At 32.8% G+C, this 72,089-nt stretch overlaps 5 protein-coding genes across 8 annotated transcripts; 2 read left to right on the top strand and 3 right to left on the bottom strand.

The window, feature by feature from the left end:
• The first annotated feature begins 10,491 nt into the window (after window positions 1-10,491).
• Window positions 10,492-14,934, top strand: LOC18038046. Its single transcript, XM_006428799.2, has 6 exons — window positions 10,492-11,345; window positions 11,855-12,046; window positions 12,165-12,404; window positions 12,684-12,901; window positions 13,176-13,430; window positions 14,298-14,934. The coding sequence occupies exons 1-6, from the start codon at window positions 10,952-10,954 to the stop codon at window positions 14,553-14,555; spliced, it is 1,557 nt and encodes a 518-aa protein (XP_006428862.1). The 5' UTR covers window positions 10,492-10,951; the 3' UTR covers window positions 14,556-14,934.
• A 436-nt stretch (window positions 14,935-15,370) lies between these two features.
• On the bottom strand, window positions 15,371-17,357 carry LOC18039262 (mitochondrial import inner membrane translocase subunit TIM14-2). Of its 3 annotated transcripts, none has more exons than XM_006428798.2 (3): window positions 17,244-17,357; window positions 16,498-16,695; window positions 15,371-15,801 (listed from the first exon to the last, which is right to left on the bottom strand). In XM_006428798.2, exons 2-3 carry the CDS (start codon window positions 16,653-16,655, stop codon window positions 15,645-15,647), a joined length of 315 nt encoding a protein of 104 aa, XP_006428861.1. In that variant the 5' UTR covers window positions 16,656-16,695; window positions 17,244-17,357; the 3' UTR covers window positions 15,371-15,644. The 3 variants fall into 3 exon arrangements, with proteins under 3 accessions (XP_006428861.1, XP_006428860.1, XP_006428859.1); XM_006428797.2 differs by having other exon boundaries at window positions 16,498-16,685; XM_006428796.2 differs by having other exon boundaries at window positions 16,498-16,676.
• A 2,593-nt stretch (window positions 17,358-19,950) lies between these two features.
• On the bottom strand, window positions 19,951-23,798 carry LOC18039261 (protein IQ-DOMAIN 1). 2 transcript variants are annotated; one of them, XM_006428794.2, is made up of 6 exons: window positions 23,376-23,798; window positions 23,029-23,130; window positions 22,624-22,935; window positions 21,766-21,984; window positions 21,244-21,363; window positions 19,951-20,868 (listed from the first exon to the last, which is right to left on the bottom strand). In XM_006428794.2, exons 2-6 carry the CDS (start codon window positions 23,101-23,103, stop codon window positions 20,173-20,175), a joined length of 1,422 nt encoding a protein of 473 aa, XP_006428857.1. In that variant the 5' UTR covers window positions 23,104-23,130; window positions 23,376-23,798; the 3' UTR covers window positions 19,951-20,172. The 2 variants fall into 2 exon arrangements, with proteins under 2 accessions (XP_006428857.1, XP_006428858.1); XM_006428795.2 differs by having other exon boundaries at window positions 23,029-23,124.
• Window positions 23,799-47,479: 23,681 nt separating this feature from the next.
• Window positions 47,480-49,952, bottom strand: LOC18039260 (probable beta-1,4-xylosyltransferase IRX9). Its single transcript, XM_006428793.2, has 3 exons — window positions 49,222-49,952; window positions 48,771-48,999; window positions 47,480-47,848 (listed from the first exon to the last, which is right to left on the bottom strand). The coding sequence occupies exons 1-3, from the start codon at window positions 49,914-49,916 to the stop codon at window positions 47,684-47,686; spliced, it is 1,089 nt and encodes a 362-aa protein (XP_006428856.1). The 5' UTR covers window positions 49,917-49,952; the 3' UTR covers window positions 47,480-47,683.
• A 10,094-nt stretch (window positions 49,953-60,046) lies between these two features.
• LOC18040084 (leucine-rich repeat protein 1) lies at window positions 60,047-61,223 on the top strand. The gene is made up of 4 exons (XM_006428792.2): window positions 60,047-60,503; window positions 60,619-60,690; window positions 60,802-60,873; window positions 60,985-61,223. The coding sequence occupies exons 1-4, from the start codon at window positions 60,089-60,091 to the stop codon at window positions 61,221-61,223; spliced, it is 798 nt and encodes a 265-aa protein (XP_006428855.1). The 5' UTR covers window positions 60,047-60,088.
• Window positions 61,224-72,089: the final 10,866 nt, after the last annotated feature.

The following is a 72,089-nucleotide window of genomic DNA, read 5'->3' as shown; positions in this document are numbered from 1 at the left end:
GTACATGAAGCAAGTACCAGTTCACCACAGCAGCATGGAGAGATCAAAGCAGTAATGACCTTGCGAAAAGGAAAGGAAGTCGACAACAAAGTGGAGATGCCGGTGACAAAAGAAAATCAAATCGTACCTGTGAATGTTGAGGACTCACCACCGGAGGAAAAAGAAGAAACCAACCCACGAGAATATGTTCCTAAAGCTCCATTTCCTCAGAGGTTAGTGAAAGGAAAGAAGGGAAAATCCACAGGTGAGATTCTTGAGATCTTCAAACAGGTAAGTGTTAACATCCCTTTGCTTGATGCTATTAAACAAGTTCCATCTTATGCCAAGTTTCTTAAAGACCTTTGTACTAAAAAGAAAAATATGCATGTTCAAAAGAAGGCATTTTTAACAAAAAACGTTAGTTCTATTCTCCAACATAAAATTCCTTTAAAATGCAAAGACCCGGGCTCCCCCACTATCTCATGTAGTATAGGGAACCACACAATTGAGAATGCTTTGTTGGATTTAGGAGCTAGTGTAAATCTGTTGCCTTATTCAGTATTTGTGAAACTTGGATTGGGAGAATTACACCCAACTCCAGTGGTGTTACAGCTTGCAGATCGGTCCACAAAAATACCTCGTGGTATTGTGGAGGACGTGCTTATTCAGGTAGACAAGTTTTATTTTCCTGTTGATTTCATTGTAATTGACACTCAACCAATACAAGATTCAAGGAAGCACATCCCCATTATCCTAGGCCGACCTTTCTTGGCAACTGCGGATGCTCACATTCAATGTAGGACTGGAAATATGCAGTTGTCTTTCGGCAACATGACTATGGAGCTGAACATCTTCAACATTGCCAAACAACCTCACAGTGTAGATGATGGAATTGTTGATGTGGATTTAATTGAAGCATTAGTTGATAATACTTTTGTTTCAAACCTTAGTGATGATCCTTTACAAACATGTTTAACTCACTTTGGTTTGGATTTTGATATTGACAGATCGGTCGATGAAGTCAACGCCCTACTTGACTCAGAACCATCTATGGACACTAATAAATGGAAGTCAAGAGTTGAACAACTAGCACCGTCAGAGAAGAAACTCATCTCATCATCAGAATCACCACCGAAACTCGAGCTCAAACCATTGCCCAACACATTGGAATATGCATTTTTGGGAGAAGAAAGTACTCTGCCGGTAATCATTTCATCATCCCTAAATGACGAACAAAAAGGTAAGTTGTTGGATGTTTTAAAAGAGCACAAAGGAGCATTAGGATGGACCATAGCAGACATAAAAGGTATAAATCCAGTAGACTGCATGCATTACATTCACCTTGATGAAAATGCTAAAACTACTAGGGAGATGCAACGTCGGTTAAATCCTAATATGAAAGAAGTTGTTAGAACAGAAGTCCTTAAGCTATTAGATGCAGGTATTATTTACCCAATTTCTGATAGTTCATGGGTCAGTCATGTACAAGTTGTCCCCAAAAAGTCAGGAGTTACAGTAGTTACGAATGCCGATAATAAATTGGTACCCACTAGAGTAACTACAGGATGGCGTGTATGCATTGATTATAGAAAGTTGAATTCTGTCACACGTAAAGACCATTTTCCTTTACCATTTATTGATCAAATGCTTGATAGATTAGCAGGCCATGAATTTTATTGCTTTCTAGATGGCTACTCAGGATATAATCAGATTCCCATAACACCAAAAGATCAAGAGAAAACTACTTTCACTTGCCCTTTTTGGCACATTTGCATATAGGAGAATGCCATTTGGATTATGTAATGCACCTGCTACATTTCAATGATGCATGTTGAGCATTTTTTCTGATATGGTTGAACGATTCCTTGAAGTCTTTATGGATGATTTTTCTGTCTTTGGTGACTCGTTTGATCAATGTTTACATCATCTAACACTAGTTCTGCAGAGATGTATCGAGAAGAACTTGATCTTAAATTGGGAGAAATGCCATTTTATGGTAAAACAAGGTATTGTTCTCGGTCACATCATTTCGAGCAAAGGTATTGAGGTTGACAAAGCCAAGGTGGATCTCATTTCTAATCTTCCTCCACCTAAAATAGTCAGAGAAGTAAGATCTTTCCTTGGGCATGCTGGTTTCTATAGACGTTTCATTAAAGATTTTAGCAAAGTTTCTAGACCCTTATGCAATTTACTTGCTAAGGATGTACCTTTTATCTTTAGTGATTCATGTCTTATGGCGTTTGAAAAATTAAAACAGTTGTTGACATAATCACCCATTATTCAGCCCCCGAACTGGAAATTACCATTTGAGCTCATGTGTGATGCATCTGATTATGCAGTAGGAGCAGTATTAGGACAAAGAGTTGATCGAATTCCCCATGTTATTTACTATACTAGTATGACATTGAATGATGCACAGTTGAACTATTCAACTACTGAAAAAGAAATGCTAGCAGTAGTGTTTGCATTGGAAAAATTTCGATCTTATCTCATTGGTTGTAAAATAATTATATTCACAGATCATGCTGCTCTTAAATATCTTCTTACAAAGAAAGATGCAAAAGCTAGACTAATTCGTTGGGTGTTACTTTTGCAGGAATTTGACTTGGAATTCAAAGATAAGAAAGGGACAGAAAATGTTGTGGCGGACCACCTCTCTCGTCTCCATTTTGACACAACTACAGAGCCATTACCACTAAATGAGTCATTTCCTGATGAACAATTGATGAATGTGGAAGTATTACCGTGGTATGCTGACATCGTGAATTATCTTGTTACAGGTCAACTTCCAGAGCATTGGACCAAGCAAGACAAGGCTAAATTCTTTGTAGAAATAAAGAATTTCTTTTGGGATGACCCATATTTATTCAAGTATTGTGCAGACCAAATTGTTAGACGATGTGTCCCAGAAAGTGAAATTCAGAATATCCTTTCATTCTGCCATGAACAAGCTTGTGGAGGCCATTTCAGTGCTAAGAAAACCGCGACTAAAGTTTTACAATGTAGTTTTTATTGGCCAACTATATTTCGAGATGCTTACACTTTCTGTTCTTCATGTGATAGGTGTCAACGAATGGGGAGCATTACGCGAAGGAACATGATGCCACTAAATCCAATTTTAGTGGTTGAGATTTTTTACGTATGGGGTATCGACTTCATGAGACCCTTTCCCCCGTCTTTTGGCCATCAATACATATTGGTTGCTGTTGACTACGTATCGAAATGGGTAGAAGCAATTCCATGTAGAACCAATGATCACAAAGTGGTGATAGGATTTTTGAAAAGCAACATTGTCTCGCGCTTTGGATTCCCTCGAGCAATAATCAGTGATGGTGGTGCCCACTTTTGTAACAAAGCATTCAAAGCTCTTTTGACAAAGTATTCAATCACACACAAAGTGGCGACCCCGTATCATCCGCAAACCAGTGGCCAAGTTGAGATCTCCAATCGAAAAATAAAGCACATATTAGAAAAAACGGTGAGGCCGGACAGAAAAGATTGGTCATTAAGACTTGATGATGCCTTATGGGCATATAGAATGGCTTTCAAGACCCCGATTGGGATGTCACCCTACAGGCTAGTGTATGGAAAAGCTTGCCACCTACCTGTGGAACTCGAGCATCGTGCATATTGGGCCATCAAGAAATTCAATTTTGACATGCAGCAAGCCAGCTCAGAAAGAAGATTACAGCTGGCAGAACTTGAAGAAATTCGCAATAATGCATATGAAAATGCCAAGATATACAAGCAACGAATGAAAGTCTTCCATGATAAGCAAATTATGAGAAAATCGTTCACTCCAGGTCAGAAAGTGCTTTTATTCAATTCTCACTTGCACCTATTCCCAGGTAAGTTACGCTCTCGTTGGTCTGGCCCATTTATTGTTCATACTGTTTTTCCACATGGGGCAATTGAAATTAAGGACCCAAAGAACGGTGTCACGTTTAAAGTTAATGGTCAAAGATTAAAGCCATATCTAGAGTACCAACCACATGACGAAGACACCGAAATAAATTTGAGTGACCCACCAGATTTGAATTGATTTTTTTTTCTCTTTTCGTTGATTTGATTTTTCTTTCTTTCTTTTTATTATTATTCTTTTGCTAATTGAAATTGTTTTTTGCATAAGTGTGTTTATTTTACCATTAAGTTTTCTCTTATCATTTTTAATCATGAGTCTCATACTTAGACCGTTCCTCCTGAACATTTTTAAACCACTTCAACGTGTCAAAACTTATCTCAAAAGGCAGATTAAATTTTGTAAAACACAACGCATTTGGACTCTACAACCACCAGAGTTAGTAGCCTATGTTGAGGGTTTAGAACGCCAACTCAGAGACATTGAGAGAAGTGTTTACGACATCCAGTTGGAGCTTGAGGTAAATTCAATAAGAGGACGATTTTAATTTTCTTTGTGTGTTTTAATTTGTTTTTCTATTTGTGTGCTTTAGTTTGTTACCCCAGTGAAGTGGCGGATAACGGTACTCCGTGACAATCAAGTCGGTTACTTCAGTTTCCCATAATAACTGATATTCTGAGGCGAAGATATGGACAGAAACGAGATTCTAGCGAAACTTCACAAGCGATTCCCTTCACTTCCTCAGAATGCCCTCCTTACGATTTATAAAACTCGGTCCGAACGCATGCGATTACTCATGAGGAATAACATACCTGCTGACATCCGTTGGTTAATCGAGGCTAAAGGACGATCAGCAGGTGAGTTACCTCCAAAATTTATTGCATACATGCCTGATTGTGGTAAAGGAAATTATGCAAGAAAACGACGAGCTCGAAGAATTTCTGTTGCTTGTCATAAGTGTGCCAGAATGAGTTGCAATAAAAACCCATGTTCTTTAGGAATGGTGTCTGATAATAGGGAAGATAAGATTCAATTCATTAGGGATGGCTTGAATAAGGAGTCATTGGATGATATCCTTTTGTCTCTTTCAACGCATCCCAGTGGATATGTGCAAGGAGCGATTCTCCAGTTATGGCCATTATTCCAGAAAGAGCATGCACGATATAGTCTTGGGAATCTGACTATAAACGACCCTGTTTGCCAGTTTATAAGAAAACTGGATAGGAAGTCTATCCTCGACCCATAGAGGGTGTTCAAGCCGTTTCTGGACGTAAAACCAGAGGAAGATGTGAGCCACAGTCGCAACTACCTGTAAATATCCTTTTACTTTATTGTTATTTTATTTCACTATTGTCTTATTGTTTGCATTATTGTCTTTAATAATTTTATTACTGTTTGCTTTTTCCTTATTACTGTTTGCTTTTCCCTTTTTACTGTTTTCTTTTTGACTCGCGAGCCACGTGCTTTACGCGTTATTTGACATGGACATGTGACCTCATACACAACTATGACCCACTATCACCAAGACTCTTAAATGTGATTTTCTTTGTCAATCACTCACAAATTATTTTTGTGAAGTATCACAATGGCAGCTACTCCCAATAGACAATTCAAGAACATTTGTGTGCTTTCTGGATTTACCTATGGCAAACATAAAGAGTTCGTTGAGGCAGCCATAGATCTTGGTCGAATTATAGCAGCGAGAAAATTACACTTGGTGTATGGAGGAGGTAATCGAGGGTTATCAAAAATGGTCTCAGAAGCAGCTTTTATCAGAGGAAGTCAAGTGTTAGGCATCATCCCAAGAGTCTTAAAACCATTGGGCAGTTCGTCTGACTCATCAACTGGAGAAGAGTTAGTCGTCTTAGGTATGCAAGAAAGAATAACTGAAATGCTTAATCATGCTGATGCTTTTATTTTCCTTCCAGGAGATCTTGCAACACTAGAGGCACTTATCACACTAGCATCTTGGGCCCATCTGCACATCCACCAGAAACCCATCGGTTTGTTAAATGTCAATAACTTTTATGATGGCTTTATCGCATTTCTTAACCATGCAATAAAAAACTATTTCATTCCTTCTAATGTGAAAAAACTCTTTATTTGTGCTCACACTGCTAATGAGCTACTTGATATGTTACAAGCTTATAAACCGGAGCCAGACCCCTGGACTTTTGTGTTGGAGCGATCAAATAATGATGGTAACAATAGCCGCAATAAGAAGTACAAATTAGATTTAACTCTCCGCCTGTAAATATTTTCTTCTGTGTTGCACCACCCAGGTGATGTCTTCTAAACTCTACTTCTTTCCTTTCAAACATTGAGGACAATGTTTCGTTCTGGTTGGGGGGAGGGAATAATCGACAATTGTGGAATTTTGGTTAAGTTTTTACTAATTTTTGTTGTAGAAACTAACTGTTGCTAACTTTTTGTGTCGAAGATGGCTGAATATGGAGTGTAGTGACTCTAGAAACGCATCTTCATCGTAAAAAAATTAAAAATTAAAAAACTAAAAAAAAAATTTCAGACATTTTCTTTTTCTTTATTATGTGTTTATGTTTATTGTTCTTCTTTTTAATTTTCTCCTCTATAAATATACATTTTCCAACTTTTGAGTCGAAGATGGCTGAATATGGAGAGTAGTGCCTCTAGAAACGCATCTTCTAAGTTAAAAAAAAAAAACCATTTTCGTTTTCTATCATTTTAAGTGTAACTTTTCTAATTAGTTTTTATGCATCATTTTCATATCTCTGCATACATATTTTCCTTTCATGTTTAGAATAGGTTGGGGGGTAGAATGTTGTTTAAAAAAAAAAATTGTGTGATTTGTTTTAACATTGGATGACATGATTAATTTCAAATTTTAGTATTTCTATTATCTTTGGTCTTAAGTGATGTTACGCTATGTTTGCTACTTTACATGTTGATGTCGGAGACAAATATGAGTTGCTTGAAGGAATGAACATGTCATAAATAAATGCCAAGTGAGTTGTTGAGCCTATCACTTTCTTGGAGAGTAACCCTTTTGCCCATTCTCTATACAGCTTAGCGGTTTATTATTTTATACACGATCTCTAAATTTCTTTTGAGTTAACCCTAAAAAAAAAAATTGTAAAATAAAAAAAAAGAGAAAAAAAAATGTGTTGCTACATTAGGAGGCCCATCTAACTAGTAGACATGGATAATTATTTAGAGCCCTAAAAGACGATGGAAAGGCCATCTTTGATCCGTTTGAGCCTTTCTAGCCATCCCTTTTATTAAATATCCATAGTTACCCCTTTTGAGCTTTTAAAAAAAAAAAACCCTTTCTTTGTCAACTTATCATCTTGACCCACTCCGATTTGGAATATTACCCGATATCTTATAAGTTCCATCACCTATTTATGTTTGAGAAAAATATAAATAATTATTTTGTTCAGTGAAGTTATGGCAAAAAAAAAAAGAGAAAAAAAAAACAAAAGTTGTTGTTTCAAAAGAACAAAAATAAAAATAATATGTGAAATCCACCTTGCAACTTCCAAAAAAAAAAAAATTCTCTGCATTTTTCTCAAACATACACTTTGTTTTCCTTATTTCCCTTCTTTGTTAGCCATGTCCCTAGCCTACGTTACGTCCTAATAAAAGTCCTTCTTGATTTTAGGGAACTATAGTTTGAAGTAGAAGCTAGTTATATGGGCTAAAAAGATGTAGTGATGCATAATTAAAAAAAATAAATAAATAAATTGGGTTGACTAACAATTTTTATTTGACTTGAGATCGTATTATTTTTAAGCTGAGGGCATATTTATTTTATCTTGGTGAGAGCATGTGATATCACTTCTTCATTATTTTCTCTCAATTATCATTCATTGGAGTGACTATTTTTATTGGGTTTAATTTCTTTGTGAGAGTGTCACTACTTCCAGTGAGATTTTGGGGTTTGACATGTCATTCTTGAAAGTAGCTATAACAAAGTCTACTGGGTTGATTCATGTGGATGGTTGATGTGGGTGTGATGTTACTTTAGACTGGAGATAATGCTTATACTTTTATTTGATTGCTATATTTAATCTGATTGAATAAACACGAGTGTTTCTGAATTTAAAAAAAAAAATCATTTTGAATTTGAATTTTATTATCGCTTCATTTGCTAGGGACTAGCAATAAGCTGGTTGGGGGGTGTGTTGAGTGTTAGAAAATGCATATTTATAAAGGAGAAAATCGTCATTTTACATTTCAAGTCTTACTAACAACCCTTACTTTTATGTATTTAACCTTCTTGTGATTTAATTACATGTGTTTTATTTTAATTAAGTATTTTATGTATTTTAGGGGCATTATAGTCATTTCACAATAAAGGAGAAATCAGACGGCAAAACGGACATCACTTTTGAACTCAGGACGGTCAAAAACCTTAGGAGGAGTATAAAAGGAAAAATGGCACTATTCACATGTACGGTATTATTCACGTGTACGGTACTGTATACGTTACTGTTCACGACACTATTCACATAGACGGATGATGACGTGGCATTGACCGATGATGTGGCATTGACTGATGAGGTGTCACGATCCTGTTGGACTAAAATTCTTATGTACTGTTGATGGTGACGTGGCAGCATATCAGTGGACGAAAAATCTCGCGTACGGTGCATGCATCACACAGGATTATTTTCAACCAAACCGCGTTACTGTTCATCCGGGTCAAACCGCGTTACTGTTCAAAGTCGGGTCAAACCGTGTTACTGTTCATCTGCGTGGTCAAACTGTGGACTGTTGACTGATGACGTGGCGCAATCCTGAGCGTCCAAACTGTTTTTAATCCGATGGCCATGATTTACTCCATGTATCTATAAAAAGGGGGCCTCTCCCCCTTAATTTGATATCTCTGAATCCATTTTTGGGATCCATTTTCTGTAATTCTCTCTCCATCTTGTATTTTCTTCGTATTTTAATAAATTCTCATTTTGCCCCTAGTTCAATTATGAGTGGCTAATTTTCTTTCAAGCTTGGGTTGAAGGTGAAGTCTCAACATGTGTCATGGGCTTAATTTGGTAAATTTATTTTCTCTTCCCCTCTAGTTTTTGTGGATGTTTTGACTTCTCGTCGACAAATAATACTAATCTTATCTAGTACGGCCTTGGTTTCACCGGCCCTCTAGTACAAGGTTATTATTATTTGGCACGATAAGCCCTTAGCACCATATTGATTAGAGCGTGGTTCATGAGGTGTGGATTCCCCCCTCATGATTTAATTGGCATTAATACGGATTATTTAGCCCATGATGCATGTTGATACGGATCCAGATACCCAAGTACGTCATTTCAATATAATTCTCGTCAATTTATTCTCGCCATTTCAATACCAATTTTAGAATTTATTCTCGTCATTTCAATACCAATTTTAGAATTTATCCTCGCCATTTTAATTTAAGTTTTAGCATATTCCAAATCATTTCCACCATAAATCCAATCACCCATTTACAAAATTAATTCTACACAATTAAAATCCACCTCCTCGTGGGATCGACACTCATCACCATAGATCTATATTACAATAGATTCGTGCGCTTGCGAGTACATTAAAATTTACACAACAACATGCTCGGGTTCAAGGGACAGAAACCATCAACCACCGTTTTGCTTCTTACTTTACACATGTGGTGACCTCTCCAACTTGTGGTCTTGTTGCTTTTTAGGACACTGTAGAAAGAAACTGACGTGGCATTTCCTCGTTGTTCATATTGCTTCTCCCATTGGCTTCTCGTTCTTAGCCAAAAGGAGATATTTTAATTACTTACATGATGACGTGCATTGTTCATGTGTAGCATCTAACCACCAAAAATTCGATTTTTGATAATGCCCTTTAAAATCTAGCATTTTAGCGAAACTACCCTCTTCTTTGAGAGGCTTATCCCCTAATTTCTTATGTACTACCCTGACCTTCTAGTGAAACGAAATTACTTTACTTATTTGACTCTTCTTGTCACGTGTCGTTTCACTATTAATCTATATTTGCACCCATATTTTCTCCTAAATATGTTCCAATCTCATGCTAAATGTCATCGGACCTTAGAAGACGGCCGTGCAAAAAATTTGTCATCCCAATGATAAAAAAATCTATTAATATAATATAGTTTCATGTAAAATATCTTTAATTAAATAATATAATATACTGTAATGCAGTATAATGTAGCCAAACTCCTTTTAAGAATTTAATAATTAGAATAATCCGTCTAGCATCCTATCACTCACACGCAGGGCCCATGACAACTTCACCGTACGATAAAAACCGGTTCTTATCTTCACAAACAATCAGCGGTCATGATTGGCTAAAACATACTCTTACCAAGCTTCGATAATGTCATGATAAAAAAATTCCAAAAAGGTTTTAAATAACATTCTTAAGGTCACATGCACACACCGCACATCATTCTTTCGTGCTTGATGATGCTCCAGTTCCGTACACGATGACCGGTAATAGCAGGTCTGACCTCGCCCACTGACTCACACAACCGCAAAACACGCACGGCCTAAACCGGTATCCTACCGTTAAGCATACGGAACAGTTAATGACGACGTGGACGCTTCTTCACCGCTTATATTTCATCATGACTAAAACTGACCTCAACAAACGGTTCGTAGTCATCCTAATCGGTGAATTAAAAAAAAAAAATTAGTTCCACCGCTAATATTTCATCATGACTAAAACTGACCTGAACAAACGGTTCGTACTCATCCTAATCGGCGAATTAAAAAAAAAAACTAGTTAACAAGTCAATTTCGTAAAAAGCTAAATAATTTGAGTAGAAAATGAATCAGATTGTAGTCAGACCCAACGGTTTCTGTGTCGTAAAGTGAAAATGAGGATTAAGAACAGATAGAGATGCTTTTGGCTTTTCTAATTTTTTAAATTTTTAAAAAGATTTGATTCGATTGAACAATGGTCGGTGAGAATGAACAATGACGCTTTTAAAGTTGCAGTTTCCTTTTTTTTTTTTTTTTTTAATCTGCTTTGACGTTATTAGTGGAATCTTCTGACTAAAGCAAAGCTCAGCTCTTAATCTAACATAACAATTAATAAATATATCAATCAGAGCTGTAGTGAAGTTTCTACAGTAGGTGAAGTGAGAGAATGGAGGAGGTACGAGGAGCGAACACGTGGACGGAGGAGCTTGCGAGTTTAGTTGAGGACACGGGGATACATTACGCCGGGGAACCGGAGATCTCGGCTCGGCCGAGAAAATCGGTGAAGGATGAACCGGAACTTGAGAAGGAGAATTTGAAGGATCAAGTGACGGCGTTTTTGAAATCGTGGGGCGAGATGCTTCTAGAATTAGGTAAAGGTTGCAAGGACATACTGCAGCAAACTGTGGTCACCGAGGACTCGTTTGTTGTTCAAAAACTCGGCGGACCGGTGGCCAAAGTTTCAGGCCGGTTGAGATTTTTGAACGATTTTTTGCCTGAGGATCGCGATCCGATTCACGCCTGGCCTGTAGTTTTCTTCGTTTTTATCCTCGCGCTTTGCGGTAGTAATTTAAATGATTCTTTAGATCTGTGCTTTACCTGTTTTGTTTATTGAACTTGCTTTACGCTCAAGTTTGATGCTTTTAGTTCTGTAAATTTAAGTTTGCTACAGTAGTTACATTTGGTGTTGGTTGATGTGGACACTTAACTACTTATAGATTATGTGTAAATAATCTACAATAAGAACTGCATTTGAATTTATTTTCTCAGTCTAGAAGTAACAACATAGTAAAATATTCTGCTCATAGCCCATAGTGTTTGTACATCGAATCTGCTGTTTTAATTTCTGTAGCTTTGGTCCTTAAAGTTGAAATGCAGTGATAGAGGTGTTGGCTGAGTTTGATGAGCAAGATAGGGAACTGAAATCGGTGTCAAATTCTTTTGTTTTTCTGTAATAGTTTTCAGTGAGTAAGAAACATGAAAAATATCTTGGATGTTTATTGTTGTTCATCTATTTTCCATGTGGTATGAGCTAGATGAAGTTCTATTGACACGGTTGAACAATGTGCAGTACTGAGTTTTAATACCAATCAAGATAACTCGGTCCCTCCAGTGAAGAAAGTCCGCATACATCCTCCATCTGCAAGCCGCATACTGCTTCCTGATGGCAGACATTTGGCTTTTCATGAGCTAGGTGTCCCAGCAGGCAGAGCTAGATATTCCTTGATTGCTCCGCATTCATTTCTTTCCTCCAGACTTGCAGGTAGAAAATTACATTCTTCAGTTCTTTGAGGAAGTGGTATACTTCTGCTTTTGATGCGTGATCTTGGTGAAAGTTGGGCAGAAGTGTTGCTAATTTCTTAATAACTTTTCTATGGAAGGTATTCCGGGTGTCAGGACATCACTTCTTGAAGACTTCGGAGTTCGCTTGGTGACATTTGATCTTCCAGGCTTTGGAGAGAGTGATCCTCATCCTAGCAGGAATCTTAACTCTTCAGCATTGGATATGCTGCATCTGGCCAATGCTGTTGGTGTTAGTGACAAGTTTTGGGTGGTGGGTTACTCAAGTGGAAGCATGCATGCATGGGCTGCTCTAAGATACATTCCCAACAGAGTTGCAGGTATATCACGTTCTTCTTCTTATTGAGCTATGATTACCTTTTTAGTACTTTTCGCATACTAAAAATGATTCACACGTTATGTTATCCGGTTATCTTGTGACCTCTAGCCGCTAGCAATACTGCTTCTGTCCTATATTTTAAATTGTGTCAATAGAATTATTGAATCTTAAAACTCGAAATCAATATCCTAGACTCTTGATTTGAAAATTAGCACAAAAGATTTCTAACTGACATATTCATTGTGAATGTGTTTGTTTTGTGTCTTGACTAAATCTGCAGGTGCTGCCATGTTTGCTCCAATGATTAATCCATATGAGCCAAGCATGACCAAGGAAGAAATGAGAAGAACTTGGGAAGAGTGGTTACCTAGAAGAAGATTCATGTACTTTTTAGCTCGTCAATTTCCCAAATTGCTTTCGTTTTCATATCGTCAGAGCTTCCTATCTGGCAAGCATGGTCGTATTGATAAGTGGATGCCCCTGTCACTAAAAAAGAAGGTGATTATTTTAATCTTTCTCAAGAATCAGAACTCTCCAATATTTTCATTTGCATATTGATTGAGAGCCTGGTTTATTTTACTAATGGCTGTTCTTGGCATAAAATTTTCATGTTTATATTAGAATTTAATTTCATACTTGTGAAAGGTTGTAACTATTTTCCTATAGAACAAAGTTGCAGCCACAATTGAATAATCTACCTCAACCAGCTACATTTGACAATATATTTTGACACGTTGTGGTATTTTGCATAACACTATCTTGATATATTCAGGATGAAGTTCTGATTGAAGACCCAATATTTGAAGAGTACTGGCATAGGGATGTAGAGGAGTCAATTCGCCAGGGAAATACAAAACCATTCATTGAGGAAGCAGTGCTACAGGTGTCAAATTGGGGTTTTAGACTGGCAGATCTTCAGGTGCGGAAGGAGTGTCAGAGAAGAGGCTTCCTTCCTTGGCTCAGGGCCATGTACAGTCAGGAAGAATGTGAATTGGCAGGGTTTTTGGGTCCAATACACGTATGGCAGGTTTGTATAATTTTCCGTCTTGCTTGTTAGTTTCCTGCTTCATTATTATTCATAGGCTTGGATGACATCTATTTCTAGTTTTCTACCATTCTTCGGAAGGTCACACTTTCACTTATCTGGGCAAAGCATAAATTTTCATATCCATCTTTAATCCTTATGTAATATAATGTCAACCTTAGATTTAATGTTTCTCCAAAATCCCTTCATAAGGACACATTGCATAAAGATCCTCTCTGTTCTTCCATGTTCTGTTTAGAAATAAGGGGAAGAATTCCTTCCACTTCCCTTCATATCTATGTTACTCTTCCATGTTATCCCGAAACATAACAATGAAAAAATGATATTTGATTCCATATTTGTCCCCCTGTAGCATGGGACAAAGTGACAAATTAATAAATAAAAGTGTGCATATGATTCTCTCAAGGTCCGGCATTTTCAAACATGAATGTATATAAAGGATTTCGTTTATTAAGAAAATCGACTACTCGACTTTATTTATACAAAATGCTATGGACCCTTTTGGAAATATGACAAAACGTTCTATTGGTTATGATGACAACCATCTTGAATCTGGAAGTAATTAGAAACATATTATGTTGCCAAGCAAGTAGGTTGCCTACACATTGTCATTTAACTCCCAAAAAATGAAGATCAAATCTTTAATAATCTTTCTTCGAGTATTCATCATTCATCACTGTCTCTATTCTCTTTGATTATAATAAAAAGAACTTGGATCCACACTTCGAGGTGCAGGAGTATTGATAGCTTTATGGTCATACTTTTTGACTGTACATATTTCAAGTATTTCATGTATACAACCATTTTTGAATTTTTATACTAACATTCTTCATTATTCATGCTTAACAGGGGATGGATGATCAAGTAGTTCCACCATCAATAACTGACTACATTAGCCGAGTTTTACCAGCAGCTGTTGTGCATAAACTCCCATACGAAGGCCACTTTTCTTATTTCTTTTTCTGCGATGATTGCCACTTGCAGATATTTTCTACACTTTTTGGAAGCCCTCAAGGTCCTCTTGAACAAAAAACTGAAATGGTTGAAACTCCATCGGAAGGAGATACGGAAAAGGCATACAGTGTTACCAATTCATCCAGTGAATGAAAAACAATAGCATACGGCATTACCAATTCATCAGTGAATAAAAAACAATGTCCCATGACAAATTTACTAGGGCTTTTTCTTTTTATTTTTCTCATCCCAAATTTTGTAAATACCACAGGTTGCTCTTCTGCTCAGAGAGCGTGAATGATGAAATTTTAATTACGGTATCACGATTTTCGGATGACAAACTAATTTGAGAAGTAGAAAGCAGCAGCTCGTTGAGTTACTTGTTCTGTGGTAAGGGTTGTTAATCTCATTGTTAATTACTATTCTTAATCTCATTGTTAATTGCAGAATCTTTCATAAGAGCAGATCTGTGTATATCTCTCCAATCAAATTTTGCCATGGAGTATTTATATACGTGGATCAATTTGACTGGCATGTGCGTATATTGCTCGAATGAAATTATGCCACGTACAATACGTGAAGTCGTGAATCAATTTCACTGGATACTGCTAGTCATGCACACCGATACAGCAATTTATCAAGTACTATTTCTTGGAGTAAAGAAAGTGTGCAAGCCAGTGGATAACACACCGAAGTGACAAATGAGGAGAGAAATAATGAAGTCAAAACATTTGAGTGGCTCTGCTAGCAAAATTGATTTTCGTTTTAACAAATGTCACTCCAAACTGCAAAATGAACATGGCTTCGCATATTTTTGCGGATGCCATTGTAGGTTTGTACTGAGGTCATAGATCATATCCTTTGGAAAATTTACACATGACCATACAATATTCACAAAGCTTGCTTGTCCTCAAAGAGCTTAATGATACACGAAAGTGATTCAATTATCACCAAACAAAACTAGAGAGTGAAGATTACAGGCCTGTATCATTAGAACCAACAAAGTAACAAAGATTACAATAATTACCATCAATTTAATCACTAATATAGAACCCGATACAAAAAGTTTCCCTCAACTCAACTGATTTATTCAAGTAAAAAAAAAATATATTCAGATTTTCCATGCAGTGCACAATAATGGTCTGAAAGAATCATATGAATAATTACTCCGGGGATTTGACTTTCCAAACTCAACTCCCAGAGCTTTTACGAATTAGCCCCACAGAGATTGGGATAGTCTGACTAAAATGCAGAATTGCTGCCTTTGGTTCTTCTGAGCATTATATCTTTAGCTTCATTAATTTTAGATGCCAGGTAATGGCTACCACCTGCATCTGGATGGTTTGCTACCATCACTCTTCTATGAGCTTCTTTGACCTTCTCTGTTGGAGTACTTTCTCTGACGAAGAAAAGAAGTTAAAGAGAGAAATTAAGGCTCAGATTCAAAAGAAACACTTTTAACAGCAGAATTTGCATAATTATATTGAACACAAGCAGAAGGGACAAAATAGTATGAACAGGAAAAGAAGCATTGGTTTTGTATCATTGTGTCAATGACAATATTAGAGGGTAAACAACAGCGGCTTTACAATTCGAAGCAAACCAAGAAAATGGGAGTTTAACTTGCATCTTCACCACAAAATTATTCATTGTCCTAAATCTAAAATGAAGAACTCATTGCCGATGTAGCTACAGTAAGATTTCGAAATTTGAATGAGAAACAAGGGTTCATATTCACACTTACACATCGACCTACAACTTCATCTGGCTCTAAATTAACAGAACTAAACAATCATCAACAGCTTAAAGTCAAATGATAAAAGGCCCCAGAGGATTTCTGGATTATTAGGTAATCAAATAAGGCTTTAATTTGAAATGAGGTCCATTTCGGAACTAGCAAAGCAGCTCAAACTAACTGAAAGCCAAGCGCAAAATGAAATGAAACATTAATCGTTACCAGTTATCTTCCCACACAAGACCCAAATAAGAGTAAGGACCTCCATGACATTAACATCACAACATCGAATCAAGTAAAATTTTCAACTAATGCTATTAAAGATACATATATCATTTGACAAGCAGATATCAACCGTACCTGACTCCAAGTATCAGAGCCGCTTCCCTCCTCGTCATCACAGGCTGAAAACCACCTTCGTAAAATTTCCGCATTCTAGCTGTCGGCGGTCTTGCCTTGAATGCCTGCCAGGCCCTGATGCCATACTTACCAGCATAAGCAGCAGCAGCGACTGCCATTCCCGCTATCAATGGTGCAACCTGATTCGACTTTTACATTCTAACTCTCAGTAAGTAATAAGCAGGTCGTTAATACTAACACAGACAAGAAATTAAAGTCTTCTTCAATCAAATTCATATCAAACTACGTTGAAAGTTTTACATGTAAATTCCTTTTTTTTTCCTTTTTTTTTCCCCTTAAGAAGCCAGAAATCTCTAGCTATCTCTCCTTTGCACACAAGGCATGATTGTAATCAATACGCAATTAGCCATCCTAATAGGAGGATTTAGAAAATTATGTTCCGATCTGGACATCAAAAACTAAAAATAAAAACTCTAAAACTCTTAAGCATGCAATTATCGAACCCTAAAATAAAACTTTAATGGAAAAAAATCGGCATATTTTGCATCAAAATCAAGGATTTCATGAATAATTTAAGGTGCGCGAATGGTGTAATGACTGCCCCACTGTCTCCGACATGAAGCCGGTGACATTGAAATCTCCGTGAAGATGCGAGAGCACCAAGGGCTAGAGGGTAAGACCCCGTGCACATTAACTGTAGCTTCGCAGAGGGAGGGAGGGAGGGAGGGAGAGAGAGAGAAACTTACCATGTTCAAAATATCTCAGAGAGCGAAAAAAATGGGCAGGAACAGTTGACGACCCTGGGCTTTAGGGTTTTGCAGATTCTTTTCCAGCAAGTATGATAATACGTCACAAAAGGGTACTCTATATGTGTTGAATTTAAAATACATCGCTTAAGGGTACTTTATATTTCGTAAATTAAAAATTTGTATTCATTGAATTGGAACGTAACAAGAAGTTTCTACTTTGTCGGCTGAGTTAATATTAAAAAAAAAAAAGAAAAGAGAAATTAACCATATTAACAATAATAATATTATTACCTTTTAGATAATTAAAACATATACGTCTTATAAATAGTGTGACGTATTTCAAATTTTTTATCTTAAAAATTTATTTCAAATTATGTGACATTCATTAATTGGTGGGTGGTTAATTAAATAACATAATTAATCTATTTAAATTTTATAAAAAAAAATTACCAACTACTTAATAAATGGTAGAACATTCAAAATGAAATTTAGGATAAAAATTTTAAATATCTATTATTACTCATAATTTCTGCCTCAAGTTTTGTGTGAAATATTTTTAATTAATATGCTAACTTATAACTCGAGACTTTTATGGTGATTTCGATATCAAATGTTGCATTGGCGGGAATCCAAATTATTGTCTACTGTAAATGTGGTAGATGTACGCTTGATTAAGACGAGAAGGTCAATGATGTTTCATTCTATGAGTTTCCATTTCTATCTTCCATTCTCTTTTTTGATATTTTTTGTTGTCTTTTTATTTTATTTTTTTAAATGTTACAAACATGCATTTTAAAGAAAAGTCAGGGAAAAGCACTCTTCACTACTCGGATTTGATGTAATAATTTATTTCATCTTTACTTTCTAAACAAATGTTTAAGCACCATTGCATGAATTTACAATTAGTTTGTTGTATAATTTATTAAGAGCAAAATAAGATTTTCAATTAAATAAATGTAAACTGTTTTAAAATAAAAATATCAAGAATAATGAAATACCATTTGATTGTCTGTATAAATTTAAAATCTAAGGATAATATATATGTGTGTGTATGTTCATTAAATATTTTTAATGAAATCAACTAAATATTTGTAGTAGTTGTTGTTGTAATAATAATAATAATTGTTCAATTAGATATCACTATCCATATCAAAGCTAGTGATACATTAAAAGACAAAAAAAACACAGATAATATAATACATTGTATTTTATTATTTAGTATTTTAAATTCGTGTTTTTATGTTTTTAGTGTGTTTTTTTAATGTAAATGAAGGAGTCTGTGTTTACTTTTAGTAAAGTAACAATATTAATTGATTATTTATTTATTTATTTCAACCATATTGAAGTTATGGACAAGATAAATGACCCAAAAAAACTCACGTCTATGAAATCTATGTTTTTTTTGTCCCGAATGTATATTTTACAGACTATTTAGTGTTACTATCATTTATTTATTAAGTTATTTTTAAATTTTAAATTTATGTTGAAATTCATATGTTATTTAATTGTGTTTAAAGTTCTATTTTAAAATAATTTGTATATACTTAATTAAAAATATTATTTTGCTCTTAATGAATTAAACAATAAATTGGCGTTGTGGGCTATTGTTTAAAAAATAAGGATAAAATGTATTATTATTAAAATAGTTAGGATGAAATGAGTTATGAAATCAAACTCTAAGGGTAAAAAAGACTTTTTTCCCTAAAAGTCTTATACAATTTTTATTTTATAAATCCCAGTATCTTGATAAATAATTAGACCTTTGTGTAATACTTAGCACTAAATAAAGCTATCGAAAGAAAAGGGACAATTTCGTTATTATTAGGTTGGATTTTTGCAAATAACATCATGTTGTAAATTGAACTCACTCATAGTTGGGATGTTCAAAACAATTATAATAGAATTTTGTTAAATTGATACTCAATAAATTAATAATCTCGATTAAATAATAGTTTTACTAATCCTGACTTGGAGTCAACATGGTAAATTAATAATTTGATAAATTTATTAGATATTAATTTTTTGTTTTAAAATGAATCGAACTAATACATAAATTAATAATTAACTTATTCGAAGCTTAATAAATATTTTAAGTCTATGGTTTTCTTTATTATAGTAGCATAATGTTTACAAATTTCATCGATTATTATAACTTTCTTTATACCTTTCAAATAAAAAGTCATTGTTATATTTTATGCGTCACGTTAAGAGAAATAAAAGAAATATTGACTTAATGTATTGCCTCCAAAAAGCCTTATATAATCAGTTATCATATAATTATGATCCAACTATGAAATCTAACAAAAAAAATTATTAAGTGCCTAATTCACTCATTCAACATGAAAATCAGAACTATATTATATAGCCTGATAGAATCACCACATTATTTAATTATACTACAACAATTCATAAAAGTTTCTATACGAATATAATATTTTCTTTACAAATTATTAATTTATCGAGATTTTAGTGTATAACCAAATAAGCAACTCAACATCCACTCAGACAATTTTAATTATGCAGGAGAAAAAAAAAAAGTCAAGTAAACACATTGAACATTGAATAAACAAGAAATAGGAAATCAAATATTCGTTATAAGTTGATACAATGAATCAAGAATTTCAACAACATGACAAATGTGTGTTCTTTTATGAAAATACAATGATGCTAAACTCAATCAGATAATTGGTTAACATCATGAAAGTCAAGAATGCCAAATAAACAGATAGTGGTAAATGTGTAAATATAAACAATGAACAGATAAATAAGGATAAATGAGAGGCAATCTAATAGAATGATTGACCCCATGAGACTGATTTCACCCCAAAACAATAAATAAAAACTTTAACAGCTGAAGAAGATTCTGAATAATATCATGCTCTCTTTTCCTTTTCCATGGACGTGGGAGGACTCTATTGTCATAGCTTTAACTGCTTCCGTTGGTCACACTGATTTCCGAATTAATGCTGCTTTCCAGTTTTGGAGGACCAGAATGCCGCCTTGGCCTGGCAGGAGAAGGTGGATAAGCTAGCCGTTTCTTAGCAGAGGCCAAGGTTGCTTTCTCAGGAGTACCATTTTTATCTACCCCTAATGGGCTCTGCAACCTGGATTTGGCTTTTGCAGACTCGGTGGGTACCATATAACGCGGAGCTGACGGAGAGGTTGGTAGACTCTCATCATCTCTCACTGATGAGCCTGCAATGCTGTGCCTTCGGTATGACTGTACACTCACCATGCTTCTGGAATCATCATCCAGGCCTGAAACACTACCCCTTGGACTAGCTGGCTTTGTCTTTTTTGCAACTGTTGAAGATGCAGACTTGGTAGGAGTTGATGGGGACTGATGTTTTGGGGTTTTGCTAATTTTTTGATTGGTTGTTGGGGAAAGCTTATCAGAATTGAGTTGATAGCGAGCAAAAGATTTGCTGATTTCTCCTGCAACAATGCTGCGGTTTGCACTTTTTACAGATGACTGATCATTGTTAGGTTCTTTCTCAGTCGCGCTACGGCTCTCCCATGGCCGGGCTGCCATCCAACGTTCCAGCCAGCTCCAACCCCACGTGGGATTCCTCGGATCCATGAACATTGGGTTTGAAGACTTCGAAGAATTCTTCCAGGTTTGCTGTACAGCAGCATTAAAGAAGGGTTAAAATAAGACCTCATCAAATTATCAGGCAATGCACAGGCCAGATCTCAATCATAGACATGGAAATTATATAATAAATAGGTACAAGGTTTCAATGACTTCAACCTAGTTACTTATCAATGACTCATGCAACCACATCAGCTAAATTTAAATAGCTCACTTGGCCGCAAATACAAATTCAAAAGTTATCCAGCCTTGTTTAGATCATCATTTGGTAGACAGGATTTCCCATACCCAAGCCTAAACTCTCTTTTTGAGTCACACCCAGACACAGAAAGATAAACAGAAAATTGAAAATATAAAATAATCTCTTGCAAGCTAACAGTGAAACTAGAAAGAGTACTGTGTCACCTGATGCGTAAATGAGTAAGCCATTGCCCTTTCTCTTCTCATAGTTGCTTCATATTTGCTTAGCAGATTCGCTTCAACTTGCTCCTTTGACTGTATGCTGTCATCCCATTCCTCCCCCATCTGTGTCAACATTTAAAATAATTGAACTCAGCAGAAAAGGACAGGGACAATAAGCCACTTAAACAGCTAATGGCATTTACAGATGAAAAATTAACTGCCTCTCTGAGGAGCCAAACACTGTCCGGGAAACATAAACTTTGTTCCGAACATCTACAAGATCTAATTATCACTTCACCACAGTTGGGAGTGGAAATTTGAGCCGAATACAAATAATTCAATTTTGCAAAACACAGTTTCAGGGATATGCGCTCAAACTAGTCATGGCTGTCGGATTTGATTTTTCTATAAGCAATAAGACTTTCATATTGAAGGTAATATAGACACAACCTACGATAACAAATTCCCTCCAAGTGAGCAGGAAAACCATACAGAGATATGCTAACAAAGGGATATAACAAAAACCTGCATTGCAAGCTCTTTAGCATGTTTTTGCAGGAGTTGTCTCTGGAGAGCTTGATTCTCTTCTGACATCCTGACCCTCCTAGAACGAATTTGGGACTGCAGACGGGAGAGTGTTTGCATGCATCTAAGGGTGTTAGCAGCTTGTCTTTTCACCACTGGTCCTTCCATAAGCAATTTTAGCCTGACAAGACCTCTCAAAGCTCTCAATGCCCTTCTTGCCTAAAAACAAGCCCAGCTCATAAATTCCAGAAGAAACTCAGGATATAATATGATGATAACAAGATCTTTTTCAAAGAGTTAAAGGAAAAAAATATTAAAAAAAAAAGAGGAGAGAGAGGAACTTCCAGACTGACAATACAACCAAGTGATGAACCACAATGATAACCCAAGACAGAAGCATAGGGCAATTAATTCTCTCCTTTATGAACGAAAAATCCTTAGGAATATGTGGTTATTTTGTTCGAGAAACAGCTGGATATATAATTCCAACTGATATGCCACACACATAAAATTGTGAATGCGAGAGGGTCCACTAAATTGCATAACACTTGCTATCACCGACATATATTAACGAATAGCTCAATTTCTTGAGCTGCATTGCTATTCATTACAAGTTAACTCTTCTTTCATTCTAAATTTTCTCCATTAACACACAATCACATGTGTAACAGGATGTGAATACACAACTGGATAAGATACTTAGCCACTTACCATATGGACCAAGATGATATTCCAATCAGTTCAAAAAATAAAAATAAGGCCATGAAAAAAACAAGACAAAACTTTTTCCACTTGATCCTCCAATGAACCAAAAAGCTCGACATAATTATATGAAATGCTATATAGGACAACACATACCAAGTAACCACGGAAAGCTGTTTGAATCCTAATTGCTGCTGCTTCCTCTTTTGACTTTCCAGCAAAGCGAGTATTTGTCACAATTCGAACCTCAGTTACAGACTGATCAGCAGAAACAGCAGCCATTGCAGGCACTGCAGTAATAACTTCCTCATTTGCTACATGGTTGCTCAGCTCATTCTCCGCTACAGTTATTTCTACCTCCTCTGGCTGAAGAGGAGGAGCAGGAGGAGGCAGCGTTGTTTTGACAGTTTCTAAAGGAGCAGAATTGGAACCTTCTTTTTGCTTCCCAAACCATTTCTTCTTCGATTTCTAGAACCACAGCCACCAAAATCACTAAAACCATAAAACCATCAACAGTAACAGTTACTCCACAAAAAAAAAAAAAAAGGAAATTCCTTAAACCTTGTCTTTCTTCTCCTTGGATTCTGGGCTGAAAGCATTCTTTACACTAGCAAACCACTTTCCTTTTTTCCCCATCACCTTATCATTCCTCAATTACTAACCCTTTTCATAAATAAAAAAAAGATCAAAATTTGTAACTCAAGATCCACATTTAAACATTAAAAACAAAAAAGAAAAAAAGCTGTCCTATGCAATGCCACTACATTAATTCACAATTAATGTTAATGTTATTTCATTCACAATCACAAGTTCAAAATGGCATTATCCCAACAGTAGTTACATGAAATTCATACAAAAATCAAATTAAACTAAAAAAGTAACGACAAAAGGATATGAACGAAGCTTACCAGTGGAAAAGAACAAAAGTGGTAACCGCCAGATCTCAAACAAGCTAAGAAAGTTGAATGGGAAAAGACAAAACAGGAAGATGGGGTTGCGTGTTTTTCTTTCTAGTTACAGAACATAACAAAAAGATTGAACCTTTGAAATGTTGTTGCTGTTGTTGAAGATGAGTTGGTCTGTGTGTGTGTGTGTGTGTGTGTAAAGAGAGAGATAGAAGGAAAATGAAGAAAAAAAAATCAGATCTTGAGAAGGAATAATAACAAGAGTGGGATGAAGCAGAACCAGCTGGTTTCTTTAGCTACTGCGACCCCACTTCTTGGGTTGAGTAAAAATGGGTCCCAGTTTATTTATTTTATTTTTAATTTTGATCGCCGCTCTGCCTTTGCCGTTTTATTGGTGAAGAAAAATCAATTTGATTCGATACTTTGCTCTTTTTTATCTCTCTCCTGTTCGTTCGGCAACTAACCCTGTGATTTAGCAAAAAGTGTCAATCCTCTGTGTCATCAACTTTTTCATTATTTTTCTATTTAAACCCTCAAGTTTATTATATTTTATGTTTCTAACCTTAATCATGAATCATCACCAGTTTACGCCACTTGTAACTGCAGGTTTGGTGCGGCACTACTAAACTACTCTTCTAGCAGCTACAAAAGGAACTTTTATAAGGAAGAGATTCAATTCCTACTCATGACAATTTGTGAATAAATTTTACTTTTATATGGAGAAATTTTCTTCCATTTTTGAATTGCACTCATTGTTATTGGTTTGATAGGTTGATTTGAGGTCTCCAAACTTTTAATTATAATGTTAATAAAGGTCCAGATATAATGAAGTATTTTTACTCTATAGCATTTTTAATAAGCACACAATCATAATAATATTTATTTATTTATTATTTTATTTGTATGATTATGAGACAGTACTCTATGACAGAGCAACTCTACCATATTTATTGTCTACTAATTATTATAATCTAATGTTGTATATATGTGTATATTGATTTCGTGAGTAGGGTTTCTTTTAGAAAAATAAAATTATTATTTTACATTTATATGGAGAAGTTTAAATTTAGGACTTTGAGAATTATTTTTATTTTTTAAGACATTACAATTTGCACCCCCACCTCAACCCTAAATTATTGAAATTATTAAACGTATTCTCTTAAACTTAAACATACAATAACATTTTGCTTTCACCGAGAGAGTTAAGTTAACTAATTAGATTATCCTTTGAACATAATTTCTAAGAATTGAGTTTTATTAAAGGGTTGAATTTTCTGAAATGTCCATATTCATTGTCCATTCGAATAAGACCCAATAATTTCTCATAAATTTCAATTAAAAATATTCAATTTGTTGTTTCCGTTCTCTTACTTTTCGTTTTTTTTTTTTAATTTTATGGCTTTATTAAAGCATGGTTGTGCTTGTTTAATATTAACTTAATAGTGTGACACGTTGGTCACATAGTTATAAGCAAGTAGCATTACACGTACAATGGATAATTCAAATGAGTTGTCCAGCATAGTTTGACTCAAAATTTGAACACTATCCTTCTGTCCCTCTCTACAAAAATAATTAATATTTTAATTTGAACAAATAATTAAATAATAAATATAATTTATGAGTGATTCATATACTAAAATTTACTTGGATAATGAAAAAATCGAGGCCCAAAATTTTTCTTAAGATTGTAATAGTAAATCTCAAAAACTTCAATAAGAAAACAAATAAGTCAGCAGCCAAATTAGGGATTTTTTTAAGAGAAAAAAAGGGGTATATGAATTTTCATAAGAAAATAACATCATTTCAAATTTTCAATCGTTTTAGATAAATACAAAAAATACTTTAGGGTTTTAATGATACCGTTGTTAATTACACAATTAATAGCTATACACATAATATGATTTATAACACTCATATATTAATTAGACAATGCTACGTAATAACATTAGGTGAAATTACTCCTAATTGATTGCTTATTAATGAAAGAACCAATATGCTTTGTTTCTGTCAACAAGGGAAAGTGACGTGTGCTTGCAACACAAATTCATTTGTAAGCTTTATTGTGTCATGATCTGGCAATCAAATATTTTTTTATCAAATACTAAAACTAGCCGTTGCAATTTTTATTTATAAAATGTGCACGCAATTCAACTCTTACTCAACTACCCAAATAATAATATCACACGTTAATTAATTAATCCTACCCTATCCAATTATTGTGCAACCTTCTTCTATTTCTTGTTAATTTTCCTATTGTTATAAGATTCTAAGGAGATGACTGTAGAAAATTTAACTTGGGCAACCTTATAATTTTGTCCTAAGATATTTATGTAACTAATTGATCAAAGTAATCATAGAAGTGGGGTAGGGGAGAGCTTAACAAACGAAAATTGATTGATAAAATGCATAATTAAAGCGACCCAAATGAGAGGAGGTAGCCTTCATGTCTTAATTTTTGTAACTAATGCCATTATTGGGAGAGGTTAGGAAATTTGACCAGCATTATATATTTATTTTTTTTTTATTATTATAAGAAAATGGATTTTTGTAGGGCCAGGTCTGTGAACCACCCAACAACTTGTCACGTTTTTCATAATTCTGTATTGTTGAGAAATGAGAATCTTTATAGTAATTGATTCTCAATTTCATTTCTAATTGATTTCACAATTTATTGGAAATTGTCATATTAGATTGGTTACTAATGTCTAATATGATGTAACGGTTGTAGCTACACTATTATATCATAATGCTTAAAGTTGTGACTTAAATATTAGAATCTTTAACATCAATATTTGAAACTGTCAAATAAACTTAGTTATCAATAATTAACATGATGTAATAGTTATAAATGCACTACTACATCATAATGCTTAAATTTGAATATATATATATATATATATATATTCGTGCTTAGTTTTAGATACATAAATAAATGTTAGTTTTAGAATATTATTGCATTTTTTATATTAAATTATAGTAACGCTGTACATATGAAAATTTATTCTATAAAATTCATTCTAAATAAAGTGCTGCTAAATCCTCGATGGTGATTTTTTTTAAAAAAGAATTTATTATACTATTTTTATTCATAATTTTAAGATGTTATTATTATTATTTAAAAATATTCAGTGTTCAAATCGTAAAAAATGTTGGACACTCACCCAATAATTTTTTATTCTATGAAAATATGAAATTCATTCCAAGAAAACATCAAAACTAAGTAGTAGTAAGGTAAATCGATCAAAATCTACTTCTCTTTCTCTTTCCCAGTCTCCTTATTCTTTCTTCTTCTCAACAAATAAAATCTCTCCGGTTAAAACAAAAGATCTTGAGCTCAAAGTTTGCTCACAAGAGTGGAAAAGAAATTTTATTATTAATCTTGCTGCTATGCTTATTAAATTTTAAAAAAAAATATCGATCAATTCAAAACTATCAAATATGTACAAATTATTGTGTCGATCCCTATTATTAATACAATTTTATTAAAATATGAATAAGGTTGGTGACTAAATAAATTTTACACCATTAATTTTCAACCTTCATATGACACTATTATTTATTACAAAATAAAACAATTGTATGTTAGTTTTAGACAAGAAAAGAAGATGTTGTTTGTACTATGCATTATGTCATTGACTTTGAGGTGAAGATACCATAAGATTGTATAGTTTGTCAAACATCAAATAGTAGCTTGCGAATAGATGGGTTTTGAAATTGCCACATAATGATACAACAACATTTTTTAATTATTCCCAAATTTTATCTAAGTTGGTAATAATTTGATACCATCATGTAAATGATGGAGGATGTGAAAAGGCAATATAATCGTACGTATTAATTACTACATCAATTAGGAATAAAGTTTTTAATTCAAAGTTCTAAAATAATGTTACTCATAATTTTGATTTATTTTCAATTACCCGTCATTTGTGGTAAATAATTGAAACTTATTTTCAATTGTCGGTCAAATTCGATAGATGTTGCTTCAATTACTCTCATCTTCAGTGCACAAACATCATGAATAAACACTATGGCTTCTAATTCTTTAAAAAAAATTTATACTACTTTTTAATGTATGGTTCCTACTTGTCAAATATGATACAACTGAGAATGGTTAGTCGAATTTCCTAAGAAGGAAAAAGAATTTCAAAAGGTGATTGTGAATTATTGAGTCATAACCAAGCATCAATTAGGAGACATTTTATAGAGGAGACTCTCTCATCGAGTCAAATAAAAGTGTTTTGTGAAATAAAATTACGTTAAGAAATACATGCTTTAGGAAATAATTATGTGGGCTGGCACCGATTGTGGGCTGACCCCTGAACAAATCTATTTTCAAAGTGTCAACTTAGGTGGTGTTTGGTTTTAAGAAAGGGAAGGAGAGGAAAAGAGTGGAATGAAGGGGAAAAGAGAAGAAAGGAGTGGAAGAGAATAGAGAAATTAAATTTCATTATTTGGTTTGACACAAAATTTGATAAGGAAATGAATTACAATTTTTTTCTTTGGAAAAATTTATCCTTTATCTTAAATACTAAATTATCTATATTAGTAATAAAATATAATTTAATATTAATACTAATTTTTTTTAATTTCAAAAAGTTCTAAAACAATTCATGATTTATATTTAATATAAAATATAAAATAATTAATATACTAAACTATTTAATATTAAATATAATTTAATATAAATAAAAGCCGGTCATTAGTAGCGGTCAACATAAGTCAATGTCGGTCAACAGAAGTCAACACCGGTCAATGCGGGCTGGTGACTTTTTGGCGAAATTTCGACAACTTCCGGCGATGACTAAGGGTCTGCGACGGTCCGGCGATGCTTCGGTGAATTTCCAACGATGGTCCGGCGAAGTTAATTTATATTTATATATTTTCATATTAAATAAATAAATAAGTTTATTTATTTTATTAAATTTCTTAAATCATTCATTAAATTTAATTATATTAAATTGATAAAATACAATTATAAATAATGATTATTAATAGCATTAAACAAGTTAAAATATTATAGGGCAAATTTGGAAGCTTGGGTTTTTAACATAAGAGGAATTTGCATTCTTCATTCTTTGGTGTAGAACTCAAATTCTACATTACAAGGGATATTAAATTCTAATAGAAATTAAATTCTTATATATTTTGTGCAACCAAACAATTAAAATAAAAGTAGAATTTGAATTACTTTCCTCTCTCCCATGCTCTTCTCCTAACCAAACATCACCTGGAGTGAAGCTTTTAACACCCTTTAAAATCTTTATAATAAAATTTTATTTTCTAAAACACTCCCTATTTAATTTATATGATGCAAATTTATATGATAAAATTAACCATCTTCTCAAAAAATTTCACTCTAAAAACATTTTTTTTCTAAGTTTTTTATTTATAAAACATATGAAAATCCTAAAATCTTCAAAATAAGGAATGAATTAATTTGCCTTCGATCATTTGGGTAATTTCAATTACAAGGGGTTGATCATTTGGGTAATTTCAATTACAAGGGGTTTTATGAGGAATTTTGAGGGATGTCCAAAAGGCCAACTCATGAACTTATCATATTTATTCGTTATTATAGATCTAGCGGTGATAGAGATAACTAAGGGGCCAAGCGTCATGTGTCATGGCACAGGCACAAGCACAACACGGAACAAGTACGTTTTGGTAGAGCATGTGGCACAGCATGACATGCTCGTGGATTGGGCTGGGTTGAGAAATTTAGGCGCATGAGCCTTAAAAACACAGCACAATTAGATATGAGATTAAGCACGACACGTGAAAAGCCTTCAATAAGTACGTTTACTTTTTAGTGAAAGTAAACTTAAAATTTTATTATTTTAAAAATAACTTGATATTGAATCTTTTAATATATTTTATTAGTGTAAGTTTTCTAAATTTATTTAATTCTTAATTTCAAAAAAGTATTCTAATTATTTTTTGTTTGCAATTTATTAAATGAATACATGATATCATGATTTTAATAAACAAAATTATAAATATCATGATTTTATAAAATGTATGTATTAATATTATTATATGCTATGATCTATGACTTTATATAAATCCAAGTTAACAATTAAATTAACCCTAAAGAAAAATTTATTATTACTATTGTTGTTAAGTATTAAAAATGAATTCTAACGTTGTATGCTCTAACTTAGTAGTTAGTATTATATTCTTTCACTATTATTAGTTTATTATTATTGAATATGGACTTGAGTTTTTAACTTTTGATTTTATTGAATTTGACCAAAGGTACATAGACCCAAAATAAGTACATGCTTGAAAATATGCCGACAACTTGACATGCTCTCTTGAAAAGATATAAAAAAAAAGAAGAAAAAAAACCTCATTGTGCTTTTTTCTTAGACATGACATGGCACAACTCATAGAACGGTGATAAGTGCATATCTTTTCAATATTTTACTATAGATTTCTTCATCTTTTTCTCATTTTTTTCTTAAATATTCTAGTTATTTTAGTTAATTTTAATTTAATTTAAATTTTGCATCTTTAGTTTAAATTGCAATTCATTTTACTTAGTTGATAATAATTCCTCTTTCTGAATATTTTAAATTATTTTTAATTTTATTTTTAATATATGTGAAAAATTCAAAAAAGAGAAAGTTGAAACTTGATTGGAATTTAGTTAATAATTGAAGATTTTTTTTGAAAGCTAAAAGGAAGCCAAGCCAAATTAACAAGTTAAGCCATCACGTGAAAGCAAATTTTTTTTTTTTTTTTTGGGATATGACATGAAAGTAATTTTGAAAAAGGACATTGCCATATTTGATTAAGCATACATGTGAATGACCTAAGCTAAAGTCAGTGGGTAGGAGACTTGCAATTTGAATTCAAGTGGAGAAGCACCCGTGGATAAGACATCAGAAGCGCTCTGGAATCTCATTGTCAACATGGCTGCTAATTCTCAATAGTTTAACACAAAAAATGATCCACTACTATCATTTAAGCGAGTCAATGAAGTAAATACTTCTTTCCTAGAATAACAAGTTTCATCTTTATTCTTTAGTGCAACATTTGGCCCTGGGGCAACAAGTGAGACCGTGTGGTGTATATATTATGGTCGGGTATATGATTAATATGTGCCCTATTCTTCAAGATGGTTCACACGAGTAAGCCAACACAATTGGCAGGTTCTTAGGCCAACCAAGATAAATGCATGATCCCTACTCTAAGTTTTACAATTAAGGATGAAAGGATCACCCTAATCTTAGGCATGGAAACTACTAATAAGCATTCCTAACGTGGCACCATCTTGACCATCAGACTACCCCCAACAGCATATGCAATAGTCTTACCAAGTTCGGCCGCCTCCACATCCTCAGAATCAAGGTACGTCTTTGAAAAATCTTATAAAAGTTCTTGTTACTAACTTTATACAGTTCCAATAGACTACCCAGACACAACTCCAACATGCAGAGAATCATATTGGCTAACTAGCTAGATTTATGAGTAAGATATAAGTTAGAACTTCAGTTGAATTGCCTTCTTAACTCTAAATTAATCATAAGAAGAATGCTAGTGCTATGTCTCTTAGGAGTGGAAAGTAGTTGGAACCATCATTTAGCCAAGCCATTAAGGGTGCTAACAACATCATCACGCCTTGTGGTTAATCCTTTCCCTAATGCTCTTTTTTTAACAAGGGAAGACACTTTCCACTCTGTGTTGCCAACCTCTCCATATGGTAAAGTAAGTACCCTTTCATCTCTAGTTAAAACCTTTATTATTCTTTCACCGTTTCCAAGCCGGTTTAAACAATTCAAAAAAGAGGAGCAAGAAAAGGAAATCCTTGAGACTTTTCATAAAGTAGAGGTAAATATTCCTTTATTTGATGCTATTAAGCAGATGTCACGTATACAAATTTTTTTAAGAATTATGCACTAACAAACAGAAGTTGAGCGGTAATGAAAAATTAAGTGTAGGGGATAATGTTTTTGTTATACTTCAAAGAAAACTCCCTCCCAAGTGTTAGGATCCAAGCACTTTTACTATCTTAGATCAATGATACTAAGTTTGAAAGATAGAACCTAGATTTAGGTGTGTTAATTAATGTTATGCCATATTCGATTTATAACTCCTTGAATCTAGGTCAAATGAAAGAAGCTGGTATAATTATTCAATATGTTGATAGATCTAATGCTTACCTAAAGGGGATTTTGGAAGATTTTCTTGTGCAAGTCAATGAATTGGTTTTTTCGGCTAATTTTTATATTCTTGGAATAGAGGATGAGTCATTGGCCAATCATACGCTTATTCTGCTGGGGCGACCATTCTTTGAGATAGCCCAAACCAAGATTGATGCTCAAGATTGAACCCTCGTGATGAAATTCGATGGTAAAATGATCTGATTCAATATCTTTGAGGCGATGAGGTATCTAGGTGATTTACACTCTGATTTTGCTTTATATGGTATTAGGACTTTGGTGTAGGAATTCTTGGAGTTATCTAGTAATGACAATTTTGAAGTTGCCATATGCAAAAATCTTAGAAAAGAAGATTTTAAGGAATAGGTAAGTTTGATAGAGTTAGATGATGAGGTAAAGGAGCCCGTGGTGATTTTAGATGGGGCAGCCCCATTACGTACCAACACGTATAATGTTTTTTTACCTTGAATTACCTTTATTAAACAAGAAATTTTACTTTCTTTTATGCAGGCACCTACCTTAGAACTCAAGCCACTCCTAAAACATATTGGGTGAGAATAAAATACTTCCAGTCATTATTGCTAAAATTCTTACTCTAGTTTAATAAGAAAAGCTAATTATGGTCTTCAAGATAAAAAAGACTGATTGGTCGAACTATTGCTTGCATTAAAGGTATTAGTCCTTTCACATGTGTGCATTAAATTTTGTTAAAAGATGGATCTAAACTGACTGGAGATGTATAGCACCGCCTCAATCCACCAATAATGGAAGTTGTAAAAAAAAAAAGATATTAAAGCTCCTTGATGTAAGGATTAATTATTTATCCAATTTTTAATAGCAAGTGGGTGAGTCTTGTACAGGTAGTTCCTTAAAAGTCGTCATTACCGTGGTCACGAATAAGAAAACGAAGATGTGCCGACTAGAGTTCAAACCGAGTTGCGAGTCTGCATTGACTATTGCAAATTGAACGCGGCCACTCGTAAGGTTCATTTTTCTTTATCTTTCATTGATCAAATGTTTGAAAAGTTAACTAGTCACTTTCACTGTTATTTTCTTGATGGTTATATTTATATCGTTATCACTTCAAAAGACCAAGAGAAAATGACTTTCACTTACCCTTTTGGCATATTTGCTTACCGATAAATGCTATTTAACCTCTGTAATGCTCCTACCACATCCCAAAAGTATATGATAAATATCTTTTCTGATTAATGGAGAACATTATTAAGGTATTTATAGATGATCTTATGGTTGATGGTGACTCTTTGGATATATGTTTAAATAATCTTACACGTCTACTTAAGCAATGCATTAACACTAACCTTGTAATTAATTGGGAAAAATGTCATCTTATAGTTAATCAAGATATTGTGTTAGAACATGTTATTCTTGAAAGGAGGATTGAAATTGATAAATCTAAGATAAATTTTATTCACTTCTTACTACCTCTCACCAGTGTGAGGGAGGTTCAATCCTTTCTTGGTCATATAGGTTTCTATCACAAGTTTATCAATGATTTCTCCAATATTACGTTGCCCCTCTGCAGCTTGCTTTAGAAGGATGTGATTTTTTACTTTAATGAAAAGTGCCAAACAACTTTTAAACAGGTGAAAGATGTTTTGACATCGGCCACTATGATTCAACTACTAAATTAAAATCTACCATTTGAGATAATCTGTGATACCAGTGACTATACCATTGGAGCCGTGTTGGGCCACTGCGTGGGAAAGCTTCCTTAAGTCATCTACTATGCCTCTCGTATGCATGTATAACTTAACTATTCAATGACCAAGAAGAACTTTTAGCAATTACCTTTGATTAAATTTAAAGTAATCATTTACTCTGACCATTCAGCTCTTAGATATTTACTTACCTAAAAGTATACTAAGTCATGCCTTATTCGATAGATATTCCTTTTATAAGAATTTGACCTAGAGATTCTAAATAAGAGAGGTTATGGGAATTTGGTGACAAATTATTTGAGTTGTCTTATCCTTGGTGAAGATGCACTTCCAATGCATGAGAACTTTTCGGATAGCTACATGTAGGTATAATTACTCCTTGGTATACAAATATTTTAAATTACTTGGTTATCAGGACAGTATCAGAAGAGTTGACCCATGTACAAAAGGCGAATGTCAAGGGTGATGCAAAGTACTATGTATGGGATGAGAGCCATACTTGTAGAAGCATTACTCTGATTAAGTGATTAAAAGGTGCGTAACCGAAACTGAATTTACTTCTATTCTCACCTTTTGTCACACTTTAGCTTATGGGGGACATTTTAGACCAAAGAAACATCCCTTAAAGTACTTGTAATAGATTTTTATTGGCCATCATTATTTAAGGATGCATATTGCTTTTGCAAATCTTATGATTGTTGTTAGAGAATAGGTAATTTAGGACCTAGAAACCAAATGCCATAGTCTCTCGTTCTTGTAGTTAAGATTTTTTATATTTAAGGCATCAATTTCATAAGGCGATTTCCTTCATCTTTTGGTAATCTCTATATTGTTCTTGTTGTTTTCAAAATGGGTGGAATCAAAAGTTAGCCAAACTAGCGATTTTAAGGTTGTTGTAGAAACCGCGTGTAGATTTTATAAAGTGTAACATTTTTACAAAGTTTGGAACGCCAAAGGTCATTTAGCAGCAACAGAGGCACTCACTTTTATAACAAGTCAATAAAAGTCATTTTTTTGAAGTACAACAACACTTACAAGGTCTCTACATCTTACCATCCACAAACTAATGGGTAGGCTGAGATATCTAACAGGAAAGTGAAATCAATCCTTGAAAAAACAATTAATCCGAATAGAAAGGACTGGAGCCTGTGTTTAGATGAGGCACTTTGGACTTACATAATTGCATAAAAAGTGCCCATTCGTGTGTCCTCTTCTATGTTCGTATATGGTAAGCCTTGTCATCTTCCGATGAAACTCGAACATAAAGCATGGTGGGCTGTGAAACAATGTAGCATGGACTAGGACGCTATTGCCCAAAATAAGGAGCTCAAATTGCAAGAATTATGAGAAATTTGGAACGATACTTATGAAAATTTGGGAATCTACAAGGAAAAGACAAAGGATTTTCGTGATAAGTAGATTTTAAGAAAGAACTTTGAAGTTGGATAGAAAGTTTTGCTATTTTATACTCGCCTTAAGTTTTTTCCAGGTAAGTTATGTTCTTGATGGGTTGGGCCTTTTTGTTGTTACTAATATTTTTCCTCATGGTGTAGTTGATATTAAGAGCTTAAAAAAATAAAAAATTCAAGGTGAATGGTCATAAGTTGAACCCTTACTATGAAAAATTTCAGACACTTAATGTAGAGGAGGTTCCACTCTATGACCCTCATACGTTGATAAGTGAAACATGAGAAGCACATCAGGTTGAGGACAATAAAACAAGCACTTATTGGGAGGCAACTTAATGGCTAGAGAATAGATTTTGAAAGCACGCCATAACAAATTTGATCTTTCTTCCTCTCATTCTCATATACTTTATCCATTCTATGTTGAATTTAGTTTGTTTTTGTTTATGTGTCTTATTTTATTTCCCCATGTTTAATTCTTTCTTTCCTTAGCTTAGGTTTATAGTGAGAACAATGTAAGAATTAAATGTGGGGGGAGGATTTCAAACTTAGTTTTTCTTGCTTTGGCTTTTTTTTTTTAAATATTGTTTATCTTAAATATAAGCCAACGATAAAAATTTGATTGATAATGAATATGATTCTTAGAAAGGGTTGAATATTATCTTCATTTATACTTGATTTTTGTGGTAATTTCCTTTTAATTGATATTCTTTAAACATCATGAGCACTAATATTAATTCTTTCATAATTTTCACTTAAAATTTAAGATTGATACAACCTAACTTGAGAATTTAAAATTAAGTAAATGATTGTTGGTCTTAATTCTTATCTCCACAATACAGTGTAGTATACACAGACACTATAATCAGAAATAGTTACCCATAACCCTTGAGAGTAAAACTATTCTTGAGTAATTTGGGTCTAAGTACCACTAGTGTGCAGAGCATAAATTACCACAAGAAAACTACCTTAAGGGGTAGAGTGAAAGCTCCTGACTATAGATATTTATTAAAAGAAAAAAATAAAAAATCAATCAAGTGCATGTGGTAAAAAGAAAAATCAAAAGAAAATACACACATATGCCTGTGAGAAAAAAATGGAGATTAAGATGATAAGATTAATTTGGTCTACTCTTTTCTTTATTTAAAGCAAAGACTGTTCATATTGAAGATTTTAGGAATGATTTTAATTGAATTGATTTACACACACAAACACTATAAGAATCAAAAGAGAGATGGGATTGACTATTGAATTAAAGTAAGAATTTTGACAATATTTAATTTTTTTTTAAAGTTATATAACTTATGCAATCTTTGATGCCAGTTTTATGCTTATTTAAAGTCTTTTTTTCCTTTTTATGCTATTAAAAAAATTAATATTTGTGGATATCATCACTGAAGCCCTTACAGGATTATAACTCGTCTATTAGGGCATGCCTAAGGGTTTAAAGGGTTGTTACATATACTAAATGCAATCGCGATTTCCTATGAAAGTAAACTAGTTTAAGTTTCCTTTTTGTTTTATTTATTTATTTATGTTTTTGGTTTAGGTTTGCTCGAGGGCAAGCAAAGGCTAAGTGTGGGGAAATTTAATAAGTGCATATTTTCACTATATTTTACTATTATTTCTCCATCTTTCTTGTTTTGTTGTTAAATATTCTTAATTTTTAATTAAATATTTTTATTTTGATTTAATTTAAATCTTTCATCTTTAGTTTAAATTACAATTCATTTCACTTAGTCGATAATAATTCTTCTTTCAAGGTATTTAATTATTTTTAATTTTATTTTTAATATAGGTGAAAATTTTAAAAAGAGAAAGTTGGAATTTAATTGGAATTTAGTTAATAATTGAAGATTGTTTTTTGGAAATAAAAAAGAAGTCAAGCCAAATTAACAAGTTAAGTCATCACGTGAAAGCAAATTGGAAAAAGGAAACTGCTATATTTATTTAAGCATACACGTGAATGGCCTAAGCTAAAGTTGGTAGGTACGTGGCTTGCAATTTGAATCCAATTAGTGCAAGGCTACAAGGGTTGGGCAGTAGATAAAGGCCATCAATTGAAAACAACGGGATGTCACGGCCCGCTCAAAATTGCCACTAATGGAGGCTAATTCCACGTGCACAGGTACGCTTAGCAAAAGTCCATTTAAAAGTGGAGTGTGCTTAGAAGCGAGATGCGCTTAACACTAAATTCGGGATGTACTTAAAAGTGAGATGAGCTTAGAAATGGGTCTCTAACACAATTAGTCAGTCGTGGTGTGCTTAGTGATCATCCACGCCTGGCCCAAATTCTAGAGATTTCCATAATTATAAATATCCTAGATTTTTCTAGAGTTGCATTTGGATCCTAGAGATATTTATGGAAGTTGTTAGAAAGTTTCTTCCCCTAGCACCCAACACCTATAAATAGGGGTGAGCCTCCTCATTTGCACACACACCACACACACACCCACCAGAACATACACATTCTCGCACACGCTCTCAAGTGTTCTTGTAAAAGCTCTCTTGTAAATTATCTTTAGTATGTAATAAATTAGATTTTGGCCATATTATTCTCTTCTCTCTAACATTTTCCGCAGGCACTCTTGCTTCGCTAATTTGAGAAGAATCGAAAGGTTTACTTAGCAACTCGTGTGCTAGAAGTCGTCTAAATGTTGCACGGGTTTGCTGCGCAAAACTCCCAACACGTGACAGGAAGCCCAAAAAAAAAAGAAAGAAAATTCGATTCAGTAGAGGGCGAGAGCTGTATAGCAACAGTAGAAAAATAACAAGCTTTTTCGTCATGTTTCATCATTGCAATTTTTCCTTGAGACTTCGAATGTATCAATTTTTATTTTTACTTTCTTTTTTGTCATTTGGCTAGATTTTCTATTTGGTTGAGAGAGAATTCAAAACCCTAAACATATCATATGATTAATATTCAATTTCTATCATTCAATTTATTTAAATGAAATTGTTTATATTCTTTTATAATTAATATTTATGATTTTATTCTTTTCTTATTTGAGTGGCCAATTAGATAGGGCTTGAATAAATGCTATTGCTAAATTAAACTACTTGATCCGTAATTGTCTTGATATTTTATTTAGTAGTAATAAATTGGAATCAGTGATTGCAAATGAAGAACATAGCCTAGGTTAAGTAATTTGAGTTTTTGTGTGTTACTACTTAATGCATCTACTATCATAAATTTAGAGATCTTATTTTAAATTATTCCATGTTTAAAGATTAGGTAAAGAGCTTGATTTGCCTAACAATATATTAAGGAAAAATAAGATTAATAGAGCTTATTGTTGTCTGTAGTTGATAGTTTCAATGGAAATTGATAATAGAATTGATATATTGATTACGTGCTTATTTGGTAGTGGTGAATGATCTTTTGACCAAAGTTATCATTAACATTATTTCTTTTTTCCTTTAATTTGAGTTTATATTAAATTATTATCTTTGAAGTTTTAATTCTTTATTTCATGCCATTTAGTTAAAAATTTATAAAACACTTTTTATTTATGGTTGGCATTTTCTTTAGTTAGATTAATTTATATTTTTAGTATCATCATCATCATTATCATTATTTTATTCTAAGTCTTTGTTTTAAAGTTGATAATAAATTCAATTGGCGTAGTCTTCATCGGATCAATCCTTACTTACTCTATACTAGTTGTTTATATTATTAATAAGGTTTTAAATTTGGTGTACCGTAATGACATTACCACATAGCAAGTGTGGGCATAAGATGTGTGCCGGGCGAGGCCTGAGAAAAAAATTAGGCATGACATGGCATAGCACAGTACGAAGTACATGGTGGACACGACATGACACAGTACAAGCATGAGTACGCATGGGCTTTTCGTTCCAGTTGGCCATCTCTAAGTGTTAAGTACAAGTTCGATTCCATGGACTTGGTCAAATGATTTTTAAGCAATTTTATTTGATTGGTCACTCAAGTTCAAAATTTGAGAGAGAATGGATAAATGAATGATTTAGATTTTACTCACCCCTCTGCATTTTTAAATAAAAAAAATAGTAATAACAGATTTTTGAGCCTCGATAGATCTTGTGGCTATATTACAAGTGTTTGTATTTTAGATTCTCAATATATTTCAGCTATTAATATACATATATACATATAAATGTTCGTGCATACATTCATATACACACACATATACATATATATATATATAAATATAAACAGAACCAAATCTATACACTCCTCAAGTCAAAACAAAATGACCTTATTTGTTGAAAAACCAAAACCTTTTTTCTTTATTAGTATCAGAATAAAAATCATTGTGAAGAAGAGTTTTATCTAATTCAAAATCCTTTTCTATGAAACTTATTACATTTTCTCTGATAGTAGAAAATGTAGGAGAAGTTGGAGGAGAAGGTTCCTTCTCTTCCTGACTTTATTCATGTTGACGGCTAGTGTAAATGGGATGAGGAACACTAGTTGTGTAGTCAATAAAATGTATAGAGGAACTAGGTATATCCGAAGTGGAAAACCTAGGTTGACTCTTTATTGGTTGAAAATGGAGATTTATAACGGAAGGAATCTTTGAAAATTTCCTTTCCAATGAAGGAATACTTGAGCATGAATCTTTATCAGAGAATTTAAATGATGTAGATCTCCTAAACGATAATTTGACTTTACCATCAGAATACTGAGTCACATTTTGTAACTCTGTATTAGGCTCAAGTTGTTTTGGAATCACTGGTGCAGTGGCTCCTTTAATGATCCATTCGTCTGGGAGATGGACATCTTTCCATTGGATTGGTTTTGGAATAACGGTATTGGCTTTAGACAGGTCAGTCTGCAAGAGAAGAGTCTCATCTCTTTTTTACTGAAATTTATGTTGTGTACTAAATGCATAAATCATGGCTTTATATGAAATTTTAAAGATCAAGGCAACTGGGACGGTCCCTCAATCATGTGATAATTATGGGTCTTGATCTGCAAAATCATGCTTTTTAGAATGTTTTTGTCTTTTAGTGAAATTGTTATGTTTGGGTAACAGCTGAACGAAATGGGACCTTTACAAAGACTTGATTCTATATTACTTAGTAAAGAATCATCAAAAGAGATGAATCGCCCATCTCTTAAGACAACAAGAATAGAGGTATTAAGGTCTTCTTTTGTTAAGGGTTTTATGCCAACTTGTATTAAGCCAATGTGAACATAATTAAAATTCTTATATTTTAATTTCTTTAAAGAGTGTTCTGAAAATAGATGTATTGTTTCAAATGGTTTTGAAAGAGTTATGTCACGTTCTTTAGTTTTTATAACATAATCATTCTTTAAAAAATCAAGCTTTTTTGTTTTGTAGATCATTTCTTTAGAGATCTTTGGTAATTCCCAATTATCAATCGCTTTGTTAAAGTCTTCAATAACAAATTCTTCCGAATTCACAACATTCTTAGAATCATTAGTCTTCCCGGAAGAAGAACTAGAAAAGGATGATGCTCTACAGAGTAGAGAATCCATGAATAAAAACCTATATTCTAGTTTTAGTCCGGTAGGTATGGCTACAATCCAAGACTAAGAATTGATTTTACTGCCCTTCAACCAAATCGGGACTTACGACCAAAAGCTACCAAGGCACACAGAGGTAAACACTCACCACACAAACAATGTTCAACAAGAACACAAGTTTTAATCATAAGGTCTCTAACCTATATTACAATATCCCTCTCATGGCTCTGATACCAGAAAGATATAAAACTCTGAAATAGAAAGAGGAACACCACTAAATGTCTATAGCCTCTTCTGACTTAGAAGCCTTTAAAGAAGAACCTGCCCCTAAAACAAATAAAATCTATTGGGAATTAGCTCTTCCTACTGTTAGTTCCCCACCTGACTTAGCCATAGACAACAGACCGAGTGCCTTAAACCAATCTCGTTTTAATGCCTCTTCTGTCTATGAATGGAATATAGATGGAATGTCTGAGTATAATATCCTAGGATTATTACAATAGATGACCATGGCAGCTAATGCCTATAAAACCCAACAGGGAACCTCTGACAAAGCCATAACAGAGATTCTCATTGCTGGCTTTACTGGTTGTTGTGCAAATTTTAATGTACTCGCAAGCGCACGAATTTATTGTAGTATAGATCAATGGTGATGAGTGTTGATCCCACGAGGAGGTGGATTTTAATTGTGTGTAGAATTAATTTTATAAATGGGTGATTGGATTTGTGGTAGAAATGATTCGAAATATGCTAAAACTTAAATTAAAATGGCGAGAATAAATTCTAAAATTGGAATTGAAATGGCGAGAATAAATTGAAGAGAATTCTATTGAAATGACGTACTTGGGTATCTAGATCCGTATCAACATGCATCATGGGCTAAATAATCTTTATTAATGCCAATTAAATCATGAGGGGGGAATCCACACCTCATGAACCACGCTCTAATCAATATGGTGCTAAAGGCTTATCGTGCCAAATAATAATAACCTTGTACTAGGGGGCCGGTGAAACCAAGGCGGTACTAGACAAGATTAGTATTATTTGTCGACGAGAAGTCAAAACATCCACAAAAATTAGAGGGGAAGAGAAAGTAAATTTACCAAATAAAGCCCATGACACATGTTGAGACTTCACCTTCAACCCAAGCTTGAAAGAAAATTAACTACTCATAATTGAACTAGGGGCAAAATGAGAATTTATTAAAATACGTAGAAAATATAAGATGGAGAGGGAATTACAGAAAATGGATTCAGAGCTATCAAATTAGGGGGGAGAGGCCCCCTTTTTATAGATACATCGAGTAAATCATGGCAATCGGATTAAAAACAGTTTGGACGCTCAGGATTGCGCCACGTCATCAGCCAACAGTACGCGGTTTGACCACGCAGATGAACAGTAACACGGTTTGACCTGGATGAACAGTAACGCGATTTGGTTGAAAATAATCCTGTGTGATGCATGTACCGTACACGAGATTTTTCGTCCACTGATATGCTGCCACGTCACCATCAACAGTACATAAGAATTTTAGCCCAACAGGATCGTGACACCTCATCACTCAATGCCATATCATCGGTTAATGCCACGTCATCGATCCGTCTATGTGAACAATGTCGTGAACAGTAACGTAGACAGTACCGTACACGTGAATAGTATCGTACATGTGAATAATGTCATTTTTCCTTTTATGCTCCTCCTAAGGTTTTCGACCGTCCTGAGTTCAAAAGTGATGTCCGTTTTTTCATCTGATCTCTCTTTTATTATGAAATGACTATAATGCCCCTAAAATACTTAATTAAAATAAAACACATGTAATTAAATCACAAGAAGGTTAAATGCATAAAAGTAAGGGTTGTTAGTAAGATTTGAAATGTAAAATGACGGTTTTCTCCTTTATAAATATGCATTTTCTAACACTCAACACTGGTCAGCTTAAAGGATGGTGGGATCATCTTCTCACCAAACAACAACAATTAGACATTTTAAATTCTATTCAAACAGATGAGAATGGAGCCCCCATTCTTGATGAATTCAATAGTCCTATTTAGGATGCAGTTGCTACCCTGATTATGACTATATCCCTTCATTTCGTAGGCGATCCTACACATCTTAGGGATCAGAATGCTGAGTTACTACACAATCTGAGGTGTAGAAAACTTAGTGAATTCCAAAGTTACAAAACTACATTTTTTACTAGACTATTTCTTAGGGATGATGCAAACCATATAACTTGGAAAGAAAAATTCATTGCGGGTTTACCTACCCTATTAGGAGAAAAGGCTAGAAATTCTATTAAAGCCCTTTATGACAACCGTATTCCTTATGATGAGCTCACTTATGGTGAACTTGTCAGTTTTGTCAATAAAGAAGGATTAAAGATTTGCCAAGATTTAAAACTCCAGAAACGTCTAAAATGAGAACTTAGAAAGTCTAAGCAAGAATTAGGCAGTTTTTGCAAACAATTTAATTATGATCCTTTTAAAGCATCTCCTTCTAAAGACTGTAATGGTAAGTGCTCTTCCAAACCTTACAAGAAGCATTACAAATCAAAAAGCCATAGGAAACTCTTCCATGAGGATAGGGAACCTTCCTATAAGAAACCTTCGAAGCCTTATAGAAAACCTCATTTCTCTAAAAAGAAAAATTTTAAAGCTACAACAAAAACCCCATTTAACTATAAAGAAGCCACGTGTTTTAAATGTGGAAAGAAAGGCCACACTACAAAATTTTGTAGAATGAATAAAAAGCTCCATGAACTTGGCTTTGATGAAGAAATACTTTCTAAAGTAGCTCCCTTACTTGTGGAATCATCTGACTCTGAATCCTCCATGACGGTAAACAGTGAGCCCTTACAGATTGATGAGTTAAATGACTCTGACTCTGTATTTTCTAGAGATTCTGACACTAGTGACACAGAATCCTATTTAAAGAAAATTAATGTGTTGACTAAAGAATAAGAAACCTTTCTTGAGCTAGTTAACATATTTCTGACCCTACCCTTCAGAAAGAGTACCTCGATAAACTTCTAAAAACCTTAGAAGTAGGTTATAAAGCAGAAACCTCTAAAGCTCCTACCATTAAAAAGAATACTTATGATTTGACTGAAATCTTAGATAAAAAGAAAACAAAGAAAACAATTCCCAATATCCAAGACTTCAAAAGAGATATTAAAGAAATCAAACTTGAAATAAATGAGATAAAAGAAAAACAAAAGAATGATTCTGAAATCATTCAACTCCTCTTGCAAAAACAGTTAGAAGATAATTCTGATAAAGAAATTGAATCTGATGGTGATAATGAACAAAATCTAGAAAACATTGAATCTATACCCAATGATTTCCTTTTTGTTCTCAAACAAATCACCACTAGAAAATACTTGATTAAAATCACCTTAATTCTTTCTAAAGACTTTGAAATTGACACCATTGCCCTCTTTGATACTGGTGCCGATTTAAATTGCATTAAAGAAGACATTGTTCCTAAAAGATTTCATGAAAGGACAAATGAAAGACTCTCAGCCGCCAATAATTCAAAATTGAAAGTTAAATCAAAAGTTGATGCCTCGGTGCATAATAATGGTTTTGAATTTAGGACTTCATTTCTTCTAACAAATGATATCCATCATACTGTTATATTAGGAACTCCCTTCATAAACCTTATTACCCCTTATACTGTCAACTATGATAGTATATCCTTCAAAGCAAAAACCAAAAAACTTGTTTACCCTTTTATTGAGAAACCCAAAACAAGAAATTTGAATATTGTTAAAGCTTGTTCTGTTTATCAGAACCAAATCTATATACTCCTCAAGTCAAAACAAAATGACCTTATTTGTTTAAAAAAGGACTTGGGTTTACAAAGAATCGAAAACCAGTTACAAAATGAATTTATAAAAAGAAAGATCTCTGATTTTAAAACCCTCATTGAAAAATAAATATGTGCGGATCTACCATATGCTTTTTGGAACAGAAAACAACATTTGGTTGATTTGCCTTGTGAAAACTCTTTTGATGAAAAACAAATACCCACCAAAGCCCGTCTAATCCAGATGAACATGGAATTGGAACAACATTGCAAAAATGAGATAAAAGATTTAGAATCAAAAGGACTTATTGTAAAATCTAGGTCTCCATGGTCTTGTGCCGCTTTCTATGTCAACAAAAACTCTGAAATAGAAAGAGGAACACCTAGACTTGTAATAAATTATAAACCCTTAAATAGAGCATTAAAATGGATTAGGTATCCCATACCTAATAAAAAGGATTTGCTCCAGAAACTGCATTCTGCATTCATTTTTTCAAAATTTGATATGAAGTCTGGATTTTGGCAAATTCAAATTCATCCCAAAGATCATTATAAAACTGCTTTTACTATTCTTTTTGGACAGTATGAATAGACTGTTATGCCATTCGGTTTAAAGAATGCACCCTCAGAATTTCAAAGAATTATGAATGATATTTATAATCCTTTCTCTGAATTTTGCATTGTCTATATTGATGATGTGTTGATCTTTTCCCAAACAATTGATCAACATTTCAAACATCTAAAGACTTTTTACCTTGCCACTAGAAAGGTTGGTTTGACCATCTCTAGTTCTAAAGTTTCTTTGTTTCAAACAAAGATCAGATTCCTTGGTCATTACATTTCCAAAGGAACCATTACACCTATTGAGCGATCTCTTCTATTTGCTGACAAATTTCCTGATAAAATTCTAGATAAAACCCAACTGCAAAGATTTGTAGGTAGTTTAAATTATGTTCTTGATTTTTGTCCCAACATAAATAAGATGTCCAAACCCTTGCATGACAGATTAAAAAAGAACCATGTTGCATGGACTGACGAGCACACTAAAGCGGTTAAACTAATAAAGAATTCTGTTAAAAATATTCCATGTTTATTCCTTGCAAATCATTCTTTATTTAAAATTGTTGAAACAGATGCATCAGACTTAGGATACGGAGGAATATTAAAGCAAAAAGAGAATAATAGAGAACAAACAGTACATTATGTTTCTGCTTATTGGAATGAATGTCAAAGAAATTACTCTACTATTAAGAAAGAAATTCTTTCTATTGTTTTGTGCATATCTAAATTTCAAAGTGACTTATTAAATCAAAAAAATTTTCTTAGAATTGATTGCAAAGTTGCAAAACATGTTTTAGAAAAAGATGTTCAAAATATTACTTCAAAACAAATTTTTGCAAGATGGCAAGCCATTTTGAGCGTTTTTTATTTTGATATTGAATTTATTAAAGGTGATACAAATTCTATCCCTAATTTTCTAACCAGGGAATTTCTCCAAAACAGATAATGCCGCCCAAAAGACGAGACAAGGGGAAGGGCATTCTTAAAGACCCTAAACCTAAAGCCACCCCACAAGCCTCACCTGCAACCCCTTCTAAAGAAAAATTTCTTTCCTCAGCCATGCCAATCAAATCTTGGATTGACATAGTTGAAGAACACGAGCAACAAGAAGCCCAGTCTAAAGCTATTGCCTCTCAAGAACAGGTAAATGAATGGATGAAATCCATCTCAAAATCTCCTGAGCTTATGCTCGCCTTACAAAGTTTTTCTCAAAATAAAGCTCTTTCCCAAGTTCTTGAAAAGGATAAAATTGTTTCTAAAGAAATTTCAAAATCTTCTTCTTCTAAAGTTATTTCTGGAGAAAGCTCATCTTCCCAAATTATTGTTTCTCAATCAAAGCTTTTTAAAAAATCTTCGGATTGGATTAATAAAACCCATTTTCAAAATGTTTTATCAATGGAAGATGGTTTTTATCACTCTGATCCATTTCAAGCAATTTTAAAGATTTTCCCGAAAGGTTGGTTTTTCAAATCATGGGATTTGTCAAAACCCCAGTCTTTCTATCAAGATATCTTAGAATTCACTGAGTCTGTAAAATTCAAACATTTCTTCCTCAGTGAGTCTCATTCTGAGCTTGCCTACTCCACGGTAACCATTCTTAAAGTTTTGAGCCCAAAGCAGTGGAATGACTAACTCCACAAACCAAAGACCTTTCCCGCAAATTTTCAAAGAAGCTTAAACCATTGCTTATCTTTTTCCTATTGGGATTATCAACAAGCCTGATTTAATACCTTTTTTATACAAAACCCAAAAAAGACCCATTCTTGGTTATTTTTCTTCAATTCAAAAATAACTATCCAGAGTCTCCCAAATTGGTTTCAACAATGGTGGAACTATTTTGGGTCAAGCCCAGATATTCTTACCCTTAATGCCATCCACTGTCTAAATCTTTTTAAAGCCCATTATATTCCTTCAGAATCCGAGAAAAGATTTCCCCCTTTTCTCTACTTCTATACAAATTTCTTTCTTCCTTGGGTCTGGATGTGGAACTTCAATTACCACACTCAAGATGCCCAACTCATTTTACAAAGAATCTTTAAAGTTAAATGGTGGTCTAAGTTTGATGAACAGTCCAAACTTTCAGAAGCTACTATTCAAGCTTGGCTTTCCTCGAGAGGCCTACTTGCTCCAAGTATTTAAGATGTTAAAGCCCAAAGCACATTCCTAGCTCAAAGAACGAAGGCCCAGTCTCTCTTGGCCAGTGCAAAAACTGAAGACGAATATTTTAAAGTCATGCAACAGCTCCTTGCCTCAAGATCAGAACCATCAGTTGCGAGTTCAGATTCAAGTTCTTCTGGTAATGCTGAGCCGTTCATTTCCCTTAGAGATGATAATGAAGATGACTGCTTCGGAATATTCTCTCCCATAAAGCATTCTTAAAGCCATTTGTAAAAAAAAAAAAAGAGTAATTTTCCTTATTGTAATCTGTATTGTAGTTATCATTTGAATTTTCTCTGTAATATATATATATATATATATATATGTGTGTGTGTGTGTGTGTGTGTGTGTGATTGCGAATTTGACATTTATTGTTACCAATACAAGATAATCAAGGGAATGATAGCTAATATTTTTCATACTTACCCCTTAGGCTTTTAATCACATATTATATTCTTTATATAAAAATTTTAGTGTTCAAAGTTCATTGTTGAAGGATAAATGCGACCTTTTAGCTTTTGACAAGCACGATATATTAGACTAATAACAAGGTTATATTAGTGCAAAGACCCAGAACTTATGCTTTTTAACATAAGCATGTAGTGAGTAATTTAAAAGAATTAGGTCCCTAATTTATTGTAATTACCCATTTCATTTGTTACTAACATATTTTTCATAATATGAGCATGTTTGTAAGCAATTACATGTTATTGACTTCCCCCTTCTACAATTTTTTTGGGGGGGGGGGGGGGGGGGTGTTTGCGAATAATATTTTGCATTCACTAGATTTGGTATAGTTTAATAATATACAATGGAGGAGTAAGAATCAACTCATCCAAAAATGCCAAAAAAGGATCATTGTCATCATTTATGCTTTAGACATACGCGACAAGCAGGAGACATCCCCCATATTAAAGAATTACAAGAACCCGAAAAAGAATTTATAAAGTTATGACTTACGAAAACTAGAGAATGGATAAAAAAGGGAAAAGGAATTGACATCTCTCATTCATAGGGCTATATATTTGATAATATTTATTTTCTCTATTTTATCCATCTATTTATATCTTCGAGCAATATTACTGTCCAAAGCAGCTAATTGAGAATGCCGAGTTGGTAATCGAAGACTCCATAGCATGATTTTGGAGCACTCTTCTGGTGGAATGCCCTTTAATTTTGTCTCATCTTCTAGAACAACTTGTTTCACGAATTTGATCGAATTCTATTAAAAATAAAAAATAAAATAACCTCATTAATCAAAGATATAATTAGGAGTAAGAGCATTCAAGCATGCAATTTCTTTTTTCATTTATATATTAAAATAGAATTTAGGGTAATAACGTACTGATTCCTACTTTTTTACAATTTATCAAGTGAGGACATAAGTCGTTCATGTGGGTGATAAAATAGGACTTTAATTGACTAATTCTCTAACATGTCAAAATACCCTTTCCTGTTAAGATTCGCTTAAGCATGTGGTAAAATTTACGTAGGTGCTGAGGTCATTTAAATAAGGCCAAGGACCTAGTTGATACGGGTGTTAAAAAATGCACCTTGAAATTCAAAATTATATATTAATCTTAGTGTTAGTAGCTAACATGGTTAAAATAATACAAGGTTAAGTTTAGTGTTAAAATGCATCAATATCTCACTTTACCTAATTGATTTGTTATTGAAATTTAAAAAGGTTGGAGGTTAACCAAACTCCACTTAACCTAAATTTTTAATTCAAGCACACGTCTAATACTAATCATAGTCTGGTGATTTGGTGTAATAGGGACCCAGCTGGATTATACGGTTATCTTCGTACATAAACTACCTTCTAGATCACGAAAACTGAAAGCAATTAAAAAGGTAAAAGGAAAAAAAATATATATATATAGATATAATTTTTTTCATGGGGACACCATCTAATTTTAATTTATAGTCCACAAGTGTTTTTACGACTACCAAATATCAGAGAGTGATTGTCTTTTTATATCATAAATAATGAAATAATTGTATAGCACTAATGAGAGCCGTATAATTAAATTAGTCTGCTTCAACAATTCTCAAACAATAAATACCTTGTTAGTTTGATGATTGCCTAATGTATTCGAAAAACATTCATATCCAAACATCCGCAACAGATAAGGAGTCTTTACCTGAGAGGTTTGTTGAACAGATGATGGGCGACCCCATCTCTCAGGATCCCAAAGAATCGAACTATTGAATGCAAAACTTGAAACATGAATCGGAGGCTTGGCGTCTGTTTCATTGTTCAATTTTTTGAGATGCCATCCAATAACTTGTGACGAATCACATACTGGTCCTTCAATTATTACTTTTTGCTTGTTTGCAGACAGCAATGCCACTGGCCATGCTCCATACACCCTGCAACATAATTACAAGCATATGCTTACACCCTTTGAATTGCATTATTAGTTGCTAAGATCAAACCATAATCACATGATGTAATGCTTACAATGATGTGAATATTTAAAAAGTTACCAAACCTTTGAAATTTTCACCCATTTACCAGCCTAATTGAAGTATAGCAACAGTAATTTATGTCACAGGAAAGGTCAGTAAAGCTGAAAAAAAAAATGTACATACTCAATATCTCGAAGCTCATCGAAGAAGGCAAGATCATAAACATTGGAGACGCCAGCGAAATGAACAATGCCACTCAGCCTGTGATGCTCAATGTGCTTAAGCGCGACGTTTCTCTGATGATCCAACTCTGCCTCATGATCTGTAAAATTCTCTTTGAAAACCAAATGCCTATACATAATGCCTGTTTTTCTTAATAGCTCCGACACTTCATCTGAATCTGACTTTCTTTCGACAACAATCCATAATAATGGCGGCGAAACAAGCTTTATAGTATTTGCTAAACGCCTCAAAAGCACAACCTGTGACTTATCTCTTGTGCTTGTTGGTGTCACAATGATTACAAGTCTTCTTGGAACCAAATTGGTTTCTTCTTTTTCTTCTGCTTCTGCTTCTGCTTCGGCTTCTGTTTCCATTAGTTTTACACCTTCTGACTCTTTAGACCTTGATGGAGATGGCACAGGGTTTTCGACTACTAAACTTCTATTGACATTGTTGGCATGTGTTGTTGTTACTTGTTTTTGGGGTAACATTTCAACTTGCTCTGGAGAATTTTTTGGTGAAATTTGACTAGAGAAAATTGGTGAACTACTCTTACCAGTTGGAGCAAAACCAGTGAAGAATCCCATAACGAAACACAAAGCAAAATGAACTATAGCTTTTTTCCATAACAGAACTTTCTTCTTTGATCTTTCCATAGAGAGGATCTTGGTCACGCTAAGATGTTTCCCACTAAGATGTTTTGACACTTTGATATATAAGGCAGCAAGAATTTTATAAAAGGCCTTGAAGCTTATAGGATTTTTTTTTTTTTTTTTATTGTAAGGTGAGGGAGATAGCTATGAATTGGTCTATGATTGGAACTACCAAACTCACATCTCAGCATGTGTTTGTTTTGTTGTTTTCGTATGGAGTAATTTGAGTGGTGAGGCAATTGCTTCATTTGGTTGTCACTTGAAGTAAAAGGAAACATAGAAAGCAATTTTTGTATGGTACTGTATTATGCAAAGCTTGAGTTGCTCTTTGTACCAAATGGTTGGTGGGATAGAAACTCATCAACTAAAGGGTTGAATAACATTAATATTTTTGATTAGTTAGGATTATTATTATTATTTTTGAAAGAGTGGTTAGTAGTCAAAGTTAATAATTAGCAATGCCAACATAGTAATAAATCATTGGGCTATATTAACAAACTGAAATAAACCTAAAATTTAAAAATTAAGAATCATGCATCCACAAGTAGAATACAAGTATACAACTAACCTATTTGCAATGAGATTTATTCTTAACAAGAAATAAAAAGGAAACTTAATCATGATCTAAAAGTAAAAAAAAAAAACAATACTTGTTTTCGATATAATGTGAACAAAAACAAAACAAAAAAAATAGTAGTCCTGGCTCCTAATTATCATAAAGATTAATTCTAAGAGAGGCTGCGTATCAAACTCTTTTAACAAATAACAAAACAAAAAAACATGGTTTCTTAACAAATATTAAAAAACCAAAAAGAAATCCTAGTCAAAATTTGACTGCATTGCTGCACAACATCCTAATTTGTAACTTTAACATCACTGATGCAATATATGTAAAGGTCTTGCTAGCTTACAGGCTTTGTAAAGTACAGCCCCTAATAAAATGCAATGATTGGTCCTCTTAAGTTCATTTTTAGCCACTTATTTTACCTGAACTGTATCTTAAGAAACTGTAAGGTAAGAACACCCTAGATATAAAATTAATTAATATGGAATTATTATTAATAGAATTATATATAGGAGACAGAGAGAATGAAAACAGTAAACTAAAATCTTAGCTATTAGGGTCCAGCTACCTTATAGTTGCTCCAAAGTAGAGCACAAATTATAATTATATAATTAAAATTGTAATGTAATTTTTACTATTGCATAAATAACTATGATCGTGCTCTACCTTGTAGCAATTACAAGATAGCCATATGCTATTAACTATCAATAAAATTTACCTCTATTGAGAATTTCTGCTGCCATTAGGATATTCAAATGATTCAATTTGCTTTAGCGCTTGTCAGGATACAAAATTTCACAAGCTTTAATAGCGAGCCGTCATGCCGCAATCATTGAAGGCTACCATAAACTTGAGTAAGATAAAAATACTTTGAATAATTAGCGGACATAAATTATACAAAACACATTTATGATTCGTAATTTTACCATGAACTTTTCCTGATGGAATTCTCAAGTCCGATATGTACGTATCCGGGATAGATGGAGGCAAGCATGTGCAAGAAGTGCTACGTTTGCCTCTGTCCTTTTGCTACAGCCTGATTAAAATAGCTAAAAGTAAATAATCAAAAGCATTAACTATAAAAGAAATCATGGATTAAAAATTTTTCATTCCGGATTTCTCGAGAGGAGTGCATCAAGCATAATCACACAATAAGGGACAATTACATCTGTAAAATCAAATTTAGAACCCTACATTAAAATTTTGAATAATTAAAATTTATAATGTGTATTTGTATAGTAATTGGGCTGTTTTTAAAATTTATTCTTGGGAACAATCTTTAACTAAGTCTTAGATAGCATTTATTTTTTTGTCTAAAATCTGAATGGGTATGAATTTTGTTGAAGTCTGAATAAGTTTGAATACATATATCTAAATAACATATTTGTTATTCTTTTTTTAATATCTGAATACAAGTGTTAGGTTGTTTTTTTTTTTTAAAGAAAACATATGAGATATAATGTTTTGACATATATAACCCTATAAATATTAACAATACTTATATTTATAGGTTAAACACATTACAAGTTATAAATAAATTATTTGATTAGTAAAAAAAAAACTTGATAATGTTTACCTTAACAAGGCATGAAAAATAAAATATATATCTAACACATGCATTTTTTTGCATTAATAAATGATGCTTATAATATTATTTTTAGCGTATTATATTGGTTTTTTTCTTTATTAATTACATAAGTCAATCAAGAATTGCTTAATCATTTGAATTAAAATTAATGTATTAAACAAATTCAAAATCTATTGTAAAATAGTAAATATAAATACAAAGACAGGAACTATTATAAAATGTACTCACCAAAAGTTTTATTATGTTTAAAATTCTTATTAAAAAAAAAATTAATAGTTGAATACAAGTATATAACAAAAAAACTTGATAAATAAAAAATAGTAAAAGGATAATTTATATCATAAGAAATAAATTTAATTAATAGGAGAATATTAAAATTTTATTCAGATGTTTTGCCATTCAGATAAGAGACATAATATTTAATTTGTTCCATTCAAATATAAAGATCTTATAATCAGATATAAGTGATAGGAAACAAACAAAATAAAAACTACAAATGTTTGAAAATGATTAAGATTCAAACTTCAGACAAAAAACAAACAACCCCTTAGTGAGCCTTGAATCCTTTAATTCAATGAAGATAATCAAAAGGATAAACATAAAAATTCAAACTTTCATGGAAAAAATAAAAGTGAGGTTATTTGTACTCTAAAGTTTATTTTGAATACTTTTAATTTAAAAAAAATATTTTTTTACAAAAATATCTATTATTTGAATTACTGTTAAGGACTTTCTGTTATAAACTAACATAATATAATTACTATGAATTCTCATTTAGCGCATTCACTATTCAATATATAACTTTCTTGCCATAAACAATAAAAATTTTATTTCCTACCTCTCAAATTAACACGACTCAAAAGTGTTATTATTTCCAAGTATAAGAGTGTTTAGTTATAATATAATTCAGTGAGTTCGGGATCGAATCACAGTGAATTTAAAATATAGTATTTAATTTATTAAACAAAAAAAATTAATGCCGGAAAAAGAAATTAATAGGAATTAATCTAAAAATATGCTAACGTTACGAGATCCACTTTTGGATTTCAAATTATGGTTATAACACTCTCTCAAATTTTATATTTTGCATTTCTTTTTCTAGTTACTTATTATGCCATTTAATTTTTAACTAACTATTTGTGTGGATAAATATGGGACCAAGTACCTAATGTGCTACAATTATATTAGAGTGTCAACATTATGTAAAAATATCATATAAATCTGAAAAGATCCGTATTTAGAAATTAACATGACATAAAAGAAACCGGTAAGGAAGAAAAATACAAACAAATAAAATAAACTTTAAGACTCACTTGAGAAAATAATTAATTTAATAATTTGAATTTTTGAACTTCACCTTTCACCTCAGCTTAGAAAATTTAGTCACTCTTATTGGAAAACAAAAATACTCATTTTATTTAGCAAACTTCTGAAATATATTACAAGAAAATTGATTATACAAGAAGACAAGAAAATAACAGAAAAAGAAAGAAAGAATTCCTCAGCTTTCTTCCCGTTCTCTACCCCCTTACTTGCACTTTGTTGCCTTTTATAGGTGAGGAATGCATCCTGTTTTTTTATTTTATTTTTATAATATATATACACAGAGAAGTGTGATGGTCAAGTGGCAAAATAGCCACCTGACCATCATGAGCATGTTTGCTCACTTTTTTTATTTAAATTTATTACATTTCCTCAATAATGCATTTCAAATAGCTCCAGCAATTCTTCTTTATTTCCTACTTCCAGTCCAACTCCTCTTTATTCTTGAAATATATTTACAATATAAAAATAAAATAAAATTAACATATTACAAATTAATTTAACATAAAAATATATTTGGGGAGTATTAAGATAATTTAGGAATAATGAATGCATTAATCGATACAATAAGTGAAAAACTGATAATTTTATCCTTATTAAATGAACATTTTTTTGTGTCAATCACAAATAATATTTAGTTAAATACTAGGAGCAAATCAATACTTAAAATTTCAACATATTTTTGCTTTTTGATTTTCAAAATATAAAATTAAATTAAAAATATCTTTTATAGTCTTCTCCTTCCCCTTCCTCCTTTTTTGTAGTCTTTTTCTTTTCTTCATCTACTTCTTCTTCTTCTTTTGTCTTTTTTTTTTGGGGTCAAATGGCCATTTTTTTTTCAATTTTTATGTTAAAAAATTGAGGTGTAATATTTAACATATTCTTTAATGAACAAAACTAATAACTAAAACTTATGTTAAAGAATTTGTTTACAATATAATTTGATTCCATTGTTATATATATTAAATTGTTATTAATTTTTTTGGTGTGTTAAATAGTGTAATTGGTGTTTTGAGTAAACTAATTTAAGTAGTTTAAGATCTTTTTTGATATTTTAAAGAGTGCAGAAAGTAAAACTTAATTTTTAAATAATGATGCTATGTTTACTAAGTTTATATACTTAGTTGGAATACTAATTGATGTGTCACCAATAATTTAATATCATGTGTATGATATTACATGATTTTTTTATTAATTATTAACTCATTATTTTTATAATCTACTCAATGGATGACACATAAGATGCGACATCATTAAATATCCCATTTGAGTATCCACAATGAGTAAGCATAGTATTACTATTTTTTAAATTTAATTTATAAGTGTATAGAGTAATATAATAATAGAGTATGCAAAGAAATTTTTTGAGTGCAAATATCCCTACCTATAAAATAGATATAAAATAGAGGTGGCACCCTCTTTAAAGTCCTCATAAAACCCTACCATATATTTAACCCTAATTAAAAATTACATAGAGAGGAGATATTAAACAACTTTACAAACACACTTTTTAATTGAATTATATATATATATATATTAGTGTGCCTGAAATAGTAATTAACATTAAGGGCATTTTAATAATAAACATTATTATTAAAAGCGATGATACTACCACAAACTCTTGTATAAACTTATTTTGTAAAAAATAATTTGGTATTAACTCAGTTGAATAAAATATAAAATGATAAAAACAAATCATGTGGACCAAAAGGTATCTAATCCAATCAATTAAATCATGCGACATCAGTTTGTACAAAAAAAAAAATTATACAAGATTTTGTAGCTATATAGAGCTACTATTAGAATTTTGAGATTGAACAAACAGCCAAGTTCTTTAACACTTCAACTAGGAGGTTTCATTTTGTTTCGCTTCTCTTATTGTCTTCCTATTTTGCTCCCAAATGAAAACTACCGGGTAGTCTTTCTGAAGTTTGGCATTGACATGGGATACAGAGGACGTATATTATTTTTTCTGTTAACAATATTATTTTTAAGGGAAGTTACATTGTTTTTCTAGCAAGCTTTGTGTTTTCTGAAAAAAAAAAAAAAGGGCCATAGGAAACTAGTGTTTTTTGTTATCTATATATATATATATAGTTCATCATTGCTAATTTGTATAAAACTAGTTTTTTAATTCATTAAAATTTTTTATTTATAGAACAAAATGGTTATACAGTTTTTATGAATTTCCCTAGTAAATTTTTTATTTTTGCCTATATTTTAGTTTCCACAATTGTAATTTGATTTAGGAGTATTTTAATAATTAAAAATTATTTTTAAATGACATTTTTTTCAACCCAAATAATCTAAAATCTACAATTGAACCAAACTCAATCTAAACTTGATTTTGCCCGCCTTTAGCTTGAAAGACGAGCTACTATCAATGGAGTATAAAGACGAGGGCTTTGTTATTCTACCAAGGACTTAAAGAAGTCTTCGATACACTAAAAAGGCAACCAAAACCAAAGAAGAAGACAGGGAAACAACCTTGAATAGAGCACACAGTTCCATAATTCTCAATCTCGGTGATTGAGTCCTTTGTGAAGTTGGTAAGTAGAAAACAGCTATTGGTCTCTAGAAAAATCTTAAAGATTTATATATCAAAAAGTCTTTGGCAAGGAGACTGTGTACAAAGAAGAAACTCTATACTTTAGAGATACAAAATGGTGGTTCAATCACAGAGCACATTGATGCCTTCAACCAAATCATCCTTGATCTTGAAGACATCAATATGAAGATCGATGATGAATATAAGGCAATTATCCTCTTAAGCTCTTTACTAGAATCTTATTAGCGCTTTGTTGGTACCTTGTTTTATAGAAGACAAACGCTAAAAATGAAAGATGTCTAAGAAACATTGAGTTCAAAAGAGATCACAAAAAAAAAAAAAAAATTATGGACAGGGTTTGACAGCTAGGGAAATATATGAGAAAAAAGAAGGGCAAGAAGGAAAAAAAAATCCACATCTAAGCCAAAAGACTTGAAGTGCTTCCAATGACACAAGAAATGTCACTTAAAGAACGATTGCAAGAAAAATAGGAATAAAGGCAAATAAAAGGTGCTAATGTTGTTTTTGCATTAGAAGAACAAGAAGATGATGATTATGACTTAGTTGGAGTTTTGAGAGCCTCTGATGAAAAACTAAAGGTAAGTGATTTTTTACTTTAGTTGTTCATTTCTTATTTGTCTTACGAAGCACCTATTTGTCGATTATAAGCCATGTGATGGTGGTAAAGTGATGATGAGAAACAATAGTATCCATAAGGTCAATGGGACAGGCACGATTAGACTTAGAATATTTGAGGGCATAGTTAGAGAACTAAGGGACGTTATGTATATTCCTAAATTGAAAAGATATGTTACTCAGTGGGTATATTAGAAAGAATGGGTTGTCTATAATTAAGGCTAAATTTGGCGTCCTGAAAGTAATTAACGAATCTCTGGTATTGATAAGTTCAAAACTTCAAAAACACTCATTGATGGTAGAAAGATCAAGAGATAAAAAACTAATAATGAATTAGATTTTGCAGCAAAAGGTTTGATGATTTACTTGCAAAAAATAGGATAGGCACAAGATAGTTAGGCATAAACCTCAACAAAATGGTTTGGCAGATGTATTAATAGGATATTTATGCACATGGAAATGCATGTTGATCCATTCAAAGCTTCCACAATCATTTTGCATAGAAGCTTTGCAGCAACATTTTACTTGGTGAATTGACTCAAGACTCCAATTGAAATATGGTTTGAAAACCAGTAGAGTAATCCAATTAGAAGATATTTGGTTGTTTTGTATACGCATATACAAAGCCAGAAAAACTAGAATCAAGAGCTTTCAAATATGCATTCCTGAGATATCCATATGGGATCAAAGTATACAACCTTCAATGTACAGACTCAGAAACTTAGGTGTATCATAAGCAAAGATGTGGTCTTTAATGAATCAAAGATGATTCAAAAGACATCTACATCTGATACAAAAACCAAAGAGGAAGAAAGTAAGGCAGAAAACACATGTAGAGGTGGAGCTAATAAGGCCTGAGCTTGATTTAAGTGTCATCAGAGAACTTGGCACACCAATATGCTTCATTTAAGTTTCATTAAGCTGTCTCTTGGAAAATTTAAATATGTTGCTGTAAAAATCTTGTCAACTAGTAAAATAAATTAATGGGGGTGATGTACTAAATATAACATAAAATTTAATGTCATTCAACATTTGGCCTATGTCCATGAGTAGGAATTTAAAGCTTTCACTATAAAAAATGAATACTACTTTTGTTGTTATAGTCACCTCATCTTTTGTGTACTAAGAGAGGCGTTATATATATAGCGTCTACTGATAACAAAGAATTCTAATCCAAACTCTTTTATGTCATTTATATTACTTAAGATTCAGATAATCCATAATATCATCTTCTATGGATGATAGCACAACTGATTTACATCCCTATCTCTTTGAATCAAGCTTCTAAATCCTTCCACGTTTAGAGCTGGGGGTTGAATCATGGCCTCACAAACTTGTGGTGATTTGAACTTTTTCGCACCATCTTCTACATAGTCCATGATCTTGCATCTAGTCCATGGACTTATGATTTTGTTGCAGAACTAATGGGCTCTGTTTTAGATTTAGTGGTTCAGCTGCAAGCTTTATGGGCTTTATGGACTCCGTTGCAGGACTAATGATCCTACTGCAAGATTCACGACACTAGCATTTCTTCTTTGATTTTTCATAACTCTGCTGTAGGAATTATGATCTTCCCTCAAGATTTATGACATCGACATTTTTTCTTTGAATTTTCATGATCATGCTGCAGGATTCATGATGTCAGCATTTCTTCTTTGACTGTTTACATTTCTTATAATAACAAAATCTTATGATCAGATGGATGCGACATTCAGGCAACTGATGATGAGTGTCGAATTTGTTCATAAAGTTGGCAATTGTCTATTAGAATGACAGAACAAATGCACCTTAAAACTTGCTGGGTGAGCTGACACGGCTTAACTTACCTACAATGCAACATGCTTCAAGAATATCTCGCTGACAATATTCCATTAGCAAAAATTGCTTTTTCAAGAAATGTCAATCCAAAAACTTCGAAAACAAGGAATGAATTTGGTTGATTGATCGATGTGGTTTGTTAATCCTTGAATGTGTTTCATTAACGGTATTAAGGTACCTTTCATTGAAGCTGTTTTTCTTTTTTTTTTTTGGTCTTATCCACGAGGTATCTTGGGGAGGGCCCCAACTGTGGGAGGCACCTTTAAGCCCGTACCACAACCCAGACTAGAAGTCCCCGCTCGAACCGGGAGGCATAGATTCTCCCAACAAAGGCGACTTCCCTGCGACTCGAACTGGGGAGCAAACCCAGTCAAACCACTTAAGGGGACTCCATTGCCAGTGGAGCCAACACTTTGTTGGTGAAGCTGTTTTTCCAATGGCCAATGTTTCCGTATCAAAAAACATTTTTAGAAGTTCCCGTAGAACTTTGACTTCAATTTTTCGCGTGCATGACTCACACTTAAAGTTTTAGTCATTAAAAAAATACTGCAATAAAGTGGAGGTGATTATTCAATGAAACGTAAGTATTCAAACTTGAACACTAAATTAGAAAAGCCAAGTGGGACTTTGTCAGTGGGAAAATGTAACCACATGTTTTCGCTCTTTTCATTTTTAATATATAATTTCGATTAAAAAAAGGCTAAGACATTCATTTAAATTTTTAAAAATATTACATCATAAACATCATTTTTTTTTTGTCTAAAACAAGGTTACAAAACACCAATGCTTTAATTTACTTTCTTCTTTGCTTCTTCCACAACTTTTTTAAAACCGCGTTTCAGAAAGAGTTGGGTACAATGAAATCACATGAAACATGAATATGTATATTATATAGGAAAACCTTTTCATTATAATATATCAACTCAAAGTTAAGAGATCAACTACTTATTAATTTTAGTCTTAGCCTCCCTCAAGACCCTGGCCGAGAGGTTTCAAGCAGATTTAATTGGATGGTCACTGGAGTTCGAATTCTAAAAACTATAAGGGCTAAAAAATCGATTTTGAATACCTAGTACCCATACCTTTACCCAATAAATAAATAAATAAAATAAAATAAAATAAAAAATTGTTGGCCAGATCAGAGTCATTTACCTTCAACCTTTGTTGAAATATTCTTAAACATGGTGTCTGCTATTTCTCAAGAAGTCGAACCACTTTCTACATAATAGGGAAAGTTATTCATCATTCGATTTGTGAGTGGCTTACATAGAAAGACATTTAATTGTTGTATAGAAGTCTACACTTAATTGTGAGTGGCTTACATAGAAAGACATTTCTTTGTGAGTGGCTTACAGGCAATCAAATGAGAGCAAAACGTGCATGGGACCCCAAAAAAAATGTAATAATATCATTTGGACTCGGTCTAAAGACACGTGACGATTGATTTATTCATTTCAAACTTCAAACGTTGTCTGATGCTTTACTTTCTTCTCTTGTTTTACTGTAATTTTATTGAAACCACGTTAATGAAACATGAATTATGTATGTACGAAAATAAAAATACTTGTTGACTTTATACAGTCGATGATCTCAAAATTATTTAAGTGGGTAGAGTTTAGTCACCCGCAGGTTTGTTCATGAACAAATTGCAAAAGTCATTTTAGCTTGAACCTAGCTTTGTTGAAACTATCTTAAACATGGCGTGTGCTTTCTCCAATACTTGCAGAGCAGTAATCGTATTCATATGGGCTGCCCTTACTCTTTTGACAGTCCATGTTGCATCTGCTACCAACATTAGTATTCATGTTGCAGCATCTGAAACAGAAAGACAAGCTTTACTCAACAGCGGCTGGTGGAAGGACAGGATTCCTCACAATACTTCAGATCATTGCAAATGGGTTGGTATCATTTGCGATTATGAAGGAAGTATCATTCTCATAGACTTACAGGAAAGCAATATCAAAGGGGAACTTGGCCGTCTCAACTTTTCTTGCTTTCCAAACCTGCAATATCTAGATCTTTGGAACAATAGTCTATCGGGAAGCATTCCATCCCAAATTGGTTCTCTTTCAAATCTCAAATACCTTGGTCTGGATCAGAATAATCTTACAGGTGAGTGAGTTACCAATTAATTTTGGTAGCTTGGTAGCCTAGCTATATATTTAATTTATATTCATTGAAAAATAATCATCGAAATTCATTCTTTCTTTAATCGATCACATTGCAGGTACTATACCAAAAGAAATTGGGAGCTTAAGAAATCTGGTGGGTCTTGATTTGAATAGTAACAACCTCAATGGTGAGTTACCAATTAGTTTTGGTAGCTAGTATGCCTCACTATATATTTAATTTATATTCATTGAAAAATAATAATTGAAATTCATTCGTCCTTTAATCGATCACATTGCAGGTATTATACCAAAAGAAATTGGGAGCTTAAGATTTCTGGAGGTGCTTGAATTGAGTAGTAACAACCTCAATGGTGAGTTACCAATTAATTTTGGTAGCTAGCTAGCCTAGCTATATATTTAATTTATATTCATTAAAAAATAATAATTAAAATTCATTTGTCCTTTAATCGATCACATTGCAGGTATTATACCAAAAGAAATTGGGAACTTAAGAATTCTGGAGGATCTTTCTTTGGATAGTAACAAACTCAGTGGTGTTTTGCCTCAAGAAATCGGGAATCTAAAAAGTTTAATCTCGCTGTCTATGACGAATAACACATTAGGTGGACCTATTCCCTCAACCATGTTTCGTTCAATGAACCTTAAGCATTTATCGCTTGGTTTCAACCAGTTCAATAGCACAATTCCACGAGAAATATGAAATCGAAAGAATTTGTCTTATTTGTCTATCATAGCTAACAACCTAACCGGAGTCATTCCTTCAACTCTAGGTCATTTAACCAGCCTGCTGTATTTGGATCTCAGTTCTAACCAACTCCACAGCTCCATTCCACTAGAAATAGGGAATTTTAGTACTCTAGATAATTTAGACCCAAATAATGATGGCAAAACCTAGACCTCGATGGCCGCAATTTTAAATGTATTTTTCTAACTAAGTTCGGTTATGTTTGTTTTAGCTATTTGTAGCTTGGTGGAAGCTTGACATGTCTTTGGCAAAACCCTTTTTTTTTTTTTTTTCACAACCGTTGAAAAATAAGTTTAAAAACAAAAAAGGCATATATAAAGGGGTTATCACCTAATCAAATGAGATATAAAACATACTGGATATTAGAGAAGAATGTATGTTCATTAATAGAAGGATTATAAATAATCCAAGCAAATTTGGCCCTCAAAATTGTAAAACTCTAAACCTTGCTACATGAAAGTACTCATCAAACTTTTCAAAGTGATCAGTGAACTTCTACCCAAGCAATCTAGCATCCACCTAAAGATAAAGAGAAACAAAGCCTTCAAGATGTATTAAATCCCACAGTATACGATTCAATTCAGTATATCAATGTGAGAATTGCACTACAGAACTCATACAATCACCCAATCTCGAATGGTTTCAATATGATTTTCCAAGAAACTGTGTGATTATTGGTTGGGTCTGATGTCAAAAAAAAATATTTAATTATTCGTTAATCTAATTACTCGTGGTCAATATAACTGATATTACCAATTATTGGATTAAACTTGTGGATTATCTGTAAAGACTTATAAGAAAATAAAAAAAAATTAAAAAAAAAGTTCGACAACTAGGAGGACATGACCACAAATGTTAAAGGGGGTTGACGGTTGACTAGTAAAAATCATTAAGCAAAGCATGGAAAACGCATAAAGCTATGACATTCAACTATATGCCAAAAGCTAACATGAAAGGTCAAAAGAATTGCCGACATATGATTCTGCTCCGTGGTCACAGCCAACAGCAATAATTGCCATGAACGGCACACCAACGAGACATTCCAGACCAAGTCGTAAAGTGGCACACCTCTCTGGAATATCAAGATTCATTTCCTCCCATTTTCTTCTCAAGCCCTGTGAGTGTGACGATGATGAACATTCTTTCTTTCTTCTTTTATTGCTTATTGAACCCATGAATCTAATGGCTATACACAAATTAATTTTCCAGTTAATATATACAATTATATATAAGACTCTCATAATTTGAACTCTTATAATGTGCCTTTTAATAATAGTTTATGAGTAGTATTTAATCTTTTTATATTTTTAATTTATTAATTATCAATTACCACTTAAATTCTTACTCATTACAATATTAAATCATGAGCGAATTAATCCTGATCAAAATTACACACATGCTCATGCTAGCAGGTGTTTCAAGTTATTCAATCTAAAATTTTACGAGAATAAAAATCCTCACTTGTCATTTTAATATGAAATTACGAAAAGTTCTCATGTTATTGCATGTGCCCATAATTAACTATGATAAAGAAATGGCCACAATAACCGGTAAGTTTTTAAAAAGGGATAACAAAACCTCCTTTTCATCATAACATCCTTTGAATATAAGAATTAGAAAATTAAGTTTAAAATTTTTAATTAATACAAATTTAATATAAATAATATAATCTATTTGGTAGATTAATAATATTAAATTATTTTTAACATTTAAAATAATAGTAAAATTTTAAATTATTATATTTATTTTAATAATATATTTTTATCTATTATAAAAATTTTAAATAAATCTTTGGGTTAGATATATTTTACAATTAACAAAATATCTACCTATTAATAAAGTTAAAACATTTTTACATTATATTCAAAATATTTTTAATTTTAATTAATTAATTTATTTTAATGTTATATTTCTATTTATTATTAAAAATTACTTTAATGTAATAAAATAGGTCTAATATAATGTAAAATATGAAAATATTTTTTAAATATTGAAATTATTTTAAAATTTATATATTATTATATTTATTTTAATGCCATATTTTTATTTTTTATTAAATTTTGAGGTCAATTTTGTTGAGATCTATAGAGTTAAAAAGTATTATGGTCAAAGGGAGTCTTGAAGTCTTTGATTAAAAACTTGAGAGTTTTTGTGACCATTTTCTCAAATTTTTAGGTATAGTTGTCCTTTTCCATATGGGAAAAAGTGAGATTTTAATTTTATGAAATTTAATAACTACTTTAGTAACTACCAATTGTATAACATTAAATTTCAAGAATATTCTTCAATCACTTATAAAATAAGTAAATAGTATTATGACATCAATAATGATAGGCATTCTAAACTTTTTATCCAAAATTTCGTCCTAAATGATATGTCATTAATTGATTGGTTGATAATTTTTTACAAAATTTAAGTGAATTAATTATATTATCTTCATTAATCAATTATAAAATAAAATAAAACAAAATACCCCGACAACTATGAAAACATGACCACAAATGTTCAAAGGAGTTGACGTGTGATACGGGTAAAAATCATTGAGCAAAGCATGCCGCATGGAAAACGCATAAACTAGGGGTGGGCTTGAGTTGGGTTGGATAGGGTTTGCGAAAACCCAATCCAACCCATTATTGAATGGGTTGAGATAATCCAACCCAACCCTTAAATTATCGGGTTGGGTTGGGTTGATTAGGTTAAAGATTTGAAATTAAATTAATATTAAAAATTAAATAAAGAAAAATATACAAAAGTTCAAATAAAACTTATTAAGATCAAATATCAAAATATTATATTATGAAAATTCTATTTACTATCTAGTATTTGATAAAGAAAACTAAAAGAATATAGAATGAATAAATCATAAAAGTACCTTAGTTTATTGAGAATTGAGATTTAAAAGAGTGATTTTAGTTTTGGAATTAGAGTATGGAGTAGTAGATACAAGAACAAAATAATCTCTTTTATAAAAGAATAAAAAGAGGATTAAAAATAGATTAACCGTTTCGATTTTTAGAATTTTACAATTGAAAATTTTCTTCTTATTATTATTATTATTAGGGTCCCTCTATCTTACATACATGTAAGATACACTCCCCTCACATGAACAGTATGTGGGTCCCACACATACACTATTCATATGAGAGGAGTGTATCTTACATGCATGTAAGATAGAGATTGCCTTATTATTATTATTATTATTATTTATGTGGGTTGGGTTGTATGGGTTCATCATAATCGACCCAACCCAACCCAATTGTTGATTGGGTTTGAAAAAATTGACCCAATTAACCCATAATAATCCACTCAACCCGTCAAAATTAAATCGGATTGGATTGGGTTGGGTTGGGTCAATCGGGTTGGATTGGGTTTGCCCACCCCTAACATAAACCTATAAGATTCAACTACACGTCAAAAGCAAACGTGAAAGGTGAAAAGAATTGCCACCATATGCTTCTAACAGCCAACAGCAATGCTTGCCGTGAACGGCACACCAACGAGACTTTCCAGACCAAGTCGTAAAATGGCATAGCTTTCAATATTTTCTCAAGGCTATCAAGATTCATTTCCTCCCATTTTCTTTTCAAAACCTGTTGTTAGTGTGACGATGATGAAGATTCTGTCTTTCTTTCTTCACATACCGCTTATTGAACCCATGAATCTAGTGCATATACAGACAAATAAGTTTTTCGTTTGATATTACAACTATCTCCTTATGTAAGTTTTCTCTATTTTTTTTAAAATTTTTTGCAACGTATCTTAAAATAGTAATTTATGAATAGATTTAACTTTTTATTTTTTAATTTATTAATTATCAATCACAATTTTAAATTTTACTTAGTATAATATTAGATCATGAGAGAATTAACTCTAATCAATTACACATATACTCATGCTAGTAGGCATTTCAATCTAGAATTTTATGTGGATAAGATCCTCACTTGTCGTTTTAATATTTATGGAAGTTCACGTCATATGTCATGTTCCCATATTTAACTATGACAAAAATGCGGTGAGATTTTTATTTTATAAAAGTTAATAATTATTAATTACATAATACCAAAGTCCATTGGGAATATAGTTTGAGAGATATTGTTGAATTAGTTATACAATAAATAAATAATATTATGACATATATATATATTTATTTTCAAAATCCCCTATATAATAGTAGTTATATCAAGTTCAACTACATACTACGTTTAATGATTAGTTGTATAACCTCACTTAAAAAGAAAATAAACAAATTTTAAAGTTTAAACTAGGCCACAAAACGTAAGGTATATAAGAAATGAACTAAATTCAAAATTAAAACAACATAGGTCTGCTTAATTTCGTTAGCACGACGTCGTATCTGAAATTAAACTACCAATTTTACCCTTACTACCGCTTAACTCTTGAATAGGGTTGGCAATTTAAGGGCCTGGGCCGGGCTTTGCCAAGCCCAGGACCAGGCCCATATCTTATTTTAAAAGTCCAGGCCCTCTCAAAGCCCATCCAAATTGGGCGGGCTTTGGGCGGGCCGGGCCTTGACGGGCCTGGGCTTTTATGAATTTTTAAAATTTTTTTAATAAAAATATAATTTTTCAAAACATAATTATCCAATACATAATACTACAATAGGCTAAAAACTTAAACATAATTATCTAATACATGACTAGCCAACACAAAATATAAAAATACTAACATCACAAGTGTTAACATATATGTTTCCATAATATTGATTTTGATGATAACAAACAAGATTAAGAATGATTAATCTTTTAAGCTCAAATTATTTAATATTCTTTTTAAATAAATCATTATTTTCACATTATAAATGTTTTATATTTAATGGAAAAATGATTTTATGAAATTGATTGTTAATATTCTTTTTAAATAAATCATTATTTTTACATTATAAAGGTTTTATATTTAATGGAAAAATGATTTTATGAAATTGGTTGTTTTTCAAAGCTTATGGTTTAATTGAAAGAATTTTGAAAACTTTGAAATAAACAAGTATTGCTTGAAATTTTGGAGAATGACTTATTTGAAAAGTGTCATAGCATTTTGGGCTATACCATAATTTCAGAAAGTTTTGGGATTAACAAAGCATTTCTTAGAAATTCTGAAATTGGACCTATGTGCAACGTTTCATAACATTTTGGGCCGTAATACAGTTTTATAAAGTTTTGGGGATTAACTATAAATTTGAAAAATAATTTCACTGTAGCAATCACTGTAGCAAACGGCTAACCGTTTATTTAAAAACGGCTAACTGATAATTTCCAGAAAGCATGTTCTATAAAGTATTGTTAAAATGATGATTCTGGAAACTAACGGTGAACCGTTTACTGAAAACGGTTAACCGATTATTTCCAGATTGCTAACCTTGAACCGTTTAGTAAGAACGGTTAAACCAAATTTGTTTTGCAGGTCTCTGGAAATTAACGGCGAAAGGGTAAGCCTAAACGGCTAACCGTTTATTTAAAAATTGGCCCAACGGTAACTTTTGACTAGCCTAAACGGTTAACCGTTAATGGTTAACGGCGAACCGTTTTCTGGCAGACAGTTTGTAACGGCTAGTTTTTCAGCTCCAACTATAAATAAGCTCAATCCAATTCAAACAAGAAGAATTCCAACGATCATCATTGAGCAAAACATTGAGAATACAACTTTCATTGAGCTTTAAATTCTTGTATTCATCTCATTCATTCACACATTGAGCTTTCACTTGTGATCAAACACATTGTGTGAGAGAGATTCATTTGTAATCTTTTTTGTAAAATCAAGTTAAAAGATTGTAAGTGTTGGGATACACTTGGGTTAAGAGATTGGGGATAATCTCTTGTTGTAAAGGTCCATTGACACCTTGGAAGTCAATTGTAAGCGTTTGAAGCCTTGGGAGGCTAGCTTAGTGAAATCCTCAAGCCTGGTGTGCTTGGAGGCGTGGACGTAGGCGGAGATTGCCGAACCACGTAAAAATCCTTGAGTTTGCTTTCTCTTCCCTTACTCATTTATTATTGTGCTTTTATTGAATTTATTATTTTCGAATTTATTAAGGCATTAGATTAAATTGTTGTGTGGTTTGCCTAGGATAATTTTAAAATCCCAATTCACCCCCCTCTTGGGTTGCCTAGTTAGTATTTCAACAAGTACCATACACAACATACAAATCAAGTAATCAACCACTAATATATAAAAAAAAACTAATCCAATATTTGCGGGCCATCTTCGTCCTCATCCTTCAATTCCTCGCCAGTAAAAATTTCTTCTTCAGGAACTCCACCTGATAAAAAAAAGTGTTAAAATAAATAATAAAGCAAAATAATTAGTAATTAATTTTGTAAAAAAATGTTTTTATACCTCTACTGCTAGTAGCCCATAACCAATGCTGAGAGCACATGATAGCTTCCAATGTGTCTGGATGTAGTCTACTTCGATGTGGACTCAATGTTTTACCTCCCGTACTAAAAGCCAACTCCGAGGCAACAGTTGTCACAGGTATGGCTAGCAAATCCTTGGCCATCTCCGCCAAAATAGGATATTTACCTTTGTTCGTCTTCCACCATTGTAAAACATCAAAATCCGGAGTTCTTTTGACTAAAGGATCCTCCAAATACTTATCTAAGTCAGACTTTGAACTAATAGGTTGACTATTTTGGGTTGCATATGCATCAAAATCACCCATATCATCTATATTATCAAAATCAATATGAGATTGGTCGAAAGGAACAACAAGTGCAGTAGAAGACATACCAACAACACCATATCTCGTAGTTGCGGATTTGGCCTCATAATAATTCATCATTTCATCACAAAGCTCCCGCACTCTCTTAAGTTGATTTTCAAGGCCGACTACATAAATCTTCGGATAATAATAATTAATCAACATCATCTTGTATCTCGGATTAAGAATAACAGCCATGACCAATACCCCACTAATCTCATCCCAATACTTCAAAAATTTTCCAATCATGTTATCCGCCATATTCTTAACTGCAGGAACATCGGATGTTTGCCACCCCTTCAATACAATCCTCATTTTACAAACCAATGGAAAAAAAAGATTAGCAGTGGGGTATGTTGTACCCGAAAACATCTCAGTCAACTTTGAAAAAGGCCTCAAATAATCTAGCATTTGCTTAGCCAACTCCCATTCCTCACTACTAGGCAAACACTTGTATTGTGTCTCAAGTGTTTGCAGTCGAGAAAAAACACTTTTGTACTTCACTGCAAGTTCAAGCATCACAAAAGTCGAATTCCATCTAGTTGGACAATCAAGCCCCAACTTTTTCACATCTATTTGTATTTGACGACATGCCAACTCAAACTTTTCCACCCGTTTTGGCGATGAACTCCAGTAAGATACACTGTCTCTAACACGTGTAATACCACTCTCAATCACCGACAACCCATCCTTCACAATTAAATTCAAAATATGAGCCGCACACCTCATATGAAAAAAATTACCGCTCAATATCATTGACTCAGTGGACAACAATCCCTTCAATCTTGCAACCATCGCATCATTAGTTGAACAATTATCCAAAGTAACCGTGGATAACTTTCTATCTAGATTCCAATCCATCAAACACTTCACCAAAATTTGGGAAATGCAATCAGCAGTATGTGGGGCTTGCACATATATAAATCTGTTCAAATTTAAATAAAAAATTTTTAAATTTAATAAAGTGCCTATGCTATACAAATTTAAATACAAAATTTAAATATTTAATAAAGTAAAAATACCTTAGAATTCGACTTTGCAAATGCCAAGAGTTGTCAATGAAATGTCCTGTAACAACCATATAACCTTTTTTTTTTATTACAAGCCATCCACATGTCTGTAGTAATTGCCACCCTACTATTAGTAATCTCCAACAAATTCATTGCCTTCCCCTTTTCAATATTATATATCTTAAATATCTCACTCTTTAAAGTGTTTCTGGACATATGCTTCACCAATGGATTGCAATAATCAACAAAATCTCTAAATGACTCATACTCCACAAATCTAAGAGGAAGCTCATGTTTAACAACAACTGTTGTAAGTTTTTGACGTGCAACCAATGGATCAAATTTCTGAATTCCAAGCTCACCACTTTCGGTTTTCACCAAGTGTTGCTTATTCTCAAAAACTTCTTCAATTGTCGGTTGATTAAAACCATGAATTTGTCTAGTATGTCTATTCAAATGACTAGTTCCCGACCCACAAGAAAGAACCGTTCCACAATGATTGCATTTTGCCTTTGATACACCACCAACATTTAGTTTTGTGAAATGGTCCCAACAATTTGAAACAACCCTTTGTTTTCTTTTTTTATCACTCCGCATTTCTTCTTGAACATTTTCTGACTCCACAGATGGATTTGAAGGCAAATTAGAAGATTCAGAAACATTTTCAATTATAAACCTATACAAAATTAAAGGAGATAAAATATTAAATTAATAAATTAATTAAGCTAAGTGTAAATGCAGTAAACGCATATTGCATTTACAAGCAAAGCAGTGACAGGACAATAAATTTACAATGTCCAGAACTCCATACAGTATGTCAGTATCTATACATTGAAGACATCACCTTAATAGTTAATAGTTAATACAAGTTGAGAAAAATAATATGAATATGGAAATTAAACGCTCTGCAATTATAATATAAACACTCTGCAAAAATAATAACTCTGCAAAAATAATAGCATGATCCAAATTTAAACACTCTGCAAAAATAACTTTGACAGAACAAATGCAAAGTTGCAAACTCTTATTTTGCTTTCAACGAAAATTGAACTTATCCAAATTTAGATGAACTCTCATTATCTAATCAATTCTGTCATTACAAAATTTAGAACAACAAACAGATCAAAAAAAGCAGCCTCCAGTCCTCCATCAAGTTGAGAGCAAAACGAATTCCTAAATTAGAGACTGAACAAACTAAAGATAAAAAAGCAAACAAAGATGGAAAGAGAATAAACCTTGAATTTTAGATAATCGCGCGGCTGTGCTGGTGGGTGGGAGGAATCGCGCGGCTGTGCTGGTGGGTGGGAGGCGCTGCTGGACACACGGGAGATGCTGTTGCTGCCTTGCTGGGTGGCTGGACGGTGGGTGGCTGGGCGGTGGCTGATGCTGCTGCTGCTGGAATCTGTTGCTGACTTGCTGCTGCTGCTGGACGGTGGGTGGCTGATGGTTGATGCTGGTTGGACGCTGCTGGAATCTGGAGATGCTCGCTGCTGTTGGCTGCCGGCGGCGAGAACAGTGAGTGAGAAGTGAGAACGGAGAGGTGAGTGAGAAGTGAGGGAACGGGGGATTTTCGATTTAGGGATTTTGTCACAGTTGAAATTGAATATTATAAATTGTTTTCCTAGTTACACTTACAAGTTACAGACTCACGGTCACGGGAATGACTAATGAGGGATTTTTAATTGTTTTGTTTTAGTTTTTTTTATTTCAATTTTATGATATATTAATATATTATACAGTTTTTTTAAATATATATATATTATTTATTATAAAGTCCGGGCTTAAGCGCGGGCTTTTCAGTTAGGCCCTTGACTGAGCCCATATGTTATGGGCTTTGTTAATTATAAGCCCTTATCCATAATTTCAAGCCGCGGGCCGGGCTTTTCTGCCAACCCTACTCTTGAAGCGCGCCATTTTGCTGCTCAAAGAACTGCGTGCATTACTTTCAGTCCACTTTGTTTTAACCTTTTTTTTTTGGCTTAATGCATATTTTGATTCAGCTTGTGGATTGATGCGAATATTTAATTATTCTGTTTCTATTCATGTAACTAATCGGTTTAATAAATATTTATGACTAGTAAAGCGTAAGGCTCGCTATGTCCCTTTGTGCGTAATAGAATTTCATTTATTTTTATTAATTATATTTTAGTTATATACAAAAAAAAAGAGAAAGAGAAAGATGAAGAAGAGAGTTTATCCACGAGATAAATGCATGGCTCAGAAGATCATATGAAGCGTTTTGTGAGGCCTTTTGTTTGCTTAATTTATGGGCACAACTTTGTAATTATATATAATTTCTTGATCTTTACGGCTAGGATTTGTTGAGAAATAACTTATTCTTTGATTCATCAATCGAACATTTAAAATCGAAGAATGGAAAGTAATGCCAAATGTTTAATAAGTTGAAGATATTCTTTTTATATATACTTTATTGTTATAACCTTATTGAATCTAGAAAGAACTAATCAAAGCAAGCTAATCAAGAAAAAAAACAGAAAAGAACTTGAACAGAGCACAGTTCCAAGCACTCAACTTGTAGAAGGAAAAACTGCTCTTTTATTGATCACTTTGAATCGAATTATAAGTTGATTCTATAGAGGAGATTACAAGGATCACAAAGAACCAATTAGCTCACTAAAAGACCAAGAAATGAGAAAGATTACAACGCTATATCAGAGGCTAAAACACACGTATATATGCTCTGGTATTTCTGGGAAATCATAACGAACTCTTAACGAATTCTGCCACATCATCTTTAATATTTCAACTAGACCCCTCCAGCTGAAGTCGATCTGCACAATGCCCCCAAACTTCTTCAAATCTTCCATTTAAGCCCAACGACCATTAGTTGACCAGTAGCTTATTTCCTCACACTCTCCACATTCCAGACTCGATTCAGCTGATCATCTCAATTAAGTAGCACAAAAAACCTTCAAAGACACATGTTTCAGGAATTAGAGCTGCTGCCAACACCAGTTAAGTCTACACAAAACTTAAATTTTGCTGTTGGTAGCACTTTGGTTAGCATATCAGCAGGGTTGATGTCTGTATGTATCTTCATCACTGCAGCTGACCCTTTTGCAACCTCATCTCTAATAA

Source organism: Citrus clementina, unplaced genomic scaffold (assembly GCF_000493195.1).
Source record: "Citrus clementina cultivar Clemenules unplaced genomic scaffold, Citrus_clementina_v1.0 scaffold_6, whole genome shotgun sequence".
NCBI lineage: Eukaryota > Viridiplantae > Streptophyta > Magnoliopsida > Sapindales > Rutaceae > Citrus > Citrus x clementina.
This window is presented reverse-complemented; position numbering and strand designations above follow the sequence as displayed.

Excerpts from the sequence above, each read along its gene's own strand:
- LOC18038046 (XM_006428799.2), top strand. The coding sequence starts at position 10,952 with ATGGAGGAGGTACGAGGAGCGAACACGTGGACGGAGGAGCTTGCGAGT. Across the intron at positions 11,346-11,854 it reads TTTTATCCTCGCGCTTTGCG|TACTGAGTTTTAATACCAAT; the intron begins GTAGTAATTTAA and ends AACAATGTGCAG. Across the intron at positions 13,431-14,297 it reads GTCCAATACACGTATGGCAG|GGGATGGATGATCAAGTAGT; the intron begins GTTTGTATAATT and ends CATGCTTAACAG.
- LOC18039262 (XM_006428797.2), bottom strand. Across the intron at positions 15,802-16,497 it reads GCTCTGATACTTGGAGTCAG|AGAAAGTACTCCAACAGAGA; the intron begins GTACGGTTGATA and ends TTTCTTCGTCAG.
- LOC18039261 (XM_006428794.2), bottom strand. The coding sequence starts at position 23,103 with ATGGGGAAAAAAGGAAAGTGGTTTGCTAGTGTAAAGAATGCTTTCAGC. Across the intron at positions 21,985-22,623 it reads CAGCTTTCCGTGGTTACTTG|GCAAGAAGGGCATTGAGAGC; the intron begins GTATGTGTTGTC and ends GCTTGTTTTTAG. Across the intron at positions 20,869-21,243 it reads CTTACTCATTTACGCATCAG|CAAACCTGGAAGAATTCTTC; the intron begins GTGACACAGTAC and ends GCTGCTGTACAG.
- LOC18039260 (XM_006428793.2), bottom strand. The coding sequence starts at position 49,916 with ATGGAAAGATCAAAGAAGAAAGTTCTGTTATGGAAAAAAGCTATAGTT. Across the intron at positions 49,000-49,221 it reads GATGAGCTTCGAGATATTGA|GGTGTATGGAGCATGGCCAG; the intron begins GTATGTACATTT and ends ATTATGTTGCAG. Across the intron at positions 47,849-48,770 it reads CTGTTCAACAAACCTCTCAG|AATTCGATCAAATTCGTGAA; the intron begins GTAAAGACTCCT and ends TATTTTTAATAG.
- LOC18040084 (XM_006428792.2), top strand. The coding sequence starts at position 60,089 with ATGGCGTGTGCTTTCTCCAATACTTGCAGAGCAGTAATCGTATTCATA. Across the intron at positions 60,504-60,618 it reads GGATCAGAATAATCTTACAG|GTACTATACCAAAAGAAATT; the intron begins GTGAGTGAGTTA and ends ATCACATTGCAG. Across the intron at positions 60,691-60,801 it reads GAATAGTAACAACCTCAATG|GTATTATACCAAAAGAAATT; the intron begins GTGAGTTACCAA and ends ATCACATTGCAG.